The sequence below is a fragment of the Malus sylvestris genome, chromosome 8, assembly GCF_916048215.2.
Source record: "Malus sylvestris chromosome 8, drMalSylv7.2, whole genome shotgun sequence".
Lineage (NCBI taxonomy): Eukaryota > Viridiplantae > Streptophyta > Magnoliopsida > Rosales > Rosaceae > Malus > Malus sylvestris.
The window spans coordinates 14504603-14576691 of record NC_062267.1 but is presented as its reverse complement, the minus strand read 5'-3'; the positions used below and the strand labels follow the sequence as shown (position 1 = coordinate 14576691).

The 72089-nt window shown below is 39.2% G+C and overlaps 1 protein-coding gene, 1 long non-coding RNA gene and 3 pseudogenes across 2 annotated transcripts; 4 read left to right on the top strand and 1 right to left on the bottom strand.

The window, feature by feature from the left end:
* The first annotated feature begins 287 nt into the window (after window positions 1–287).
* Window positions 288–1057, top strand: LOC126631393 (uncharacterized protein At2g29880-like; annotated as a pseudogene).
* A 38591-nt stretch (window positions 1058–39648) lies between these two features.
* On the top strand, window positions 39649–41430 carry LOC126631147 (auxin-responsive protein IAA29). The gene is made up of 4 exons (XM_050301304.1): window positions 39649–40068; window positions 40391–40677; window positions 40812–40905; window positions 41090–41430. Exons 1-4 carry the CDS (start codon window positions 39770–39772, stop codon window positions 41139–41141), a joined length of 732 nt encoding a protein of 243 aa, XP_050157261.1. The 5' UTR covers window positions 39649–39769; the 3' UTR covers window positions 41142–41430.
* Window positions 41431–44319: 2889 nt separating this feature from the next.
* On the bottom strand, window positions 44320–57768 carry LOC126631063 (uncharacterized; annotated as a pseudogene).
* Window positions 49586–50619, top strand: LOC126631064 (transcription factor MYC2-like; annotated as a pseudogene).
* On the top strand, window positions 54189–71253 carry LOC126631065 (uncharacterized). Its single transcript, XR_007626226.1, has 2 exons — window positions 54189–54746; window positions 70847–71253. It is a non-coding gene; the product is annotated as an uncharacterized LOC126631065 (long non-coding RNA).
* Window positions 71254–72089: the final 836 nt, after the last annotated feature.

Here is a 72089-nt window from a genome sequence, read left to right as displayed (position 1 = left end):
GCCGGCCCTGGTGCTTACTAAGCACCCTACAGGACCTGAATGTGGACTCGTGGAGATTAGTTGTAGTTGTGGCACAAATCTATGTAAGCCAACATATTAGTCTAGTAAGTTACAGACTTGGGGGGTGTATTCAATTGGAATTTTGAGAGAGTTTCGAGAATTAATAATTTCAGGAGTATTCAATTAGGAATTTAAAAGACTTCATAAAAGTTTAGGTGTATTCAATTGAGAATTCTAAGTATTTTTTAAAAGTCACTAGGAATATAATGTATCATCTAAGATTATAAATGGGAGATTCACAACAAGAAAAGGGAAATGGAAACTATAATCAATGGTCCGTGGAAGAGAGCAACATGTTGTTGCAACTACTTGTTGAGGCCATAAAAAATGGATGACGTTATGCTAATGGTATAATAAGCAAGCAGACTATAGAAGCCACTCGTGCTGAATGAAAAACTTGGGTGTCAAAAAACTAAAGATCATGTTAAGAACCGTGTGAAAATGTGAGGGGTCGATATCAATCAATATGTTAGCTTTTTAGGCATAGTTCTGGATTTGGTTGGGACTCCGTCACAAAAAAGTTCACAACTAGTGATGAAGTATGGGTAGGCTTTCTTAGAGTGAGTTCTTTTTCTTATAGAATATATTATTTACATGATAATCTTTCACTTTTATAAATTTTATATTTGAACAATTTTAATATGTTTTTCTTTTTTGCTAGTCCCACCCAAAGAGTCAAGGTGTTCGCAAAGAGACATTTGCGGACTATGAAGATTTGATGACTGTATTTGGTGATGGAACAACTAAAGGAACTAACTCAATTGGATTAGGCAATGATACTGATGGCACAACATATAGAGTCGACGAAAGTAGGCCAATTAGAGTAAACGAATTCCCTCCACTTGATGAAAGCTTCGAGCAACTTGATCCATTATTCCAAACACCATCCTATGCATCATTGACAGATAAGGCATGGAAAGCTGGTATAGCTACAAATATGTGGACAAATGCTGTGAATGATAGGATTCAAAGATGGGAAATAGAGGGGATTATTTGATTTTACGGGGTTTTTTTTTTAAATTTCTGTTCTTGATCTCTCGGGTTTTAGGATGGTGGTAGAATAAAAGGTTTGAGGACCATTGGCATATGTTGAGTTTGAAAAATTTTCTTTTTCTTGTTCAAAAGACTATTTGGTATATTCCATTTGGCTAGTGATTTAATTGATTGAGTTGAGCAAAATTTGCAGGTTGGTCTCTATTTCTTACATGTAAGTCAATTTGTTACATTTTTGTCAAGCCCGTAAACAATGGTTGCAACAGTTAGTTTGTTTATAATGCGCTCACATTCAAGGCCAGCAGTGGCACCAACATTTTTGTGACTGGTGATAACCCCAGTTAAAATATATTTTGTAAGCAGACGTTTGATGCGTACTTATGTGTTGTGATTGGGTTGTTATTTTGCTTCTTCATTTTGCCTTCTGGGACAACCCAATTGTACCAATCAATTTGGCTTTTCTTGAAATAATAATCACTGCGATTTCATAGGAATTCAAACAAATCTCCTGAAATTCATGAACAAACTCTTTGAAATTCTCTCATAATTCATGTGAATTCTATGAAACTTAACTCAAAATTCTTGGAAATTGATTCTTTTTTTCTCTCAAATTCTCTCAAATTCCATGGAATTATATTCTCTAAAACTCTCTCAAAATGGGGGTGTATTCAATTGAGAATTTGAGAGACTTTAATGGATTTATAAATCCATGGATTTTTATGGAGTTTAATTGATTTGTAGAGATTTCATATAAAATTTTGATTCAATTCCCTCGAAATCTCATGAGAAGATGTGAGATTTGTGGATGCTTAAAATACACTACGAAATCTCTCAAATTCCCTCTAATTCCTCAACTTTCTCAAATTCTTTAAAATCAATTTCTAATTGAATACACCTGGAATGTTATAAACTTCTTTAAAATCCTAATTGAATACACCCAGATTTCTAAGGATTTTAATAAACTATCCTAAAATTCTAATTGAATACACCTTGAATTTCAGAGAATCACTTAAAATCTTGATTGAATACCCCTAAATTCATTAAAAGAATTAAAATCCCTCAAAATCTCAATTGAATACACCCCCCTTCAATTGAATACACCCCCCTTCAATTGAATACACCCCCTAGTATATGGCAAATCCTCATCCACGTGTCTATTTATATATGTATTTAATTAATATTTTTTTCTTATTCTCTAAGCGTTGTAGCAACTCGCTGAAGAAGACGAAGCCTTCATCTTCTTGATATTTTCCTTACCTAGACAGCGTCGTTTGCAAACATGTCAATTTAGTTTGCTAACTCTTTGTTTGTATACCTTGGTTTTCTAAACTGACTGTATAGAGTCCAGACCCACCATTTTACTGTTTTTTAAATCTATCTAAACCCACCTTTCTTTTGTCGTTTGATTACCCATTTTTCTTCCTTTTCAAAAATTGTTTTATTTATCCATTTATCTTGTTTTATAGATGGTTTTATTTATCCTTGTAACTTTTATTTTCTTTCTTTCTTCTTTTTCTTTCTATTTTAAGACTCCACCATATTCACTGTAAACTCTCACATTATCTATAAATATTGTGTTATTTCTTTTTAAAAAAAATATAAGTATTGTTTAATGTTTATCTATATAATATATATTAAAATTTAATTAAACCTGCCTAGCCTGCCGACTGATGATGCGAAAATTAACTTAACACACAAATTTAACCTCTTTTGACAACTGTAGTATAAGTATAAGTAGGAATCATTCTGGACCGGGGATTAGGAAGGCTTGCTAATAACCTCTAAACTGACTTAAAAACATAAAACTAAACTTAAAAATACTTAACAAGACTCACAAGACTCAAAGCAAACTTAAAATACTCAAAACAGCTTAAAACAACTAAATAAACTTAAACTAGACACTAGGAATGACTTTGGACGAAAATTGACTTTTACTTGAATCAAAACATTTAAAAACACAAATTAAAACAGATTCTAACTAATTAGACACACTAAAGTAAAAGGGGATTGAGTTTTGGACGAAGTTGAAACAAACAAACAAGTATGAAAAACTAGACAGATTGTAAAACAAATTTGAGAAATAAGACGATGGATGGGAACATGGAGTGGTGTAGCAATTGAGTGCAATGATGCAATGTAATGATGCATGAAATCTGAAATGATGGAGGGAACAAGGAATGGTGTAGTAATTGAGTGCAATGATTCAATGTAATGATGCATGAAATCTGAAATGATGGAGGGGACAAGGGTGATTATGCATGGCATGGGTGGAAAGGTGAGTAAGTGGTGAATCAATGAGTGCAAGGAGGTGAAAGGATATTGTGCACATGGTAGACAAAGGAAAGGAAGTGGAATGATGCAACAAATGAGTCAATGGAGGGAGCATGGATTATGATGCACGGCATAGGAATCCAAAGGGAGTGCAATGGTGGTGCACGGCAATGATGGAAAGGTGAATGGTGGAGTGACACCCCTTTGTGGCTGAGCTCTTTGTCCTTTTTACATTAATTCTTCTTTCTCTTTAACACATTCCAAGCCTCTTTAGTCTTTAATTTCGTCCATCCACCTTGCTCCATGCATGTGCTATTCATTCCAAGCCCAAAACTGCTCCAAAATGCACCAAAATGCATCTTATTGCTTCATAAGGCCTATGGACCTATAAAGACACGAAAATAGCTTAAAATACATAATTAACTAAGAAATAACAACATAAATGCATGAGAACAAGCTAACTCAGTCGCATAAATATGCTCCTATCAAATTCCCCCACACTTAGCTTTTGCTAGTCTTCGAGCAAAACAAAACAAACGAAACAAACAAAACACAACCTAGACCTTCCAACATTTGCCTCAGGGATTTTTAATGAAACATGACATGTTAAAAATCATCATTCCCACAGATTTTGGTCATCTTTACACTTGAGCACATACTTAATCACATTCACCACTTACTAGTTCACAATTAACCAATTAAAACGATGTTTTGAATGTAGTAACATGCCTTAGAGAATTTGCTCAATTTCTTACAAGATACTCTCTATTTTCACACACATTTTCTGACTACACACCCTACACTAGTATATGTGAGAAGATTAATGTAAACACGAAAGACTAGGACTCACATATGTTATAACAAAGAAAGCAATTTTCTGGAGTTATTAAGCATGTTTAGATATGATCTCATGAATGGAATACTACTACTTAGATGCGAGAACGAGTGACACTATATGCTCATATCAATTTCGAACTCCACAAATTGAAACAAACAACACTCAAGATTGAAGTCACGGGTTGTAACAGGGCTTGGGGGTAATGGCTAATAAAGAAAGGATAGGAATAACAAACGTTCTTAAAGCGATAGCAAGTAAAGCAATGAAATAGACACTTGGAATTCACTTTAGAATGCAGAATCAACTTTTAAATACAAAGGGAAGATTCATGCAACACTTAGGGCCGAATTCAATGTTTTGGACCCTTTTTAACAAACTTTTTTCTTTTCACTCTTTTTTTTTTCTTTTCTACCCGTGCCATATTAAGGACTTTGGCACACACACACACATAAAAATCACTTCCCCCACACTTACTTTCTACAATACATTGATAAAAAAAGAGTTCATTTTAAGTCATGCTTTACTATGCTTCAAGAACAAGGGTATGGATGGTCTTAAAACTAGGCTAGGTAAGGATAGTGTGGATTAACAAAGAACATAAGCTTAACAAGGCTCAACGGGGTTAAACTTAAACACATAATGAAATAGGGGCACGGCAATTTGGCTTTGGTGGTCACTACATAACTTCATCTTGAATATGTGTTATGCAAATCAATAGCATGCTTTGAATGAAATAGGCATGAGTTCTAGCATTTGGAACTAAATGATGAAACGCCTTCTAACTAGCAACCAAGCAAAGAATAATGAGATCATGCAACGACTTTAGAACACAATGGTGCACAAATTATTAACTCTCCAAATAAACGTTTTAGGCTCAAGTCTTATAAGGTTGTAGCATTCATTTGAGTTCCTTCCTTCAAGCATGTTACAAAAACTGAATTTTCCTTTATGATTGCATGTGAATTTATAAATTATAACCACAACCAAGCATACACCAAAGAGTAAATCAAATTTTCATCCATGTTTATAGCTCTCTTTAACAGTCATGTAATTAAAAATCAAATCCTCATGATTGTGTTGGAAGGTACCCAAGACATAAATAAACACACAAAAACAACTCTTTTTGGGTTTTTCAAAACAATTTTTCAAAATTTTATGAGATTTTTGGATTTTTATGTCAAAACACACAAAAACACTCCAAAACAGCTTAAAAACACTTAAAAACAGCAAGGAACAACACTAGAAGTAATGGGTGATAAACTCCTACGAATTTCATGCAAAACAACTTGGTTACCCCCCCACACTTAAATCAAACATTATCCTCAATGTTTTAAGCATAAACTCACACAAAACAAGCAAACAAACAAACAACGAATAAACATGACAAGTATGGCAAAGTAAAAACCAGACAGAGTAGAGTTTAAGAACGCAAATCTGGTTTTGGAGATTGATGATCTTGTTGACTTTCCACAGCTTTGATCTCGAACTGGTTTGGAATTCTGAGCGAGGAATATCAGAGTTATTTGGTTTCAAATCAGATTCATTCTGCTGGGTTGATTTAATTGTGCAGTCTGCATTCTTCTCTGCTTGTTTCTTTTGCACGGCAGGCAGGCACGAGGTAGAGGTGATGGTCTGTTTCTTTCTTCAATCTTTCCAAGTGCCCACCATTTGCTTTCTTTCTCCTTGTCCCTAGCTGAGGATGAATTAGCACATTGTCTCCACATGCTTCGAGGTATCATTTTCACTTCCTTTATCTGTTCCCCAGGCAGATGTGGTAGACGAAGAGGAAGCATAAGATGTTAAAGATGAGTACTCGAGAGCAAGGCTAGGTAAGCAATCAGGAAGGGGTTCCAGGCAGTCGGTTCCAGATCGGAAGATTGATACCAAGTGCTGGCTGATTGTTCTCTTTCTCCTTGTCCTGCAGATGAAAACAACGACAAGGAGAAGGACATGGAGAAAGCATGATATGAGATACTCTTGCTTTCAACCTTCATGATATGAAATACTTTTGCTTTGGATGAGTTGTTTGCAGAGGTACTCCAAGGAATAAGGAACACTGAGTGACTCGAGAGGCTTCGTTGGGAATGCATTCTCGAAGATGAAGAAAGGTTATGTATATCTGCCTTGCAATGGAGGGTGAAAGTTGACATTTATAGGAATTAATAACCGGTACTATTCTTTCACTCTTGTCGGCAACCGTTGGATAATTTAACAGTAAACTTCACGTGCCTTCTACTTCATAAGAAATCTTCGATAGATTGCCCGTAATTTTCGCAAGGCTGAGTATGCATGTGACAGGCGCTGACACGTTTGGAAAAGGAAATGCCTCTTCGATATCTGGAATCGATGCTTCGAAAAATTGCCCGTGATTTCTGCAAAGCTAAGTGTGCATGTGATAGATGCTGACACGTCTGGAAAAGTAGATGCCTCTCTGATTTCTGAGCTCGCCTCTTCGAGTTCTGAGCTCCATCGAGTGCAGAGGTTGCATGTGACAAGTGCGGACAAATCTGGGAAAGAAGATTGGCCCATGGTTTCTGAGTAAGCCCAGCTTTTGAGGAAGCTAGCGCCTCTTCGATTTTTGAATTGGCCTCTTCGATTTCTGAGCTCGCCTCTTCGATTTTTGAATTGGCCTCTTTGATTTCTGAGCTCGCCTATTCGATCTCTAAAATCCTGTCGAGTGCTGATTTTTATAGAGGCGCGCAGTTCGTTTTAAAGCACACTTGAATTTTCGCCTGTAGAAACTCCCTTCATTGCACTTCTAAGATCTCGATTTGTCCGACCACTTTTTTCTTCAACACATTTGAAAATATCTGGCCCTTCCGACCGTCTTTTTTACTTGAACCTTGGTGAAGAGGCATCCATGCCTTCTCCAGACAACATATGGCGCCCATCCTTCATATTCCCTACTGGTCCTCTTACCGTTGGGGATTCGGTGATAAAAATGATATGATCGCTGCGATGGTGGCCTGGAACCTTGTCACTCCCAAAGATAACAGACTACTTTCCAAACGATCTGATGAGTTGGCTGTTAAGGATTCTTTGGCTCTCAGTATGCAGTGTGCAGGTTCTGTGTCCAATATGGCCCAACGTCTATTTGCTCGAACCCGTCAAGTTGAATCATTGGTGGCTGAAGTGATGAGTCTCAAACAGGAGATTAGAGGGCTCAAGCATGAGAAAAAACAGTTGCACAGGCTTGCACACAACTATGCTACAAACATGAAGAAGAAGATTGACCAGATGCAGGAATCTGATGGTCAGATTTTACTTGATCATCAGAGGTTTGTGGGTTTGTTCCAACAGCATTTGCCTTCGTCTTCTGGGGCTGTACCGCGTAGTGAAGCTCCAAATGATCAACCTCCGATACCTCCTCCTTCTGTGGCTCTGCCGACTGCTGAGGCTCCACCGACTACTGAGACTTCTCCTAAGCAGCCTTTGTGAAGGCTCTCTCTTGTATTTTTCTTCCTCCTGTTCATTTTCCACGAATTTTAATGTAAAAGTACCTTGCATATCTGTCAATGTTTCAAAAATAAACCCACACCAAAAACAATTAAACAAGCAACAAATAAAAAAGACAATCATGGCAAAATAAAAATGCAGAAAATGGAAGGTTTTTAGGAACGCAAAACTAATCGTGGAGCAATTCAAAGATCTTCCTTATTTGAATACATGGGTTGCCTCCCAAGAAGCGCTTGCTTTAACTTCTTACAGCCGGACGAAACTTCCTTCTAAGCTTGGATAAGGCCCATAACATGGAATTGATCTTTGAATGGAAAGTGATACTTGACGTGATCCGGCAATGGTTTAAATTCTAGTGTAGGTGTCTGAATCATCAAAATCAACAAGTTAGTATAAAATAAAATTGAAGTTGGAAAAGATGGCTTACTTGCTTGCTCCGACACAAACTCAATTACGAACACCACATCTTTGAAGGTTGTAGGGATATGGGACTTGGCTAGATTTGGTGTTTTGAGAGTTATGACTTGTCCCGTGTCATAAAATCCAACTTCTTTGGGAATTTTCGTCTCAAGTGTATCATCTTTGATGAATTCTAGACATTCCCCATCCACTTCTTGCTCTTGATTTTTGGGAAAGGTTTCAAAGATGCCTTTCTCACCCTCTTTTTCCTTGGATTGCATGATTCTGCAAGGAATAAGGACATTTGGTGAAACTGGGTCAGGACGAATTGAATTTAGGCTTACCTTGGTTGTAGTGGACGACATAGAGGGCATATGGGGCTGCAGCAAGGGTGGTTCTTCCCTTGTTGTGGCCTTGTTATTCTCATTTTCTTCGAGCAGCAGCTGTTCCTCCATGTTTTGGCTTGGTTTGGACATCTTGCGTTCACCTCCAACCTCCATAGCACTTCCCAAAGTGATAGCATCATGGATTTCAAAATCTTCCTTCAAATTTTCAATAGTTGAGTTGGAGAGTTCACTTTGCTCTTGAATTTGTGCCGTGAACTCCATAATCTCTCCAAGTTGATTTTTCTCGCTTATCTCCTTAGCTTGATTGAGCATTGTTTCATTTTGATTTTAATGCCCCTGCACCAAAGAGGTTAGTAATTGAAAAATTTGATCACTATCCGTGGGCATACTTGATTTGATTGGAATTGGATTAGAGGAAGCTGTGGTGGCTGCATAGGTGTTAAATAAAACTCAGATTGCTGCCAATATCCATCTTGTTGAGCCTCCTTGGCTTGATTTTATGAGCCCTGCACCAAAGAATTTATTTCATCCAAAATTCGATTATAATGTATTGACGAACTTGAGTTTGATTGAGCATATTGTATATGAGGTTGTGATGGCTGCATAGGTCTTGAATAGAACTCCTCTTCTTGCTGCCAATATCCATCTTGTTGGAGTTGTTAAGGTTCTATGTAATTTGAATAATCTTTCCAATCCGAATTGTAAGCGTTGGAAAACATGTTGTCCCATGATTGGCCATGGCCTTGATAACCCCAAGCATCTTCATTCGTAGCAAATTGAGAATATTGCTGAGTTGGATATCCTTGCCTATAAGACACATCACATGTAGGGACACATTGCATTGTGGTCCTTTCGGCATATTGTGACAATTGAGAAGTAAGTTCTGCCAATTGAGCATGAATGGTAGCAAAATCCATGTCTTGCTTCTCTAGTACTTGAAATCAACAAAACTAAATCAACTATCAAAAGTAAAAATAAAAGACACAAACAGAAACAAAGTCAGTAACTAAAAACAAAAGACACGAAAATAAACAAAAAGAAATAACAAGGGATTAGCAAAGTTGCTAATCCCCGGCAACGGCGCCAAAAACTTGATGCGAAAATTAACTTAACATACAAATTTAACCCTCTTTTGACAACTGTAGTATAAGTATAAGTAGGGATCGTTCTGGACCGGGGATTAGGAAGGCTTGCTAATAACCTCTAAACTGACTCAAAAACATAAAACTAAACTTAAAAATACTTAACAAGACTCACAAGACTCAAAGCAAACTTAAAATACTCAAAACAGCTTAAAACAACTAAATAAACTTAAACTAGACACTAAGAATGACTTTGGACGAAAATTGACTTTTACTTGAATCAAAACATTTAAAAACACAAATTAAAACAGATTCTAACTAATTAGACACACTAAAGTAAAGGGGGATTGAGTTTTGGACGAAGTTGAAACAAACAAACAAGTATGAAAAACTAGACAGATTGTAAAACAAATTTGAGAAATAAGACGATGGATGGGATAGCTAGAGGCTTTTTCTCCACATATGACATGTATGCAAATAACTCGATTTCCAGTTACTACTTCATTGAATTATGAACGACAATTCTCTAAATTAATCGTGACATCACTAGTTAACTCTCATATTTTCCTTGTTTTATTGGATTGGATGACATCATTCGACAACCCAAAACATTCTTCAAAAGTTCCCTACATGACATCATAATAGAGATACAATCAAAGATCATTACGTTTAATGAAAATCATAAGCATTGACAAAACACTTACAGCTATGACATCATGTCACTCATGCTAGGAATTGAACTTAATGCGATCGTTTATAAGCGACCTTCACTACATGTGAATATAAGTTTGTAACGATTATGTGAAACTTCCTTATATTCTAGCAATGGATTTATGCATGCCAATTAAGTGTCGACCATTAATTAACAAATACAAATAAGTTATCAATGAAATAGTTAAGCCAATTGCATTCACGATTCAAGAGTTCATAAATGGATTTTATCAAATTATATTGCACACATAATCATGGCTTTGAAATCACCCTTAGCCAAGAGGGGTTTAGCCACTCATATTTACAACAAAACGAAAGGAAATGAATTTAAACATTAGAAACAAAAGAAAGAAAACACCTAAACGCTCCAACGATCCAAGTTGGACAGCAAGCACGTCCAAACACTTTCCTTCGCTTCCTTTGCTACGGCACAAGGTGTTGGTGAGTGTTTGAAGGTTTGTTTGTATGGAGGAATGGATGTGAAGATGAATGGATGTGTTTGGATGAAGGTTGTGTTGAAATGGGAGTGAATGATCTAACCAAGTATGAACTAAATTTTTCTTACACACACTTCCTTTTATAGAGGAAGTGCATGGCAATGGAGGGGAACATGGAGTGGTGTAGCAATTGAGTGCAATGATGCAATGTAATGATGCATGAAATCTAAAATGATGGAGGGAACAAGGAATGGTGTAGCAATTGAGTGCAATGATTCAATGTAATGATGCATGAAATCTGAAATGATGGAGGGGACAAGGGTGATTATGCATGGCATGGGTGGAAAGGTGAGTAAGTGGTGAATCAATGAGTGCAAGGAGGTGAAAGGATATTGTGCACATGGTAGACAAAGGAAAGGAAGTGGAATGATGCAACAAATGAGTCAATGGAGGGAGCATGGATTATGATGCACGGCATAGGAATCCAAAGGGAGTGCAATGGTGGTGCACGTCAATGATGGAAAGGTGAATGGTGGAGTGACACCCCTTTGTGGCTAAGCTCTTTGTCATTTTTACATTAATTCTTCTTTCTCTTTAACACATTCCTAGCCTCTTTAGTCTTCAATTTCGTCCATCCACCTTGCTCCATGCATGTGCTATTCATTCCAAGCCCAAAACGGCTCCAAAATGCACCAAAATGCATCTTATTGCTTCATAAGGCCTATGGACCTACAAACACACGAAAATAGCTTAAAATACATAATTAACTAAGAAATAACAACATAAATGCATGAGAACAAGCTAACTCAGTCGCATAAATATGCTCCTATCACCTGACTAGCATTTAGTGTCTTTTAGAACCTTGCCTATAAATAGGGAGCTCTAGTTCACTTCTCCAAACATGAACGTGGAAGAAATGAATGGAAGTGTTATTACGTAGAGGTTGGTGTGTATATATACTTATGTATGTGTGTGTGTGTATATATATATATTTGGAGAGTGATTAGAAAATAAGAGAGAGTGGACAAGGGCGGAGTTAGAGTTTTTTTTATGGGTGGGCTAGCTAAAATAATACCCTAAAATCAAAAGTTTTTTTTTTTTTTTTTTTTTTTTTGCTACAAAAGTATTGTACGCAAAAATTGAAGTTTAACTTTTGTATTTGTATGCAAACTGGAAAAATTACAACAAATCATCAATTTTCACATATATTTGGATGGAAACACCAGAAGAAGATACAAACTTAGTACATGGATTATCTCAGTTACAACCACACAACTAGCACAAAACAGAACAATGAAAGTAGAAGTAAGGGCAATCTTAAAAAAAAATTTGATTGAAAATAATATAGAGCCACTGAACCAAAGTAGGATAATCTTGTACAAATTGACATCACAAGTTCCTTGGTAACGTTTTAATTTTTAGTTGTGCTAAATACTCACTGGGCTAGTTTCATTGAAAAATAATTCATTTTACACTTTTATATCTATTATATTAGGTTATACAGTAAAATACATACATATAGCCACAAATCCTCCCTGGGCTACAACCCATCATTGCCTTTGGTGGGGCTCCGCCAGTGAGAGTGGAAGAAATACATGGTGTTAGGAGTGATTAAGGAGTTTGCTCAAGTACATGGAGCCTAACTATTGCCGTAGTGATATGGATCTTCGTTTTAGCTTTGGGGTTTCTTGGGGAACTTATCACCATTGGGGTATTTGTCTTGTTTAAGCTTTGTGAAATATGTGTTATAGTTAGTATGTTTATAACTAATATAATTGTTTTGTATTGGAATTCTGATATATTATCGTTATTTTCAATAATGTGGATATTGTGATAATGTTGATTAAATGCATATGTCATTGCATATTAGAGTGGGGGTATTTTATTGGAATATTTGAGATTGGGATATGAAAATGGAAACATTTTTTGTGTGGTTGAGTTCGACTCTCGTAGGGACCAGCAAGGATGACAAATGTGAAAATATAGGAATAGTATGAAGTAGTGGGGACTCTGGTGACTGATAGGAGAACAAGATGACCAACATAATAGGAAATTTGGGATGATTGAGTTACGGGGGTTAGTTTGTATAATAGAGCATTCAAACCACTAATGCAGTGGTAAAATGCATGGTATGAGATGTGCAGGTCCGCTTGTTTTATTATATAGATTAACAAGTTAGGTAATTGAAGTTAAACTGCATTCAAGGAATATAATTTCTATTGGATAATATGATTTAATTGATTACGTGTTCCATGACACTCGATTTAGTCTTGACAATTATTCTTGATAAGACTTATGTCCCTACTGAGCTGTGGTTTTGCTCACCCTATACATTTTAGACCTTGCAGGTTTGGTACGAGATTAACGAAGGGTAGACAAGTTGAGGTTATGTTAGACAGGGGATTTAAGGGTTTTAATTTTATTTATGTACACCATGTAAAGCTTTTGGGATTATTTGAATAAGAGAAGTTTGTCACGCAAACCAAGCGTGGGGTCTGATTTTTGCCATTCACCCCGAGTTCCAGGCGTGACAGATTTTTGCTGCCCTGCATTGACTGCTTTGTGGATACCACGACAGGGCATGAACTCTTGAGCTTCCTTGACGCGTACTCTAGCTATAACCAAAGTCCCATGCACTGAGATCAAGACGACATGGCCTTCATAACCGACCATAGGTCATATTGTTGGAAAGTAATGTCGTTTAGGCTAAAAAATGTTGGGGTTACTTACTAACGGTTGGTTAATCCGATGTTCGTTGATCATATAGGGAAAAAAAATAAAAGTTTATGTGGAAAACATGCTCGTAAAGAGCAAGAAGGAAAATCAGTATGTCACTGAGGTCACCAAAGTATTCAAAATCCTCGACGTGTATAAGACGAAGCTGAACCTTGCAAAATGTGCCTTCGATGTTGGCTCGGGAAAGACTGTAGGTTTCATGGTAAGCCATTAAGGAATAGAGGTGAACCCGTGAAGATTCAAGTACTGATCGATATTGCGTCGCATACACAAGGAAGGAAATTCAAAACGTTTCTTCAAACCCCTCCGAGGTTCATCCCCTGATCAATAAATCCCTGTTTACCTTTCTTCAAAGCCCTCTGAGGGGAGCCTTAGACCATAGAATGGACAGCGAAATACCAGCAAGTGTTTGACAGTCTAAAAGCCCACATCGCTCGAGCACCAATTCTCTCCAAACTCAAGCAAGATGAACCATTTTACGTTTATTTATCAGTCTCACCATATGCAGTTAGCTCTATGCTTATCAAGAAGGAAGAACGAGTGCAATGACTAGTGTACTAGGGAGTCGAATGACGATACTTGGAGGTCGAGGAGTTCGTGCTCGCCCTCATTATGTTGTCATGAAGGTTCCCATCATATTTTCAGGCACATTCAATAATTGTACTCACCGATGATCCACTCAGGCACATGTTATACAAGCCCGAAGTTTCAGGGTGGCTGATCAAATGGGTCGTAAAGTTGTTTGAGTTCGATATCAATTTCCAAACCAGACATACTCATAAAGGCCAGGCTTTAGTAGACTTCATCATAAAGTTCACATCGCCGAGCGATAACAAGGGCATGGCTGGTAGCCTGACAAATACTACTAGAGGGGCGGTCATCCCAGATGCTTTCTAAACAGTGAAGCCAATTTGTTGATAAATCGTTAAATAGAAACAATAGCAGAGTGGGCCTTTTGCTTATCACCTTAACTGCACAGAGTTCGAGTAAGCTTTGAGATTTAAGTTCCCAGCATCCAATAATGAAGCAGAGTACGAGGCATTACTAGCCGGATTACGTATCATTATAGAATTGGGGCTAAACATATAGGCCCATAATGACTCACAATTAGTGGTTAACTAGAAAAATGATGAGTGACAAAAACATAGCGGCATATGTACGGGCCACAGAGAAATTAGTAAGCAATTCATGAAATGCACTGTTACCCAAATCCTGAGGGCAGAAAATGACTAAGTAGACAACCTGACAAGGTTGGCATCAGTGTCTGAAAGAGAGATCAAGCTCGTGATACCAATTGAATACCTAGAAGAGCCTAATATCTTACACCCCTAAGACTTCGTAACAAAGATTATTGAAGAAGATACTTGGATGACCTCGATACTAGACTACTTACGCCATGGATCACTCTATAAGTATCTGAAGACAAGCATGAATCCTAGAGTTTTCATTTTCGAGCGGCTAGATACACGATCATCAACCATAAACTCTACAAAAGTGGTTTCTCTTTATCCTATTTATGGTGCATAACAACCTATAAAGAGTAGCAAGTCCTTAAAGAAATCCATGAAGAAGTTTGCGATGACCACTCAACATATCACATGCTGGGTGCCAAAGCCATAAGACTAGGCTACTTATGGCTGACTATGCAAGCTAATGCCTTCAGGATAATGCAGAGTTGCTAACCCTGCTAGTACTATGTAGAGTTGTTTGGGTCCAAAACAATGTTTTGGGCCGAAGGTAACAAATGGGCCGAGACTCTTGATCCAGTGGTAGTAAAGGGATCATGGGCCGGCTGGGTACTGGGGTTGTCTAGTTGTTTGTCAATCGAGTCCCTTTGTGAGAATGATTGATTTAGATAAAGATAAAGGATGAATCCTTAAACCCCCATAAGTGTTAAAGCTAAAGGCACTAAGGAGGACGAAAAGAACCTGGTTCGTTGTGAAGATGTGTTCAAAGTCCTAATTAAAGTAGGATTGGCCGAGTCTTAGTTAGATCAGGATGAGGAGTTTTAATCTGGGTGAGGTTCTAACTCGGCCAGAAGTAGGTTCGCTCTTGTAAATACAAAGGATGAACACACATTCAGAACCTCCAATTCAACACACAAACTGCCCTGCGTAAATTCTTGCTTTACGAGAAACCTTTCAACAACCTTGAGATTTTTCATTTTCTTTTCCGCCAACACATCTTCAGTTTGGATAAATAACACTATGAAGGCAACAGGCGAACATCTTCAGTTTGGATAAACAGCATTGCCGCCATAGAATCAGCCGACCGTGAAACACCTTCAGTTTGGATAAACAACATTGCGTCGAGGCCGACTAGTTATCTATCTAAGTCTCGGCCGAGAAGGATTTTTGAATGCTTGTTGGTAGAGGTCATGTCATTAGCCTTTTCGACGAAGTGAGGTGTTACAAATTACCAGGCTCGGCACATTAAACATCAAGTTGTTATGGTTGGTTATTAACAAGTAGGGTTTAGAGTTCAGCATTCTGACGGCCGAACCACGTTTACCATCAAGACATATATTTCGTTTGAGTACTTGTGTCCGTATAGTATGGAGCCAATTCGGCGTGCTTATACTTTCACGAATATAATCACTGTGACCGAACCTGGTGCTAACTATCCGTGAACTTCACAGAACTAGTAGCCTTGTCTTCAGGCTTTAGAACCTGAAGGCCAAAAAGTGTTCCTTCCTCGGTCGCAGTCTAAGATTAAGAAGTCAGCAGAGTGCTCAACGCAACATCAACATATTTTACTCCTCAGTTGGCACTTCTGCATACAACCGAAGGACGTAGTTAGCTTATTAGTTATTCAACCTACGCGCCACGTAAGCTTGGTAGTTTTTAGGGTTAATATTTTGGTACGCTCGATGGGACACAGTGCTAAAACTTTGGAGTTCATGACCCTTGAGACACGATTAGTAAAGACGAAAATAGTCATGGGAAAGTCAATGACCGACTAGCCAGTTCATAGCCCCGGACAAGATTTGTCATAGGTACAAAATCCTCTTGTCACTACGACACCTGAGGCTACAAATGTAACGCACCGAGAGAGGGAAGTCTACCTCGATGGTCAACCTCGCAACATAGAAATTCTTGACAAAACTACAGGCATTTTAATTGAAGAGATAGTGGAAGACTGCGATGAAGATGGTGGTCTAGGCTCTAATCCCTCGATTAGGTCGTTTTTTCGGATACAACTTGATGAGCAATCTCGGCAGGTTGAACAGTCAATCAACAAAAAAATGAACAATTTGCTCGATGTGATACAAAGTAATGGTGACACACATACCAGATTGCTTGAGCTATTGGTTAGTAAAGCTTTCGAAGATGGACCCGCTGGTCAGCTCCGACAACCTCCATTTAGGAGTAATCCGTTACAAGCCGAAACGGGATTTGCTCAGCTCAAAACAATTGAATTGGAAAAAAAAGGAGGATTAGGCAGTAGATTAGATGGATTCGACCCGAGAAAGAAAACAGCATTCATCGATATGATCGAGGTCCAAAGGATGATCGACTCAGCCTTGAAAAAAGGGCTGAAGTTCCTGAAATTCATCTATCCATATCCGGCTTATGTGGAAAATTTTGAATATCCTAAAGGCTTTAAGATCCTCGACTTCAACCTTTTTGCTGGTGAGTCATCCCTGTCTTCGTCAGAACATGTGGCTTGATTCACTGCGCAATGTGGAGATGTTAATAGTGACTTCCATAGACTGCGACTATTTAACTTCTTGCTTACAAGTTCAACATTTGCTTGGTTCATCAACCTCCCATCTAACTCCATCCAAAGTTGGGATGAATTGGTTGAAAAGTTCCATGAACAATTTTATCGGCCAGGGATGGAAATGTCAGTTTTATCATTGGCCAAGATGGCTCAAGCATCTGATGAGTCGCCAATGGAATACTTAATGAGATTCAAGTCGGCCAGAAATTGGTGTCGAGTACCTCTCCTCGAAGTTGAATTCGTTAGAATCATTCTAAACGACCTAGATATGAAATATAAAAAGAAATTCTTGGGGGCAAACTTCCGAGATATGTACGAGTTGACCTAGCACGTCGAGCAATATGATTATTTACTCCGAGAAGAAAATCTCGAAGTCCCCATCCCGGGGAACGATTTACAAGAATCCCACGGTTAGCTACGTATCGACCGAGAACGAGGATTCCCAATATGCCAGTATGGACGCTGCCGAGATAATAAAAGATAAGCCGTATGTATGCAAGGCATTGGCTCAAATTCATTCTAAGGATACCAAAACTCGCTCGGTCCCTGAAGAGATAAATCAAGCATAAAAAGTTTACACTTTCGACATCACTAAGGTGATGCAATTTTTGACCAGTTGTTGCTGGCAAAGATCATCAAACTTCGGCCATGACATAACATTCTTAAGGCTGAAGAGCTGAAAGACAAAACGTATTGTAAGTACCATAACTCGAATAAGCATACCACAAACAACTGCATCGTGTTCCGGGATGATATTCAAAGTTGGATTGATAAAGGCAAGCTAAAATTTCCTAAGAAAAAGATGACTGTCGACATTGATCTTTTCCCTTCAGCGACAGTCGGCATGGTAGATGCTCATTTGCCTAAAAACAAAGGGAAAGGGAAGGCCGAGTTTGTTCCACTACAACACGTCCCAAAGTAGAACTCTCGGTCGCGACTCAAGATTGATTTATTTTCAAACGAGCCACCTACAGAATTTTTGGGACCGGCCATAGTCGAATCCATGTCAAACACCAGTGTAGAGGAAGTTGAGGGACCGATGGTTTTGTGTAACCGTTGTAAAGCATGCGTCGTCTTAACCAAGCCAAAGGAAAAACAACCTCAGGCTCCGACACCACGACAACCATCTAAGGCTGCGGCAACACCTCTAAAGGAACTCAGCGGAGGCCAGCGCCAGAAGCTGTTTGATAGGCTTGACCTTCAAACACGAATGGATGGCCCTCTTCAGCCAGACGACGTCTTAACTTCGACGCGCCATTTTATGGTAAGGATTATTACTCACGTAACTCCAGCAGCTTAAGTTCATTGGTGAATCAGAAAACCTTCAAGCCACCTGAGCCACACGACTAACGTTGGTATAGTTACAATTTTTCTACTGGCGTGTTTACTGCATTATCTAAATCTCAGAAATGTAGACGCCAGTGTATAAACTGCATGGCTCGATGGCAGGCAGCACAAGCTACTTTGGTTACTAAGTAGTAGTCGAAAAAAGCAGCAAGCAGCGGAAATGATCAACAAACCCTATCAATCATGGCCGAATTACTTTAAGAAGGTAATTGATCGCGACTTTGAAACCACCATTAAAGAATATGAGAAGCACATCAAACTCTTTATTCGGCCTGGGGAGATGAAAGCTCGTTTTGAGCATTTCAGACAAGAAGCCGAGAGCAAACTTCCCCCACTATCCCAGCGAGAGTCGTTAATAAGAGTCTGATGGAATTTACATCCTCTATTCCTCGGAGAATCCTTGCAGTGTATGCGAGAGTTTCACAAGACACATTCCGCCAATGACTTGTACAGCCTACCTAAGGCGGCGCAAGAAGCCCTTGACCTGGCACTCACTTCCCCTTATGTTGAACAGATTATTCAAAAGACTACCGACCCAGCAATGAAGGCCAGGTTCTAGCACATACGTGAAGCTCGAATCCTCGGCTTCCAGGTTGACCCATACACGGACATAGACCTTGCCGAGCTCCCTTTCTCTTTTGAAGACCTTTAGTACTTACCACATCATTTTTAAGTTTTCTCAACTGTATCTATTTTCGACCTTATGGTCGGCGAGAAGGATCGTGTGGCACGATTGGATGCCTACCTAGACACAAGGGACGCCCGAATCGCTTATGAAGAATGAGCCCGTAAAGCACTGCAAGGATAAAACTAAGCCCCGTAATGATCGAGCTCAAAGATGACAGCCAGAATGAAACATGTCCAGTTGACACACCACAATAGCGGGTACCTGATGAGGTGAGAGATGATCAGGTCAAGGAAGCTTCAAAGCATGATACCGTACTCGATAACCCAGCGGACGATGACCAAGACCTGATGGGCCTTTCAGTCCTCGACAATATGGAAATCAGCATGGTCCATGTCCTACCTGCTGAATTTCAACTAATTACACCCTAACCAAATTCCTTGGATAGGGATGTAGTTGCCGATGAAGCAACACAAGTTGATTTCATTGCTACCAAAAAAGATGAGCAAACGAGTAAAGCCGACAAACTTAAAGCAACTCTGGCCATACTATTTCCCCATTCTTCTTCGGTTAATCTTTAACATTTGAAGCCGTTGTATGTCATGGCTCACATCGAAGGTTATCCAATCTCTAAAATCTTCGTCAATTGTGGGGCTACGGTTAATATCATGCCAATATCCGTCACGAAGGCACTACGATGGTTTAACGACGAACTCATCCCATCAGGAATAACCATGAGCAGCTTTGTCAGCAACAAGTATCAGACCAAGGGAGTGCTACCTTGGGAGGTAAGCGTTGCAGGTCGCAATCACATGACCACATTCCTTATCGTCAACTTCAAGACTGAGTACAATGCATTGCTCGGTTGGGATTGGATCCATTAAACAAACTGCATTCCCTCTTCACTATATCAGGTTCTCATTTTTTGAGACGGCAAATCCGTTGTGGTGCATCTGGTTGACAATCAACCTTTTGAAGCCAATATGATTTAAGCAAGGTACTACAATGATCACGTCGGCTATATTACCTTACAGGGTTTAAACAAGGAAAGACGACCGACTTGAATTTCGATATAGAAAGCAATCGAGGTAGGCACCAAGACTGTCCATCAGGATTCTATGAAGCTTGGATTGGCTGATCTGATCACATATACTGATGTCTGAAGATCGCCAAGACAGACAACGGGCCGTGATTTCATTTACCATGGAACGACTACTGGCCCATTGGTATGTTATCTCCAACCAACCAAATTTGGGCGTCAACTTAGTCGAATTTTTGGCTGAATGAGACACTGGCCTAGTGCCAAAGATCCACGACCCTTGTTCATTAGTACTTCATTACCCCAACATGTAAAAACTAAGCTTTGTAAGTTGCTTAAAGAGTTAAGGATTGTTTTGCTTGGAGTTACCATGACATGCCTGGATTGGATCAAATGCTGGTTGAACATGAATTACACATCAAACTTGGGTGCAAACCATTCTGCCAACCACTTCGACTATTCTCCACCGAAGTGCAACTTGGCATAAAGGATGAACTTGTTTGACTTTTAAAAGCTGGGTTTATTTGGACAGCTCGATACGTTGAATGGTTGGTGAACATCGTCCCAGTATTAAAGAAAAGTGGTGCCCTACGTATTTGTATTGATTTTCGCAATTTGAATCTGGCAACTCCCAAAGATGAATATCCAATGCTGATTTCAGATTTGTTAATCGATGCAACAGCAAACCATGAGATTTTATCCTTTATGGATGGACATGCTGGTTATAACCAGATTTTCATTACCGAGGCCAATGTCTATAAGACCACTTTTCGTTGTTCGGGGGCACTGGACACATACTAATAGGTCGTCATGCCATTCGACCTCAAGAATGTTGGTGCCATATACCAACGAGCCATGAATACTATATTTCATGATTTGATTGGTACCACCGTTGAAGTCTACATTGACGATGTTGTAATTAAATTAGGGCATCGGCAGACACATCTAGACGATCTCCACTAGGCTTTCCTGCGTATGCGCTAACACAACCTTAAAATGAATCATGCCAAATGTACTTTCAGTGTATCAGCCGATAAATTTTTAGGATTCTTCATCGTGGTATTAAGGTGGACGAGAATAAGGCACGAGCAATCATCAACGCTCCACCCCCGGCTGCCAAGAAACAACTACAGTAATTGCTCAGCAAGATTAACTTTCTCCGCCGATTCATTGCCAATTCGCGTGAGAAAAATGAAAGCCTTCTCCACACTCTTGAAACTTAAGGATACTGACACCTTCGAATGATGTGCCGAACATCAAGAGGCATTCACACAAATTAAGGTCTCCCTTACAACTCCACCCATCCTGGTCCTACCATGACATGGCAGACCTCTCAAGCTTTACATTTCTACGGCTGAAAATTCCATTGTATGCCTTCTTGCACAAGACAATGATGCTAGACGGGAACATGCCATTTTTTATCTTAACCGAAATCTCAACCTACCAAAGATTAATTATTCCGCCGTCGAGAAGCTTTGCCTCACCTTATTTTTTACCACATCCAAACTCAGGCATTACATACTCCCGTCGGTCACTCTGGTCATCGCCCAAACCGATGTCATTCGTTACATGCTCACTTAGCCGATAGTAAAAGGCCGAATTGGGAAATGGACAATGGCGCTGTCCGAATTCAATTTGCAGTATGTGCCCCAGAAAGCTATCAAAGGCCAAACGTTGACCGATTTCTTGGCCCAACATCCCTCACCATATGATTTTGGGGGCAATGACATGGACATCGGCATGGTGCAAACACGTGACAATTACTGGACAATATACTTTGATGGCTCTCATACTTCCGTCTCGGTTGGCGTTGGGATTTTGTTATTCAATCCCTCAATCACAGTCACTGGTATTTTTCTCTCAAGCTCGAGTTCGAGTGCACGAATAATCAGGCCAAATACGAAGCCCTCATCATCGACCTTGGTGTCCTGCGTGATTTACGGGCAACTCGAGTCTTTATTCTTGGTGATTTCGAACATGTGATTAACCAACTTAATGGGATTGTGCATTGCATGAGTTATACTCTGGCACCATATCACATGGTTGCTAGCTATTTGGCCGAGTCTTTCGACGACGTTACCTTTAAACACATTTCACAGGTTTGAAACACTGATGGTGACGAATTAGGTCAAATAGCCTCCGTAGCACAACTCCTAGGAGCAAACTAGGCCAATAAATACTTGTGACCCAACGAGTATACCCGGCCTTGGTTAATCAGTAAGTTCTCCAACGTGATTACGTGATCCATACATGAGTCATGTCATTACCATCGTTGTTAGAGTGGAAGGACCCTATAAAGGTTTATGCAGTCGAGGCAATGCCAGATGACTGAAGAAAGTCAATTATACGGTATCTTGACAATCCCAATGGCAAACACGACCGTAAGACAAGGGTTTACACCACGAATTATGTAATGTACCAAAATGAATTGTATCGAAGGGGTGAGGACGATCTATTATTATTATGCCTTGGCCCTCAGGAGGCTGCTTAAGCAATCACAGAGGTCCATGAAGGTATTTGTAGGGCTCATTAATCTGGACGAAAGATGCGTTGGCTACTTCAGCGACACGGTTATTTTTGGCTGAGAATTCTGAAGGATTGTATTGAGTATGCAAAGGGATGTGTACACTGTCAAATTCATGGGCCTATACAAAGAGTTCTGGCCAAATCACTCCATTCGGTCACCAAACCATGGCCATTCAGGGGATGGGACATGGATGTAAACAGTAATATCGCACCATCATTCGAGTTAGCAAAGTATGCGTGGATACTTTTCGTAATGGATTACTTCACCAAATGGGTCGAAGCTAAGTCATATGTCGAGTTAACGTCTAAAAAAGTCTGTAATTTCGTAGAAGAAAACATCGTGACTAGATTCGGTGTACCAGAAATAATCATAACAGATAATGGTACGATCTTTACATCAGGTAGGTTTTAGGAGTATACGAAAAATCTAAAAATTCAGCTCGAGCAGTCTGCACCGTATTACCCACAGGTGAACGGACAGGCCAAAACAAGTAATAAGGTTTTAATCGGTATTCTCGAGAAAATGGTAAAAGAAAGGCCTGGTATGTGGCATTTAAAGTTAAACGAAGCATTGTGGGCTTATCGAACTTCACCCCAATTAGCCACTGAAACGACTCCATATGCGTTAACCTACGGCAACGATGCTATGTTATCAGTCGAGTTAAGTATAAACTCGTTGCGAGTGATTGAACAAAGTAGCTTGTTCAGTGCCAAGTACAGTTAAGCCATACGACAAGAGTTAGAAGATTTGGAAGAAAATCGACTTGACGCTTATAATTTATTGGTGGCACAGAAAAAGATCACCTAGCAAGCTTATAATCAGCGAGTCAGACAAAAAACATTCGGAGAAGGCGAGTTAGTTTGGCAAACTGTGCTACCCGTAGGAATTAAAGACCCTAGGTTCAGCAAATGGTCTCCAAATTGGGAAGGACTATACATTGTTCACAAAGTTCTCGGCAATGGGGCATACCACCTCAAGGATCGAATTGGTTTAATTGACAAGTTACCAATTAACGGGAAAATTTTAAAGAAATACTTTCCAGTCATTTGGGAAATGCTAGAATAAAAGATCATTTCATTGATTTTGCAAAGAAACGTACAATCAAAGTTACAAAAGATTCCTATAGACCACAATTTTAAGAGGTCGAAAGAAGGAAGACTTCAAGAGCGGCCTTCAGTTCCAACCACCTTACTTCACCCATGGTGACTTCGGCTTGCCTCGTTCTTCTATTAAGCTGAAGTTGCTAGATCTGCCTTGTGCCAGCCGTGAAGTCCATTAACCGAGCCTTATTTGCTTCAAAATTCTTTTCGAGGTCTAAAGCAATGGCCAACCTTTGCTGTTGAAGTTCAACAATTTGACGTTGCAGCTCGGCGATTTAATGATCAAAGTCGACCAACTGCGTTTTCTTTGCTTTAATGGCCTCAACCTCTAGTCAATTGGCTTCGTGAGCGGTCTTGGCAGCCTTTAGGTCTTCTTCAGCTTGGAGAGCCCGTTTAAAAGTAGTAAAGAACTGCCGAGTCCACTTCAGGATATCGAATAGGTAGACGAAAAAATTGGTACTCAACAGACCACCAGCTGCAAGAGTATTCAGGCACTCTCCTACAGAGTCGAGGCCTTTACATTGAAGGATTTATGAAGCAGAAAGGGATAAGAGTTCTTACAACTTGGTGATGGCATTGGATTCGACCTCGGTTGTCGAAGGCTCGTCTGACGTAGTAGATGATTTGGCTACTGTATTCGAAAGGAGAACGTCGAGCTCGGCTTCCCATGAAAGTTGCACATGAAAAGGTTTTAGGCGAAAAGAAAACCGTAAAGAATATAACAGAGAGAATTTGCTTTAAACTTACCGGGATGAGACTTTGGCCATGTCCTCTGGTTCATTGCTCGAAACTAGAAAGCTTAATGGCTGAGCCCAGTATTTAAGACTGCTTCTCAATTCACGCGGCCGATGAAGGTTATCTACATTTGACGGCCACTGAGGTGGCCAAGAAATATAGATAACACCCTTCAAAACATAGAATTGTCGGTGAAATGAATAATCGGGCACCTAACATTTAATATTATTCTTGGTTTAGACTTCTTAATTCACTCGACAATGGGCCTTGTTCCATGGTCAGCTGCAAGAGGATCAACCTGGTCAATTGCCTCAACCACAAGTGAAAGATTGTTGGTAGGAAATCTAGTTTGTCGAGGGCGACTAGTCAGCGGGGTTTCTTTGCTGCCGTCATCTTGAAATAAGAGTTGTTAGTATTCGAAATCTAATCGAAAAGAAAAATACATCAGTAATGTAATCATACCTTATCCAGAACGACCACTGGTTTGGGTTTTGGATCAGGAGGGAGATTTTTCTCGGCCAAGGTGGCCACTTTCTCCAAGACAAGAGTAACGATAGGCTTTGTTGCTGCATGCTCTTTAACCACTGGGTTATTGGTTGGTTCAACCATGACTTGTCGAATGGGTTGAACCTTAGGTGCTTGATAGGTGTGAGGTTTTGGTTGCGTGTCCGTTGAGGATCGAGCAACAGGAGCACGAGGAAACTTAGCAGTTGCTCTTGTGGTTTGGCTGGAGATGACATGAATTTCCCACTCCCCTTTTTACGCCAATTTCTTGACACGTTTTTTGGGACGAGGAGTATCGCCAGCCGTTATGGCCTATGGGCGAGACCCTTTGCCCGGTATGGTCTGTGAGGCGGTCGCAGTTTTCTTTAGCAAAGAAGCAGGTTTTTTTCTTAGCCACAGCCGCGGCTGCCACGTTCGTATGAATGCCTGGAAAAGCTAAAGTCAAATATGAAGGAAGTTTGAACAAACGACCAAAGGAGAATGATAGACGAAGACAAATACCTTGAGTTGACTATTTGGACTTTGGGGTTAGGGCTTTCTTTGGGCGGTCGCTGAAAGTTTTTTTGATGGCGTTCTTAATCGATGTGTGAAAGAAGTCCTGAATGTATATTTCCCACCAATCGACCAAGATGGGGGTGCTAAAGGTTTCAGGCACGTTAGGCCGGAGACGGAATTGCACCTTTCTTGGAATTCATGAATTGTCTCCCTATATTTTTTCTCCGAAGAACCAGAGAAGCGTTATCTTCTTAAGAGGGGGTGAGAAGTGAGTAAAGGCACCGGGCAACTTTGGAGGTACCCGAGTTGCTAAGCAATGAAATAAGGATGGTATGCTTCTCAGCTCACTCGATGAGCATTGCAGCCGAAGGGAAGGTCGCATGTTAACATGAACGATCCCCAGTTTTGACAAAGATTAGCATCTTTAGCTTCACTCCATGCTGATGATGGAAGCTTGATGGAAGGGGGATACTCTTGACGACAACATATCAGAAACTCATCGTCAAAGAGGTCTTCTAGGCCGAAGAAGTATTTGAAGACTTTTTCGGCCCGGTGTAGAGGCTAACTGAGGGCTGAACACCTCGGTAGGTTGGAAGCTGGGGATCTCTAGTCGAAGAGTTGCAAAATAGACCTGGAAAACCCAAAGCAGACCATTCTAGTGCAAATCAATTTTGTTGATAGTCGTCTCGGCTAAACAGTGCAGGAGGTTGGCAAGAATGGCCGAACTGAGGGCGAATGTATGACCACTTGCCAGGGCTTCGACAACCGGTATATTCTCTACCAAGAACTTATTTGATTTGGTATAACAAATAAATTTGTTGTACTAGTAGAATAGGAAGGCTTCATGCTCCCCCTTCCGAATGTTTTCTTCTCATCGGCCAGCGAAATGAAGGATGAGAGTGCTGTAGTTGAAGAAATTCTTGTGTAGTTTTTTAATCTCTTCTCTTGAGGGTTCTTGGCCCTTTTTACTCAGCACTTCGACAACCTGCTGGTCGAATAGAGCTTTGAGGTTGAGGATAGATGGATGCCCAAGGAGGGCGGCATCAACAGAAAGGCCAGAAGGAAAGGTCCTAAGGATAGCTGAGACGTCGAGGATGGTAAGCCCGATAGCGCCGAGGGGAATGACCATGGTGTTGGTGGTCGAACACCAAAAGCACAAAGTTGCCATAAGAAGTTCTCTGTCCATGATAATTTCCATGGTTGAGAGTTTAATGACATCATAGATGCTAAGAGTCTTCCATTCTTGGCCGTAGATTTTTTCCATTCGTTCGAACCAAGCTACCCAAGTTGTAGTGGTTGAGAGCCAGGCTTCTTGGGGCCTGGTCAGGTCCCATTTTGACCAATTGAACCCTTGCAACAAGGGTGTCAGTAATGATCCTTGAAGATAGTAGTGATGGACGATGGTACGACATCCTTGAAGAGTGGCCCCAAGATTTGGTGAGAGGCGGTCAAATCATCTTCGAAACACAGAGTTTTGATGGTGCTTCGATCGATGAAGCCTTGGCATTTGTTGCATTCGTCGGAATGTTTGGAAATGAAGGAAGCCATTGATGAGAAATCTTGAGAGTTTTCTGGGAACTCAAGAGCCAGGAGCAAAAGGGGTTCGGGAGTTACTGAAGTGTAGAGTTTGAATGAAGAAGAGATGGGTATTTATATGGGTTTTGGGCTGAAACCCCAACTGTTTAAAGTTTCGAATAAAGGATAAGCCTAGTCAGATAATTTAACAATCATTATGGAGATTCGGGAAACCCATATGAAGAGGCCAAGAAATTCGCAGATCGAGGCTACACGATGACATGTGACGGCATATTCAATGTTGAGGAGATGTTTGATTATGTGCACAACTCAAACAGACCGAGAAATTCACTGATCGAGGTTGCATGATAGCGTGTTGCGGTGAGTTTAATGATGAAGAGACATTCGGGTATCTGCACGTGTTAAAAAGACTACAATTTCACAAATTAAGGTTATAGTGATGGTGTGTGGAAGGCTAGGTGTTTTAGTGTCAAGTAAGGACAAGCATGCTAGGAAGTTGCCACGTGGCAGAGTGTCTAACAAAATTAAGATTGTGCAATCGTGCTTCATAAATGCGCCTAATAGATGGAATATTCGAATTGTTTTAGAAAAAAATACCCTGGTTTGCTTTGACTTCTTCAAGGTCGAAGTTCGGCTAAAGGAATTCTGAGCCGAAGACCTTAGAAGCGAGTGGGCAGTATTTGGGTCCAAAATGATGTTTTGGGCCGAAGGTAACAAATAGGTTGAGACTCTTAATCCAATGGTAGTAGGGGATCATGGGCCGACTGGGTACTGAGGTTGTCTAGTTGTTTGTCGATCGAGTCCCTTTGTGAGAAGGATTGATTTAGATAAAGATGAAGGATGAATCTTTAAACCCCCATGAGTGTTAAAGCTAAAGGCACTAAGGAGAATAGAAAGAAACTGGTTCGTGAAGATGTGTTCAAAGTCATAATTAAAGTAGGATTGGCCGAGTCTTAGTTAGATCAGGATGAGGAGTCCTAGTCCGGGTGAGGTTCTAACTCAGCCAGAAGTAGGTTCGCTCCTATAAATACAGAGGATGAACACACATTCAGAACCTCCAATTCAACACACAAATTGCCCTGCTCAAATACTTGCTCTACGCGAAACCTCTCAACAACCTTGAGATTTTTCATTTTCTTTTCCGCCAACACATCTTCAGTTTGGATAAACAGCACTGTGAAAGCAACTGGTGAACATCTTCAGTTTAGATCAACAACACTGCCGCCGTAGAATCAGCCGACCGCGAAACACCTTCAGTTTGGATAAACAGAACTACGTCGAGGCCGGCTGGTCATCTATCCAAGTCTCGACCGAGAAGGATTTTAAAATCCTTGTTGGTAGAGGTCATCTTATTAGCCTTCTCAGCGAAGTGAGGTGTTACAAATTACCAGGCTCGGCACATTGAACGCCGAGTTATTTATGATTGGTTATTCACAAGTAGGGTTTAGAGTTCGGCATTCTGATGGCCGAACCACGTTTACTATCAAGACATATATTTCCCTTAAGTACTTGTGTCCGTATAGTTTAGAGCCACTTCGGCGTGCTTATACTCTCACGAATATAATCACTGTGATCAAACCCGGTGCCAATGATCTGTGAACTTCGCAAAACTAGTAGCCTTGTCTTCAGGCTCTAGAACCCCGAAGACTGAGACATGTTCTTTCCTAGGCCACAGTCGTAAGATTAAGAAGTCCATAGCGTGCTCAACGCAACATTAACATATTTTACTCCTCGGCTGAGCTCGGTTGATGAGTTGGCACGCCCGCATACAATCGAAGAACGTAGTTAGCTCATTAGTTACTCGGCCTGCGTGCCACGTAGGCTTGGTAGTTTTTAGGGTCAACAAGAGTCCAAGAATCGATTGCTCGAACGCCTCATCTCTATGATGAGCCCATGACCATTCGCACAGTAGAGGCTTGACATCATTGGGCCCCTGCCTAAAGCTGTAGGAAAGGTTAAGTTTGTGATAATGGCCGTCGAATACTTCACCATGTGGGCCTAGCCACTAGTAATAATTTTTAAGAGAAAGATCTAAACGTTCGTTTGGAATAATATCATACGTTAATTTGGATCACCCAATTTAGTCGAAATCGATAACAGTCGACAGTTTGATAAAATCATTAAGAATATATTCCATCGGCAAGTGGCCTTTACACTGACAAAAGAAGATTGACCCGTGTTGATGCTAGAGGTCTTATGGGCATATAGCGCCACCCATAAGGTAGCCATTATCGAGACTTCTATGCTTTGGCATTTGGGTTAGAGGGGGTCATGTTGGTGGATGTGAATGAGTTGAGCCACCAAGTAGAGTTTTTCATTACCGAGGAGAATCATGAGCTGCAAGCGCTCAACCTGGATTTCCACGAAGAAAAACACTTACAGGCAGAGCTTAACCATACGGCATATCAGCAAATAATTGCTTGCCACTATGGTTGATGAGTATATTAGAGGACTTTTTGGCTGGGGGACTTGGTCTTACAAGCAGTCAGGTTTTCTACTAAAGAAAAGGCAGTTGGAATATGCGCCCCACGGTGGGAAGAACCTTACAAGGTAATAGGGATAATATGGCCAAGAATATATAAGTTGGCCAACCAAGAAAGCTGACCGCTAGCCTATTCCTAAAATGTCGAGCACCTCAAGTGGTACTTCCCATGAAAATGGAATAAGGACAAGGTAGGGGAGACCAAAGACAGATGCTTTGGGTTTGCGATTGGAATGGCGTCACGAGGAAGTGGTAGGAACACTAGACCACACCTCGGAAGAGTGCTACGATCATCAGACCACTAGTTAAATAAAGACTTGTCCGACCTCTTTGTGTGGAGGTGCAAGTGGTACTCCCTCGAGGAACATCCTTCACATATAAACTTTCCTAACGTAAAAACATAAAGGCTGACATGTATGACTCTTGAGTACGGACTCCCACTAACAACTAGGCCAAGCAAGGTGCTCAGCTAAAATGTGACGTGAGTAGATTTGTACAAAAGCCACTTCGTTGCCACGTATCGGCCAAAGAAGAATAGGACATCTCGTAGGTCAAATCAGTATATTCCGCGTATTAAATGCAAGGAAAGTGACATGTTTATAGGGAAAAAGGGACTCAGGAGATGAACTATATACAGAGGCCAAAAACCTCTTAGAAAGGGTCAGACGAATTGAGAGAGAAAATACTATTCTAGCTGAGCGCTACTTCTAATACAGTTCATCATAAATCAAAAGAAACTCAGTGGATGTTGCCCATTTTGATGGGTGAACCACTTAAACTTTGTGTCCATTTTTCTTAATTGTTAAACCCAAGTCCATTAAAGGATCAAAACTTGATCTATTCAATATTTGTTAACCTCACCAGTTTTGAGTGTTAACATTTGTCAATGGAACACATGTATTAAAAAATTAAATTAAAGGCATTTGACTACTGACAAAAAAGACAACTAGAAAGTAAGAAGTCAAATGACTCAACTGTCACGTTATTTATGGCATCTCCCATGGAGAACATATTATTGTCGTTTAGTCTTAGGTAGTTTATTTGACATCTCCTTTATATATGATCTTATGTTACTGCTGATTATGACCTTCAATTTTCTTGTGAGGAATAATTTAGCTTAACCCAATCACATTAATTAGAGCACTTCCTGGCCAACCTCATTTTCCATTTGCCAAATCAAATTGGCGTAAACTCACTGAATCTCACTACTTAATTTGTCTTACAATCAGTTGTGTTTATCTTTCACGTTGTGCGATACAACCGAATATGCATCTGATTATAAGATAAATTCTCTCTTAGAACACTTTCACCCATTGCTTTTAGGCATGGCTAGATGTCAAAACCATTCCAAAACACATTTCACCCGTTATTGTAAATCTTGGTAATGGGCAACCATAGTTGATGCCGTGACAATTCTAGCCCCAAGCCAGCTATTGCAAGATAATGTCGACTATGTGAACATGTCGCGTGGGGCCTGGTTAAAAGTTAGAATGCAATGAACTTTGTCATGTGACACTTTTTTAGTCTTTCAATTCAAACAGTAACTTCAATAAAACGATCTCTATTTTTTTTTGTAAATAAAACAAATTGTTAAGGAATAAGGAAATAAAAATCTATTAAATTTAAAAAAAAAAAAGTTTCTTATTTTTTCACCAAAAATAAAATATGAACATGTGGTGCAATTGTAACAACTTGTTCTAAATTAATCTCATCTATTGATTAATTATTAAATAATTGAATCATATATGAACGAAATAATCATTATTACTATTGATAATGGGTGAAGAATGGATCAATTTTTGTTGAGGCAGTTCACTATCCATAAGAATAGTAACTCCCTAACCCCTTCAGGAGCCAAATCCACCGAGAGGGTGGAAATGCTCTTACGTATCTCCAGTTGCAATATAAATAGTGATGAAGATTAAGCATCTTCAGGGGTAACTTCAAACCTCTAATCATGATCGTTGAACACAAAACTTTGAAGAAAGATAATATTTAAATCCTTTTCACATGTCTTGAAGAGTTAAAGTGTAAACATAACTTAAATTATGCGTAAGTTACTTATCCCAAATGATGTATAAAAACAAAACAAGATGGTAAAAGGTTTATTCTTGGTGCCCCAGCTCCCCCTCATTGAAGTGACCTTTTTTTTACTGTTTGCAAGATCCAATTAAACGTGCTCATTAGCAAACGAATCTAATTATAAAGTACAAGTTCACACGCCAGAACTAATTATTAATCTAGGGACTTTAACTTAAAGTTAAAGAGAAAAGCAAAACAAAATTCACATCAATTATTTCCGATAATCTTATTTTCATGTTTATGATAAAAGAGAAATGATTATTTATTTGATTGTGAACATGAATTATTGACTATATTAATTATGTGTATGAATATCTATTCGAATTCATAGTCTGACAGTATAATCCGACGCATCTTATCCGACGCATCTTTTTTTTGTTGAAGCACAGGAGAAGGAACATTGGATTCCTTACATTTTGATCGAAATGGACAAACTTGGTTGGGTTGTTCGCTATTACACGAATCTTCGAGGAAACCAAGTGAGGTGGTGGTGATCCTAATGTCCTCATCGTACATGGATCTTTGATTAGTTAGATTAAACGTCATGAAAAAGGACATGATCAAAATTTAAGTACTTTGAATAGAGAGTTATGGGTCTCTATCCATTGAGAAGAGTGGCAGATTTAGAGATATGGTGGTTCCATTGTTCTTCCCAAGTGCTAAGGTGGGGGAAAAGTGTTTGTTTCAATTTTTCAAAAAGGCTGGACAAAACAAGAAGTTGTTGGTTGAGTAATGTATGTCTGCTTCTTTTGCAAAAATACATGAAAGCTTTTTCATCTTGTCTTAGCAAGAAAAAAAATATTCATTGAACAGATTTAGGATATCAAAATGCGTTAGACTAGATTCTTTTTACATACAAACCTATCAGAAAACACACGGGTAATGCTAGGAAGACCAAATTTTTAAACTAAAATTTTAAACCAAATGATGTAGTGGTTGATGATTGGATTATTACTGAATGTTGATTAACATGCTTAGTTCATATTGGTGACACATTATTTGTTTACAAATTTGATTTAAAATTTAGTCTCCCTAACATTATTCTTTCACACATTAACTTTATTACTTCATTATTGAGTTTTGGCTCCTATAGCCTATATAACCCTGTGAACGAGTTTGTCTTTGATATTTTTGAATCCGCCACTACTTCAAGGATATTCTTATCCTAAGAACCAACGATAGAAGGACCTTGGATGTCCCTTAATTAGGTGATATTGTCGTTTGAGATAGTTTTTGGTCCATATGAGGGGACCTCTCAAAGAGATAAGAACATGAATAATTTGAGCAATAACCTAAAATGTTTCCCACTTCTACTTGCCTTCAAAGTTCAAACTTGAACGGCATATATGAATGTGATGTGCATGTGGGTCCTTAAACATTATTTTTGTAAGGGTTGACATGAAAATGGACCAGACAGACTTTGCACAAAACATCCGATCGAGGTTATTAGTGATGCCTTTTTTTTTCTGGTTGTTTGATTAAGTAACCCTAAACTCACTTTTAGCTTACTAAAGCACGTTTGGCTTGTTCAGGTAAGCGAAGGATCGTGAAGACTTGGATATCTAAACCTTCAAATCCATAATTTCTGGTCCCCTATTTTGGGTGGAGTACGTATACATTGGCCCCGTCTAGGTCAAGGAAAACTAGCTAGGTCAAATTAATTAAACTTTGGCCTAATAATGACAAATCAATGTGATGTCATACATATGAATATTATTTGTTATTTGTACTACGATCTAATAGTATTGCTCTTATTTATAGATTTATCAGTTGTAACTATGTTTGGGCTTGAAATAAAGGTTTGGGCCGAGAAGGATGACGTGAATTGAAAAGCCATGATTCTCGACCCAGTAATGATTCCTCGAGCCAGTTGGTTCTCAATCCAAAAGAGCACTGATTCAACTGTGTCCCTATAGGAGTAAGACTATTAAAGGATCAAGCTCAGATGTGGTTCGGCACAGTCCTAAGTGAATTAAATTTGTTAAGGATCATGAAAGGCTCTGATAATATTCGAATTATTCTAAGGATCAAAACAATGTTTGATCAATTGGGAATGAATCAAGTGTATAAAGGGACTATGTTTAGAATCTTGGTCCAAGTCGAAGAGGCTGAGACTGGATAGAAATTGAGTTTCAACAAAACAAGGGATTAAGAGGATAAAGAGAGAATATCCAGATAAATGTCGAGTAGGCATAATCCTACCATGACTCTACCTCGACATACTTGTTTATCACGAAGCCCATCCTTATAAATAGAATACGTTTTGCAACAGGAAAAGCCCCTTCAACTCAACAAGCAACTCAAAATACTCTATGCGAAACCCTTCTCACAGCCCTGATAAAAATACTAACGATCATAACCATCATGTCGACACATCTTCAGTTTGGATAAGGACACAACACTATGTTGACACCAATGACATCTTCAGTTTGGGTAAGTAAACAGCACGAGAGCCGTAGAAGCAGACGATTTAGGAGCACCTTTAGTTCAGAAAAGTAAACAACAGTACTTCTGGTCGATTGGTTATCTATCCAAGTCTTGGCGGGCTGAGAATTTCCAATTATTTCACCTAAACTTCATTAGCTTCACAACAAAGTGGAGTTTCTATGATCAATTATTCCCAAGTGCACTTCCTAGTTTAGCCTTCAGACGGCCAAACCACATTCACCATAAATACATAATTTATTTTTAGTATCTTTGCCCATACAACTTGATACCAATTTGGCACACTGATACTCTCATGAATATAATTGAAATAGTCGAACTCAGTACAGAAGATCCTGAACCAAGTAGCGAATTAAGCAACCTTATGTTACCCTAATATACTTCCCACTATGAATGAGGTCATTACATAATAATAAATGACTCATTATCTGATTTATATTTTGTGTATATATATGCCTAAGGCTTCTATAATTACCACCTAGACTGCATATATATAGAAGTTTCTTTTATATGATATTTTTGACACACCCCGACCTAGATCGAGGCATGTTGGCCGTCACGTGAGGGTGACGTAGCCATGTGCACCATGCGGAAGCAATAGAGATATAAGGAAATACGAATAACTAAAAACCTAACCAACTAGAGCACTAGATAAGATAAGGTGCAAGTGTGATATTAAGTGTGAGTTCACAATCAGAGCATAAGTAGCCTAAGTGCAGTCCACTAGGATGAATACTAATTATACAACCATAAAGATAATCCTACATTGGTGATAATCTGTCAAAGTTGCCGTGAATTCCTAGTAAACCACTGACAAGCACTCCTAACTAGAACCTGGAGGGGCGAAAAACAAAAAGTGTGAGTGGGCAAAAACAAAGCTTTTCAAAACCATTTCATTTAACAAAAGTTCTAACCCCTCGCCGTAAAACCTGTATAATTTCCCAGAAAATAAAATGTATAAATATAGATACATATCTCAAAACCATGCTAAAAAAACGATATTCCTAAGCATGCCATGCCAAATAACTCAAAATAACAGAATAAATAACTCAGGTGAAATAATATATCAGCCGGATCCACCTAAAATGGCCTGTACGGCTGAATCTATAGCTCAACAAGTATGCCTGCACACGAGTCGGAACCACCTAAAGTGGTCTGTACGACAGGACTTGGTGTAAATAAATAAATACGCTCTAGTGCTACGATCACATGAAGACTGTGCGAATTATCATGGGTCACCTATGAGTCAAAACAACCTATAGTGGTTTGTACGACAGGACTGTACACCTAACTTGGATCCAAGGTGAGCGTATGGTGAAGGAGGTGAACATCACATGAAAGTCTGTGCCCTAGCCATGAGCGGGAGCACTAACACTGGGGTTCAGGTTTATAAATTCTCAACACATCTCACATAATCATCAATTCACATATAAACAATCTACAACTTACTTGGTACTTACCTGAGCGTCCACAGCGTCAAATCACATTATGTATACTATAGTAATTCATACTCTAAATATAACTCAATATGCATGGCATTTCAAAACATAATTTCATTTAAACGCATTTTCTGGGAAAAATACCAAGTATATAAGTATATACTGAAAACCAAAAGCCCACTCACGGATATGTAGAAGGGTCGTAACCCCCGAGCCTTGGTTGACTGCGCTCGTCCTCCGGATAGGTCTCACCTATATGCGAAACAGCTATATAAACATTATTTAAAGCACACAACCAAAACTAGCTAATAACTTCTCATATAATGCTCAAATGGGGTGTTTGAATATACAAATGTGATCTACTCAACCTCATGAACATCCCCTTATTTTTAAAATAATTTTTGGACATCCCATGCGCCCCCACGCGCGGCTAAACACTAACTAAGCCTAACGGCTGTTAGGAATATTCCGTTAAAACCTTAATAAAAAGTTAACGGCGTTACTTGACACCGTTAGAATATTTCGTTAGACTTGACGGAATATTCTCCTTTGTCTTCCTTGGTTCGCCGGAGACCGTCGCCGGCATCACTGTGATCGTCGGTTTCTGGAAAATATTCAAACCTTCATTTCTCACTCATTTTTGCACCAAAATCCATGAAATTTGTCTTAACATGAAGCTTAGAGTGAGTAGAACACATTCTTACCACTTTCAAGCCTTGAAATCCATGGGATCTTGCCAGAGAAACCTCGATAATCCGGCCAAAATTTGAAACTCGTCAAACCAAGCTTCCCGACGTCCAAAACACTCCAACTTTCTTCCCTGAGCTTTGTGAAGATGTTCTAAAGCTTCTTAGGACCTCAAAACTCCTTGAAAAGTCCACAATTACGATCACATGAACAGTGCTCAAAATCGGGGTTCTTGGTTTCTCGGGAAAATGAAGGCTTCACGTCCAATGAAAGGTATGGATGGGTTACTAAGCTCACAAGGAACACGAAAGTAGGCTCCTCGACGTCGATCCATGAAGAAATGGTCTGGTTTGAGGTTTGTCCGTACAGTTGTACAGACTTTCAGAAAAATCCGAGAAAATGAGAGAACGAAAGGTCAACGGTGTTGTTTGGGTGTGTGTGTGGTCCTAGTTTAGGCTACCAACCAAAAAAAAAGCAAAAGCTTAAGTCCTAAATGGGTCCAAACACTTAGGAAAGATTTTAATTGGTCCAAATCCTTAGCCCAATAACACAGACCACCACCAAAATGCTCAAGGGCAATTTAGTCATTTCACGCCATCGATAAAAAAATAATTCGGGACGGGCTGTGACATTTTGGTTCAGTTACTAATTAAGTAGAATAAGGAGAAAATAAGATAGAGGTTATGCCACTTAGAATTACGGTCTAGTGGTATTTCTCTTCACTTGTAAGTGAGTGGTCTTAGGTTCGATTCTCGCCAAAGACGAACTTGAACCACATAATTGCTTGCTCATTATGAGGCTAAGTCCACCCCCTCCCTTTAGTGTAGTTAATATCATTTGTTAAAAAAAAAATACAAGTTATAGGCTGTACTTAAAATGATCCAACGCCTTATTTTACATGGAAAAAAATTAACCTAATTAATAAGCTGGGAGCGTCTTGTTAAGAAGTGTTCTTGACACTTTTGTACATCAAATGTCGTTCTTCTTTAGAATAGAAATTACAATTTACTTTTCTAATTCACACACTTTTTAAATACTTAAGTGAAACGCCACTTTAGAAATATAATTGACTATTTGGGGACATATTGTTTATAAGTGATTTTAAAATGGCTGAAAGGTTTTTAGTGAAAATATTTTTAGAACCAATCCTTAGTAAAAAGGTAAGTACATATTAAAAAGTACTTAAGTGCTTCTTGCAAGGAGAGCACTAGAAGTGCTACTTGCAAGAAGCACCAATGTGATTATTGCAGAAAGTACTTCAAGTGATTCTGGAGCCCAAAAACATTTTCTTCAAAAATGTTTTCAATCAAATTAAAAGCATTATCAAACGAGCTCTAAACAAGACCATGCATAGAGGTTTAATGGAGCATTATTAAGTTAAATTCGTCTCCAGTCCTCCATCATCAAATTCATAATAAACTTAAACGAGTTGAATCTACTTAGTGAACCCTCTTTTAATCACCTTCATCATGCAGTAATATATCTTCATTTACCGATCAAACTAATTGAGTCGGTCGAATTTGATTGATCCATTTGCCAGCTGCTAAAGAAACATGAACTAAACAGCACAGTACATATTTGGGTTCCACCAAGAATACACGAGCGCAATCCAGACAGGACTGACACGACTCATCATTAAGGTTGGCTTAAAAGTGTGTAGGTCGAACCGACGAACCACACGAGCCATGCCGGCCTGCACTGCCTCATGCTTCCTCTCACGTGAACTTCACAAGCGTAATGTACCTTTAATTCTAAGCAAACAAACCACTACCACGTACGTACTTCAATGCCTCCTGCAATGCAAAACCCTACATTTCACTTGTGTTATTGGATTTTGGATCCAACATATACCAAACGTATCACAACTTGTTGGTTGTTTTGTCCAATTATTAGCAACTGCTGATCCTCTGTTGATCTCGATTAATAGTCTTTCAGTTCCCATGATTATATTATATTATATCATAACTATCTGTGTTTATATGTAAACTCCGACAAAGAGAATACTTAGTATTTTAATGTGGAGATGAACAAGGTCAAGGGGAATGTTTCAAACTTTGAGTATCAATTATTATGGGAATTGTTTGAATCGTTCATGCATGCATCATCGTGTGTTTGACGGCTTTCTCCCGACATGCATATTTAGAGTATTAGTATTGAACATGTATAATTAGTATAAGTTATTTTAAAATCTTAATTAAGTAAACTCATGTGGATGAACTATTTAAAAATAAATTATTTTCGATGCACAAGACCCCTCGTTATTTGTTAGATTCTTGTCTAAAATGAAATTTCAAAACAAACAAATTGAAAATAACACACACTATTAGCGACGCTATAAAATTGGTCGTTAATAGTATTGGCGCCAACTATTCCCGCAAAATATATGTTTCCAACGCCAGTGAAGTCCTTTTTCAAGGGCAATTTGTGCATCGAAAATAATATGGATTTTAATGACTTATTTCTAACAGATGGTATTTTGCTCCAAAAAAATGCTTTTTGAGGATATTTAGGGCCTTAAAAATAAGAGTAATGCTTGGGAGATCAAATTTTTTAAACCAAATAATGTGTCACCAATAAGAAACAAGCACGTCAATTGCCATAACTCAATATGTTTTACAGTCATATTTTATAATATGATGTTATGAGTCACATTTGTTAGTTACTTGGTGACCAAAGATTTATAGTCATCTTTAGATTTGGCCAATAAATAGCACACCTATTGATTATTCACCCTTGTATTTCTTTGATCTTCTTTAACAAAAGTTACTTTTCATCCTTGATATCAAACAAAGGGCAACTGATTATGCATTTCTTGATCGCTTAGTGATCAAGAGAACATTTTTGTTGACCTTAAAAGTTTTACATATTATGCTAAAGAAAGTATAAAATAAATACAAGTTAGTTAAACAAAACAATATACTCCCATCTCATAAATAAAAATAAAGAGATTTTTTTTTTAAAAAAAAAAGGGGACAACTGCCGGCAAACTATGGTTATCCACCCCTTTCGGAGGCTAGGAAGACTCACAAAAGACAGTCAAGCGAACTCATCAGCTTGGAGCCTCAAACCCAGGACTTCTATTTATTTATTTTCTTTTAGGAGCTGGAATCTGCGCCCTTACCACTGGACCACTTGCTGTAGTTAAAAATAAAGGGATTGATTGCATTGGTTTTTCACTTGGCCATCATAAGGTTTGACATTCACATAAAAAATTCTCTCCCTTTAATTTATTTTCTTTCCCCTCTTAATTAAGTTCTCACTTTCTTAATATGGAGACAAATTGAAAGAAAGGAAAGGAAGAAAGAAAGACATAGAGGGATGACTAGTAGTAGAAGCAACTGTGATGAAGGTTGAAATAGTGGGAGTGGTGGGTACATTTGAGGACTCTAGAGGCTTAGCGGTCGTGGCACGTTGGTGCACTTCTTTGCTCACATGTCTGCATCGCTGCCCAGCTTTTAGCCGACATAACTTCCCATGCTGTCCTTAACTTCTTCTCCATCTCCTTCACCTCAAATTGCACACACACGGACTACTATAAATAACCACTCATACTCCTCTTCTCTTCTCATCAGCCCCCCACATCTCTCTTTGCTTTCCTTTTGATTTTCTAGCTGTCTTCGTATTATTTTTAATTAATTGTGTGTTTAAATCTTAATTAATTGTATTGAATATTATGGAGCTTCAGTTGGGTCTGGCTCTAGCTCTTCCTGACCATCACAGTCCTGTCAAAGGTTTTGACATGAATGGCGTTAATCGCAGCGTCGAGAAAAAAGAGATGGTGGGTTTGGAGAGCAAAACCCAAGTTGGGAATTACAAGCGTAGTTTTGATGTGGCTTTTGAGAAGAGTAGTAGTACTGGTGCTGGAAATGAATCGAAGATGTTGGCTTTGTTGTTGTGGAATGATCAGCCAAATGAGGAAGATGATGATGATAAGGGGCGAAAGAGAAGAAATTCTTGCAGGTCCATAATCAAGTGAGTACACATAACTAATTAACTTAAACTTCTTCAAGTACGTCTTGTATGCACTATATGATACGTTATATTGTTAGACAGTTATAAGAACACTTCAAGTACGTCTTGTTTGGCAAGAGCACATTACCAAGTTATATATGTGTCTGAGTAAGCTCAATTAGTTCAATTAATATCAACGAACTTAATTCCCGACATATCATTGATTTTCTTGATTCATTGAGTAATCTCTCCTTAGTAGTTAATTTTATAATTTGTTCGATGTACTAATTAATTAAGATATATCAATTTGACTAATGTGTATCAAATTAATGTACTTAATTAGGAATGATGATGGAGGAAATCATGTAGTTGGTTGGCCACCAATTAAATCTTGGAGGAAAAAGATGCATCATGATCATGATCAACACCATCAGTATTACCCTCTTCAGAATAATCAGATGGCTAATAATTATAAGGAAAACGAAAACGATGGCTCAGCAGCAGCAGCGAATAATTCCATGTACGTGAAGGTGAAGATGGAAGGAGAGGGAATTGTGAGGAAGATCGACATAAATCTGCATCATTCTTTTCAGTCGCTCAGAGACACCTTGATTACCATGTTTTCCAAATGTAAGTGTTCTTCCTATATATGATGAATAATTAGTTTATTAAGATATTACCATTTTTAATTAAGTATACATCCAATAATATTGGAACTCCAATTAAGTATGCATCAATTAATTAATTATTTAATTAAAATACAGGCAAAAGCAAAGAGGGTGGTGCTGCAGCTGATTATATACTCATTTATCAGGACAAACAAGGAGATTGGCTGCTCGCTGCAGATGTTCCCTGGCAGTATGTAACCATAAATTATTCTTTTACGCTATTTGTATCCCCATAATATTCCATTTGTTGGGAAAAATACAAGAGAAATTAAAATGCTCTTTTTGGTTTATTTAAATGCCAACATTCTATGTTAATTAATTAAAAAAATACATTAATTAATTATTAATTAACATAATTAATATTAATGTTGCAGAACCTTCATCGAGTCCGTGCAGCGCCTGCAGATAGTTAGGAATGGTGGCTGATCCAGCATTTGAGCAAGATAGCAAAGCTAGGGTTGCTACTTTACTACTTCTTGTTCATATTTGCCTAGTAGAAAAGGAAAGCAGATATAATATATTGAGATCCAAAGAAAGCATTTGGATAATCGCTTGAATAAGTAGTATTTGTGACAAAATGATTCAAGTTTGTGAGAGTGGGGAGAAATAGTGAAGTGGAACACATGTTAGTTTGTTATCCCCCAATTTTATTTTGAATGTACCTTGTAAACATTTATATTGTTTAAATGGAAATGGGATACTCTTTAACTGAAAAGTTGAAAATAGATCAACGCAAAATTTGAAACGCATTACTCATCATCCATATGAGCCGAACATGATACCTCTCACTTATATGTGAAAATGAATACGACGTACTAAACCATAATTTATAAACTTGTTACTAAAGTTGGTTAGATGAAGTAGGGATATAGTTCACAAGCAGTGTTATCTTGTATATAAAACTTTAAATATTGCACTTATTACTAAAGTTGGTTAGATGAATAAGGATATAGTTCACAAGCAGTGTTCTCTTGTATATAAAGCTTTAATTATTGCAGGCCTTCACATTTTCACACTTCATAATTTGAGTATATATCGCATATATGTACAGAATTATGATTCGAACAAAATTATAATTTCATCAAAATTACAAAGGATGATAATTCAATCTTCGGTGCATAGAAAACACACGTTACTTTAACCAACATAATTATGTCCAAGAAAAGAATTTACAAGTTTCATGATATGGTCCTGAGACAACATAGAAGAGGGGATGAATTGGTTGCAATGAATTGGTTGCAACAAATTGGAAAAAGAGCCTAATACTGCTCTGGGCATTGATCGCCAGAGTCATCAGCGTCTGACCAGACATGCTGACAGACTGAAAGACCACTCAGAGCGTGATAGAAATCCCTCGATGTCTCAGGTTTGTCTCTCACTCCAACCTTCTCTTCCTGTAAGCATACAAGTATGTATAGCTGCAATGCATGCCCCTCAAAAAGTTGTTCGTTAGTAACCGAACATGATTTTTTGTAGTAATGCAACAATCAACCAGTTTATTAGTCCTCCCGCTAAATCCATATTCCTTCCCTTGTTGAAACACCAACCAATCAATTAATCTCGGCAAATCCAAACGGTTGACCTCATCGATCAGAACCATCGTTGCCACGCCACAAAATGTGTGCCATCCGTGAGCTTTGGAACCAGGTTCCGAGCAATGCCACCTTGACAAGTCTGACAACTCAAATGAAATCTCCAACATCCCAAACCAGTTCATCGTCTAAAATGTTAAAAATACTTGCGACAGAAATTGCAGTGTAGCAAGCTCGGGCGTCAATTTCTCCAAAATAAAAGAGTTAGCAGGAAGTTACTTGGAATAGTGTATGAAGGAAGAAGTTGGCTGAATATTTCTTGTATATTGATAAACGGTAGTTGTGCAGAACATACGTACAAATACAATAGAAAAGTCAAAACCTAATTCTAATGCAAGAACGCCGTGATCCACAATTCATGGATTGGCCTTTAATGCAATATTTTACACTAATTACAATATATTCACTATACATGGTGTATTTTCTTCTTTGGAATATTTGTGAGCTAATAGGCATTTATATAGGACAGCATATAATTCCCTGCTAAGATCAAAAAATGTGAAAGTAGGCAGCATATCTTTAACATTTATTGGCTAACAAGAAGTGGTGGGACAGTACCTAGTTCTTCATGTGAGTCATCCACCTTTATAACATGAGAGTTTAAATAAGCAACACAAATAAACAATTCCTTGACGAGAAAAAGCGAATGACATCCCTAAACATGCAAAGGAAAAGCAAACACAATATCCATGAATGGAGATGGAAAAAGCAAATTCCAAAATTGGCATAGTTTTGAAAATTTCCTTTGTTGGCTAACTTGCTCGAGGTCTTCGTTCATGGCTAACAATCTCTTACATGATTGAATTTTTGTATGATGATCTTTAATAAAATTTAAGAAAATAAACAGTTCAATCATGACATTTTTACATTGAAATTACGTTAATCAAATCTTGGTGTAAAATGAGGTGTATGGTGGTGTACCTATGGGATAGAGACAAATATTGTTGTTTTTGAAAATGATAATGCGTGTGAGACCAAAATTTTAAACCTAATGATGTCTGATGTAATAACAGTAATAACAAAAATGCCATGTGGCAATTATTAGTTGAGTGAGTTAGTTACATTGGATGAAATTAGTCAGTGGTGGAGCCATGATTTCGGGTTAGGAGGGGCCTCTCACAAATATTAAAAAAAATTAAATCGATAGTAGTTACAAAACTGTTAACCAAAACATCATAGTATATATATGAAAAGTAACCAAAATTCAAAATAACATAGCATTGATAATATTCCATATTCCCAATAATTAAAATAATTGTCCTCGACAAGTTTTCATATTTTGAAACCGTTGCATAGTATATATATGCTAATTTTACAAACTAAAACAAATTAGGCAATAGTTAAGAGAAATTGCAAGACATCAATTTAATCATAATTTATAAACAAAAAATTGTAAGAGGAATTGAGAGTAAAATACATACTTTGGGTTGTTGACCAATTAACTAACACTACTAAATTAAACAATTTGTGGGACGAGGGAGATTTTGTCGCGCAAATCATTATTAGGTTGCACGAAAACTATGGCCACCAGAAAATCGTCGCGCGTATTTTGTCGCGCAAAGGTCGTAAAAAAAGACATTGCGCAATGAAACTTTTCAAACTCGTTGCGCAAAAAAAAAAATTGCACAACAAAAAAAATTGCACAACGCTTTACTACTGGTTTCACTAAAGTTATACAAACAAAGGTTTTCATCGTACAATATAAAAGGGTACAAGTACACTTTGTGACTAGTTCGTCTCGAAAAGTTTGCGTGGCAAAAAATGTAAGAGGCGCGTGGTAATGCTCAACGAAGTTATAAGACGCTCTTAATTTTGCGCGACAACTGTTCGCCGTCGCGCAAATGTAATTTTTATTAAAAAAATAAATAGAATAAAAGGAAAATTAAAAAAAAAAGATTTCATACTAATGACAAAAAAAAGCAAATTAATGAATAAAAATGTACGTACAAATATAAAGTTTTAAAAGAAAGTAGGAACAAAACTATATAAAAAAAAAAAGCGGAAAAATCTATAGGAATGTCATTCGAATGATTTTGGTGCTGGTTAGGGACGGGGTCGGAGGTCGACAGGACTGTTTGATGTGCTTGCTTGGTATGGAAGGGCTGTGAAGGCGATAGTGCAGAAAAATCGGGGAGATGTATTACGAAGGAACTGAGGGCTTGTGCAAGCATCGACATTTGAGACTTGTACGATGCCAGCTCACTCCTTAGGCCAACAACTTCTTGCGTCAAAGCCGTAACCTAGCCTTTTGACTGCGATGATGACGAGGCTCTACTCTCCCATCGCTTGACATTTCCCATCCCCCGACAATAGGTCCCTGGCCTCTGACCGAAAGTCAGGTCTAACGTCTCTGTGACGATGTGAAACCATGCATCCTCAGGAGGATCCACAGACTCAATCGGTGTGTCTGAAGAAAGCTGGGAGGCGGACTCTTGAAGCACCAACTGACTCTTATCCACCATAGTCGCCTGTTAAAAAAAAACATGGATTATTAATAGAAAACAATTTGAAATAATTAGTATAAATGTTGAATGCATAAGAAATTACATGAAGGGACTCGGTCAACTCATTCCCAGGCCGAACATAAACGTCAGCAAAGACGTCGATCTTCGGAAATTTTGAACCCTCCTAAAATCGAAAAAGATAAGGAAATGTTAGTAAGAAAAAAAAAATTATTAGCGACATTTTAAAATTGGAAATGAAAGATATAATATATACCTTCCGTCGCGCCTCCATCCTATAGGAGAAAGGCCTCGAACCTGAATGGTGGAGAAGAGTTTTCTTCTCCCGATTGATCTTGTTCGCCTTCGCCTTCTTCTGTTATACAAAAAATAAACGTATTAGTTGTAATACTGAAAGAAAAATAAAAATAATAATAATAAACATTAGTATAAATTAAAAACAGTAAAATGAAAAAAAGTCGTAATTAAAAACGAACCACATATCCCGGCTCCTGAAAATGACTGCAAAGCCAAACCCAACTATCTTGTCAGTCTTGCACCTCCTTTGAACAACCCTCCTCGAGAGCGACCTACAGATCATCAAATTGCTGGAAACATTGGTGCAGGTCACTCTTCCATTGCTTGTAGCGTTCGGAGAAAAGCCGATTGAGGTATGCGAACATGTCCTCGTCTATATCTTCCAAATTGTAGTTTGTTTGCAATGTAACAAATATTTTGAAAGTATTAGTAATAAAAGATAGTAATAAATATAAATATATAAATTTTACATGAAAATCATTAAAAAGCGACCCTATTTACGGATAATTGGTTGCGCACTGTGTTCTTCTTCTCCTCTGACATCATCTTCCAAGACTTTGACCGCATAGGGCAAAAGGTCTGCACGACATGCCCAATGTCGTGGGCCAATGCACTATGCTGCTCTGCCGTTGGTGCTGCCTGATGTCGCTCATTGTATCTGATTGGGATACAACCATTGGTCACTTGGGTGACCTTTGCAATCTTCAATTGCTGACGAGGTCCCCAGGTGTTTTTTCTTTGCTGCAAAGAGATGAAAAAAAAATCATTAACCCAAAACTAATAACGAATCCTACTAAAATTTCGGCATAACTGTAGACATCGAAATTTCGGTAAATAAATGTTGACCGATAAATCAAAGTGTCAACGCTCATGTATTACATAAATTTTACACGTAGCGTGTGACTCAACGAAAATTGAAATGAGTTGGAAAAGTCATCAAATAGGACACGTGTCAACACCTGGCAGAAACGACTTATTTCATCTGGAATATTATATTCAAAATTAGGCATTGGAAAATTCTATAAATACAAGCCTATTTCATTCATTTAAGGGGAACCAAAAAATGATTAGGCAAAACTCTTGAAGCTCTGAAGCTCTGAAACTCCGAAGCTCTCAAGCATCTAGGTTCCCGAAGAATCAAGAAAGCGTTTTCCGTTCATCGTTCATCCTAAGATCAAGCCCCAACGGCCCTTTGGATCAACAATCATCCACCAATTCAAGATCAAGCCCCGACGGCCCTTGAAGAAAGTGTTTCTCGTTCTTCGTTCATCGTTCTTCCAAGATCAAGCCCCAACGGCCCCTTGGATCAACCATCCACCAATTCAAGATCAAACCCCGACGGCCCTTGAAGAAAGCACCATCGTTCATCATCCGTTCATCCAAGATCAAGCCCCAACGGCCCTTTGGATCAACAACGTCGACAAATCCACACATCCAACCGTTCTTCAAGATCAAGCCCAAAAGCCCTTGAAGATCCGTTCATCACTGTTCTTCAAGATCAAGCCCAAAAGCCCTTGGAGATCCGTTCATCACTGTTCTTCAAAGATCAAGCCCAAAAGCCCCTTTGAAGATCCGCTCAAATCCACCTTCAAGATCAAGTCCACGGCCTTTGAAGAACGTTCATCCTTAGATCAAGCCCAACGGCCCTTTGGATCAATCACACATCCACAAATACACACTTTACGGAGATCGAATCAGAGGATCAAAATAGAGAGAGATTGTAACCCAAAATATTCAAATACAAATATTTGTTTGTGCACGTTGTTCTTGTCCCCTTCGTTTCAGGAATTTTCCGTGTTCACAAATTGGCACGCCCGGTGGGATATCTCTACCTCTCATCTCTTTCTCCGTTCAAGGAATCCAAACACACCTCAAAGTCAATGGCATCAAGCAAGGGACAAGCCGTTCTCGCAACCACTGAGGGAAGGATCCTAAGCACTTCTGCCGCAAACGGACAATCTATTGGCGCCACAACCGCTCCTCAACATGCCACTTCAAAGTTGGTGCCGCTAAAAGAGCATGGGGAGCATCAAAGGTGTGAGTCTGTCATAAACCTGACCTCGCTGGAGGCACCGAAGCATGCTGCTGAGGCACACAAGATGACATCCCAAAGCAGCCAACGACGTTCTTCATCAGCATCCTGGATGTCTAAAGGAAAGTCACGTCTATTGGTCGCACAAGTCATGACTATCGGTGTTACCTCTGTTGAAGAACAACTGGCTCAAATGAATGAAGCGATCGCAAGGCTAACACGGATTGTTGAAGAAAAAGACTTGCAAATCGCTGCACTCGTCAGCCGACTGGAGCCACAGGACGACGAGAACCCCGACCCGAAGAATGATCCACTAAAGAGAAGAGATGACGAAGAAGATGAGCCTCAGGTGGAGAAAAACGATGTGAAGCCGAAGCCAGACCAAGCAGCGGCACTCATGGGATCTCTTTCTATCCAGCAACTGCAAGAGATGATCACCAACACCATCAAGGCACAGTACGAAGGGAGCTCAAATACCTCCGGGTTGTACTCAAAGCCGTATTCAAAGAAGATCGACGCCTTAAAGATGCCGAGGGGTTATCAACCACCAAAGTTCATGCAATTTGATGGAAAGGGAAACCCAAAACAGCACGTTGCCCACTTCGTTGAAACTTGCAACAATGCAGGAACCGAAGGGGATTACCTCGCCAAGCAGTTTGTGCGCTCGCTGAAAGGAAACGCCTTTGAGTGGTACACAGACCTAGAGCCTGAGTCTATCAACAACTGGGAACAATTAGAGCTGGAATTCCTCAACCGCTTCTATAGCACCCGCCGCACTGTGAGTATGCTAGAGCTAACGAGTACAAAGCAGTGGAAGGATGAGCCAGTCATTGACTACATCAACAAATGGCGCACTCTAAGCCTCGACTGTAAAGACAGGCTCTCGGAAACCTCTTCAATCGAGATGTGCATCCAAGGCATGCAATGGGGTTTGCAATACATCCTTCAAGGCATTAAACCGCGGACCTTCGAGGAATTGGCCACTCGCGCCCATGACATGGAGTTGAGCATCGCCCATCATGGGAAGAAAGAACCGATCGCCGACTACAAGAACGACAAAGTTCTTGGGACAAATGTGGAAAAGGCTGCATGGAAACCCATCAAGGAAGCGATGACGGTCAACACATCTCCCGTCAAAATATCCACACGAGGCAAGGCGATTCAAACCGAAGCTTTTCGTGATCAAGAGATGCGTAGACGCACTTTGAAGGAGCTTGAGGAGAAGACTTATCCATTCCCTGACTCTGATGTGGTTGCCATGTTAGAAGACTTGCTGGAAAAGAAGGTGATTGGTTTGCCTGAGTGCAAACGGCCAGAAGAGATGAATCGCACCGACAGTCCAAGGTACTGTAAATTCCACCGCTTCATTAGTCATCCGACAGGAAAATGTTTCGTGCTGAAAGATCTCATCATGAAGCTGGCTCAGAAAGGAATCATCGAGCTAGATCTTGACGAAGAGATGAATCGCATCTTAACCGCTGGGGGCATCGTCCAAGACAAGCAAAATTGAAGGATGGACTCAAGTCACTCCTAAGAAATTGCACAAGAAGCATATGTCTCCTCCACAAGTCCGCCAATCGGAAAGGGGGCAAAGCAGCTCTTGTCAACCTTCAAAGCAACGTGAACGTGTTGAAAATGAGGAAATTTCGACACATAGATCGTCCATCCCCATCACGATGCGTGATTTCTTTCCTGAAGACTTCTTCAACTACTCAGTCAAGGCTCCTTGCTATGAAGATTGCGATGAACGACTCTCTCAGATCGCTTGACGAACCAAAGCTCCTTGTCCGCACGAGCCTAAACTGTAGGACACGAGGCTTCTCGCCTGCACGAGCCTAAACTGCATGGCACAAAGCTCCTTGTTCGCACGAGCCTAAACTGCACGAACCAAAGCTCCTTGTCCGCATGAGCCTAAACTGTAGGACACGAGGCTCCTCGCCTGCACGAGCCTAAACCGCATGGTACAACGCTCCTGGTCTGCACGAGCATAAAAGGCAACACCAACGCTCCTTGCCTGCACGAGCTGAAACTGCAACACGGCACCAAATGCTCCTTGCCTGCACGAGTTGAAACTGCATACGACACTAACACTCCTGGCCTGCATGAGTTAAAACTGCAAACGGCACAAAAAGAAAATACCAAAAAAAAAAAAATGTATGTATTTGAACTACGTTTCGACTTGATCTCTTTGGAAGGGTACGTAGGCAGCTTGAATATTCAATTTCAAGTTCAGTCACAACAAATAAAAAAATAATAATAATGTTTTATTAGAAAAAAATATACATATGTTTTATATATTTAAAGAAAAAAAGAGAAAAAAAAAAGAAAAAGGAATACATACGTTATTACTTGTTTACAAAAAAAAAAAAAAAAAAAAAGGAGTTCTTTTACATACATATATATATTTATGTATGTATGTATATCCATCAGCGGCCAGCCTCTTAGAAGGAGGCCATCCAGGCCCAAGTGGCAGCCTCCAAGCCCAATCCGAGGTCAAGTCCAATGCCTGTCTCAAATCTCAGCCGCACCAAACCTCTCATCCTCTCCAATGTCGAGCTCTCGAGCTCTGCTTCAATGTGGCTCTCAACCGCCTCCCAACCAATCCCATCCCCAAAACGCTGCGTATCACATGACGGACTACCGGATACCGCCGAACAAGAGTACCGCAAGAAAGTCCTCCGAGACCTCAACTCCTTGATTTTCGGCGCCGACAGGTCAGCGGACGACGACGCCGTGGATCAAGAAGTGACTGATACTGAGTGGTTCTTTCTCGTTTCAATGACTCAGTCGTTCGTCAACGGCGGCGGGCTTCCGGGTCAGGCCTTCTTTCGCTCCACCCCGGTCTAGGTTGCTGGACTGGACCGACTGGCGGCTTCTCCGTACGAGCGGGCGCGACAGGGCCAAGTGTTTGGGCTGCAGACTATGGTTTGCGTTTCGACGGCGAATGGGGTTGTGGAGTTGGGATCGACCAAGCTCATCTACCAGAGCTCCGATCTGATGAATAAGGTCAGGGTTTTGTTTGATTTCAACAATTTGGAGGTCGGTTCTTGGCCTATGAGCGGCGGCGCCACCGCCGATCAGGGCGAGAACGACCCTTCGTCGCTCTGGCTCAACGATCCGTCGACCACCACCATGGAAATGAAGGACCCGGTGAATACTTCGGCAACCACCAACACCAGCAACCAGCTAATTTCAAAGCCGGTGCAGTTCGACAACCACCCGAGCTCCAGTAGCTTATCCGAGAACCCGAGCCCGATTCAAGTACCACAATTGCAGCAGCAAGTACAACAACAACAACAGACGCAGAGCTTCTTCACCGGGGAGCTCAATTTCTCCGATTACAACGGATACGACGGAAGCAGGTGTTTGATGAAAGTCCAGAGAGAGAGTACAATGGTGATTTTGAATACAGTAAGCTTGGAGATGACGCTTCCAGGATTTGTGCAAGCAATGACGGTGAAGATCTGGACTCAGGAGAACTGATTCATTTCTGTTGTTGTAAATGATTGCATCTGTGTCACAGAGATTTTGACTTGAGGAGGTCGGATCCGATTCTGCCCAGCAAGGATGATCCGCTCTAGCTCTCTGTCCTCCACACCTACCCACATCGTGCTCCATCTTTTACCTAAGCGTAGAACGATGATACCACTGATGAAGATGACCAAATGAGCAGTGGAGGATTGTACCAAAGCTTCGAGATGGAGACGAACCCGATAAAGTCTTCGTCAAGATTTGAAGGCATCGCGGAGCTGGCGACCGAAGGGGCTCGAGCTTCATGTGCTTGCTAATCGAAGATTCGAGCAGTACAACGATGGGTTTTGCAGTGGTGGCAGCCAGTACAAGTTCTACTCCGTCAAGTCCGTTTTTGCCAAATCTTAGAGATCACCACTATGAACAAGCTCAAGAAAATGACGCTGAGAGTGATCGCGGAGCGGCTGTCGGAGGAATGGCGTGCATGATGTCGGCATGGGCTCAGTAAGAATTGACGAGGCGAAGTCTATTGGCTGTGCTCTGTACCTGTGCTCAGTGGCAGTGCAACGGGTGTGTAATGACTGTGCTCGGCAGGCAGTGCAATGGCTGTGCTCAGTGGTTGTGCTCAGTGACGGTAGTGGTGGAGCGTCTTCCTCTGCACCTCCGCCATGGCCGCCGCCTTTGAATGAGATTGACAAAACCGAAGTTTATCAATACACACCCAAAGACCTCCTCCGTCTCTTGCCTCGCAGCTGCCAACGACTTCAACGACCGCCGTCAAACGACTAGCCGGTCGTGAAGCTCGAAGCACCATCTTCTCCGTCCTCCTTGCTCCGCTCCCTGCAAGTTCCTCTACCCATCGCCCAAATTTATACAGAAAAAAAAAAAATAATATAATATAATATAATAAAAAATAAAAATAAATAAATAAAAAAAAAAGAAAAAAGAAAAAAGGAGGTGGTGGTGCATCTTTTTTCTGGAAATTTTACATAAAATTGCATTCTACATACAAAAAAAAAAAAAAAAAAATTTACAAATGTGCAAACAAACGGGAAGGAGTCTTTATTGCTCAGGTGGTGTCTCAGTACTCGGTGGAGCTCTAGGAAAAAGAGACATCGGAGGTTGACTGTTTGAAGTCACACCACTCGGTGGAACTCCAGGAAGAAGAGGAGCCGGAGGTTGATCATGAGGAGCTTCATTACGCGGTACAGCCCCAGAAGACGAAGGCAAATGCTGCTGGAACAAACCCACAAACCTCTGATGATCAAGTAAAATCTGACCATCAGATTCTTGCATCTGGTCAATCTTCCTCTTCATGTTTGTCGCATAGCTATGTGCGAGCTTATGCAACTGTTTATTCTCCTGCTTGAGCCCTTTAATCTCCTGTTTGAGACTCATCACTTCCGCCGCCAATGATTCAACTTGATGGGTTCGAGCAAATAGGCGTTGGGCCATATTAGACACAGAACCTGCACACTGCACACTGAGAGCCAGAGAATCCTTAACAGCCAACTCATCAGACCGTTTGGAAAGTAGTCTGTTATCTCTGGGAGTGACAAGGTTTTGGGCCACCACCGCAGCGGTCATATCATTCTTCACCACCGAATTCCCAACGGTAAGAGGACCAGTAGGGGATATGAAGGATGGGCGCCATATGTTGTCTGGAGAAGGCGGGACTGCCTCTTCACCAAGGTTCAAATCAAAACGACGGTCGGAGGGTCCAGACATTTTCAAAGGTGTTGAAGAAAGAAGAGGTCAGACAGATCAAGATCTTAGAAGTGCAAGAAGGGAGTTTCTACAAGCGAAAATTCAAGTGTGCTTTGAAACGAACTGCGTGCCTCTATAAAAATCAGCACTCAACGGGATTTCAGAGATCGAAGAGGCGAGCTCAGAATTCGAAGATGCCAATTCAAAAATCGAAGAGGCAAGCTCAGAAATCGGAGAGGCATCTTGCTTTTCCAGACGCGTCAGCACCCATCACACGCAAACTCAGCTTTGCGGAAATCACGGGCAATTTGTCGAAGCGCCGATCCCAGATATCGAGGAGACGCCAGTTTTTTTTTCCAGACGCGTCAGCACCCATCACACGTAAACTTAGCTTTGCGGAAATTACGGGCAATTTGTCGAAGCGCCGATCCCAGATATCGAGGAGACGCCAGTCTTTTCCAGACACGTCAGTACCCATCACACGCAAACTTAGCTTTGCGGAAATCACGGGTAATTTGTCGAAGCGCCGATCCCAGTTATCGAAAAGGCGCCAGTCTTCTTCAGCCGCGTCAACACCTGTCACATGCACACTCAGCTTGGCGGAAATTACGGACAATTTGTCGAAGATTTCTGATAAAGAAGAAAGTACGTGAAGCCATACTGATCAATCACGCATTGGTTGCTGACACGAGTGAAAGAACAGTACCTCTACAGGTATTAAGGAACTCCCTATAACTGTCCACCTTCACCCTCCATAGTAAGGCAGACATACAGAACCTTTCTTCATCTTCGAGAATGCCTTCCCAACGAAGCCTCTCGAGTCACTCAGTGTTCCTTATTCCTTGGGGTACCTCAGCAAACAAATGACACCAAAGCAAAAGTATCTCATATCACCGGGGTAGAAAGCAAAAGTATCTCATATCATGCGTTCTCCCTATCCTTTCCTTTGTCCTTGTTCTTTCCTACAAAGATAAGGATAAGGAAAACAATATGCCGGAACCTCCACTCAAACTCGGGTAAGGAACCGACTGCTTGGAACCCTTCCCTGGTTGCCTACCTAGCACTGCTCTCGAGTACTCGTCTCCCACTGCTGCTGTACTTTCAAAGAAGCTGCCACATCTGCCTGGAGAACAGATAAGGCAAGTGAAAATGATACCTTGCAGCATGTGGAGACAAGGTGCAGAAGGAACAAGCAGAGAAGAATGCGGTCTGCACAGTCAACTCAGCAGAAGGAGTCTGAACTGAGGAACTCGAGAAGCTGCCACATCTGCCTGAAGAAACAAGCAGAGAAGAATGCAGCATGCACAGTTAACTCAGCAGAAAGAGTCTGAGATGAAGAACTCGAGAAGATGCCGCATCTGCCTGAGGACGGTGAACTCGTTTTGACCCTCAAATTCTTGGGTCGACTTACTAGGCGTTATGGGCTGCACGTGCCGATTCACCACCCTTGAATCAAATCCTTAAAGATCAAGTCACCAACTGGAAGAATAGCCCATCAATCTTGAAGATCATACCGTTGACCAAACTGCTCAGGTGTGAATTAGAAAGATTGAACAAAGCAACAAGTAGTCGGGACTTCCCCTCGTGCCTGCTTGCCATGTGTTGAGTCAACCTTCAAGAATCAAGCCTCGACGGCCCTTGAAGAAATCACAAGTCCGATTCAAGATCAAGTGTCTACCACCCTTGAATCAAAACCTAGTTCAAGAATAAGCTGTGGAAAATCAACAATTGGAGGAATCCAGAAAATCCTCCAACCCAGTTCAAGATCAAAGCTGTGGAAAGCCAACAAAGCGCAAAAACAAATACGTGCCGATTCATCCACTACCAAAGCCAAGGATCATCTACCACATAAAGCTCCTTGTGGTCCAAATCCACCTTCAAGATCAAGCCTCGACGGCCCTTGAAGAAATTTCAAACAAAAGTTCAAGAACAAGCCTCAACGGCCCTTGAAGAAATTTCAAACAAAAGTTCAAGAACAAGCCTCAACGGCCCTTGAAGAAATCTCCAGCCCAATTCAAGATCAAGCCTCGACGGCCCTTGGATCGACATCTACATTAAGGGACTTCAAAACGCATCTCCTACACGTGACAAGCACATGTATACGACGCGCCTTGAAGTGGGGGCATTTGTAGACATCGAAATTTCGGTAAATAAATGTTGACCGATAAATCAAAGTGTCAACGCTCATGTATTACATAAATTTTACACGTAGCGTGTGACTCAACGAAAATTGAAATGAGTTGGAAAAGTCATCAAATAGGACACGTGTCAACACCTGGCAGAAACGACTTATTTCATCTGGAATATTATATTCAAAATTAGGCCTTGGAAAATTCTATAAATACAAGCCTATTTCATTCATTTAAGGGGAACCAAAAAATGATTAGGCAAAACTCTTGAAGCTCTGAAGCTCTGAAACTCCGAAGCTCTCAAGCATCCAGGTTCCCGAAGAATCAAGAAAGCGTTTTCCGTTCATCGTTCATCCTAAGATCAAGCCCCAACGGCCCTTTGGATCAACAATCATCCACCAATTCAAGATCAAGCCCCGACGGCCCTTGAAGAAAGTGTTCCTCGTTCTTCGTTCATCGTTCTTCCAAGATTAAGCCCCAACGGCCCCTTGGAACAACCATCCACCAATTCAAGATCAAACCCCGACGGCCCTTGAAGAAAGCACCATCGTTCATCATCCGTTCATCCAAGATCAAGCCCCAACGGCCCTTTGGATCAACAACGTCGACAAATCCACACATCCAACCGTTCTTCAAGATGAAGCCCAAAAGCCCTTGAAGATCCGTTCATCACTATTCTTCAAGATCAAGCCCAAAAGCCCTTGGAGATCCGTTCATCACTGTTCTTCAAAGATCAAGCCCAAAAGCCCCTTTGAAGATCCGCTCAAATCCACCTTCAAGATCAAGTCCACGGCCCTTGAAGAACGTTCATCCTTAGATCAAGCCCAACGGCCCTTTGGATCAATCACACATCCACAAATACACACTTACGGAGATCGAATCAAAGGATCAAAATAGAGAGAGATTGTAACCCAAAATATTCAAATACAAATATTTGTTTGTGCACGTTGTTCTTGTCCCCTTCGTTTCAGGAATTTTCCGTGTTCACAATAACCTCCCCTATAATTAAAACATTTCCCAAAACCCTGAAAATAACATAAACAATATACGTATCCAACACAATGATCACAACAGTTTAATAAAAGGTTCAGAACGATGACAACTTTTTAATCCTTACATGACATGACATAACAAATTGAACCTAAAATAAAAACTCAGTTAACATGGGAATGAGGGAGTGAATTAGGATTGTATACCTGGCCGTGTACCCAGGCCATCGGTTGTGGATCCCGATGGCGACATCTGGTTCGTAGTGCGAGGGCGCCGGTGAGTACGTCGAGCGCTAACAGGCAACGCCACCAAAGAAGTCGACGATGCCTGCGCCTGTGGGACTGGAGGACCAACTGGGTCAATCGGATTGACCGGCCTATGGTCCATCTTTGCCGGAGCAGTGGTGGCAGTAGTAGGTGTAGTCGTCGAACTAGGTGTAGCCGTCGGACTAGGTGTAGAAGTCATCGCCCTCCGGGTTCTAATGAATTGTGACATCTACAAAATTGGAAATCAATTTGTTTCGTACACAAAGATTTAACTTACCGTGCACATGCTAATAATTTGATCTTAAATTTAAAACAAAATTTAAAAACCCTAATTCTAAACCCAATTCAAGTTTGGCAAAAACAAAACTTAAAACTAATATACTATACACAAACTAATCAATTCAGATAGGATATAGACCCATCAATTATAACTTATAAGAAGAAACTAGCATAAATGAGTAGTTGGAGGCAAAATCATACCCTATAAATGTATGCGTTCGTCTGTATGTACGTGCTGTGTGTGTGTGGGTGTGTGTATGCACTGTCTGTGTGTGTGTCCATGTATATATGCTGATTTTGGGTGTGTGTGTGTTGATGTATGCTAATTTTCCATGTACTCTGTGTGTGTGTGTGTTGTGTGTGTATGTACTAAGCAACATAATTACTTAATAGTTTCATAGGTAGTAATGAGAAAATGGACCATATAAAGTGATTCTCACACTCTTTAAACATCCACATTACATATAGAAATCATATGACTATTGGATATAAATAGACATATCAGCAAATCAATGCCATGATTGTCTTCAACAGAAAAGCAAGACGGAGGAGAAATGGACAGGAAAAGAGTAAGAATAGTAAGGGAGAAAAGCAGCTTAGGAGAAGTATTCGCTTAATTAGCACGTAAGGATGGTGGTCATGTATTTATATTATAAGTATGCTCCAAGTGCAATGTGAACATTTACCAAAATTGTTTAGGATACAAAATTACACGTCGAAAATTCAAGTTTACAATCATATAGACCTACGCAGAGGTTTATGTAGAGCACGTACAATGCATACATCAAAAGAGAAAAACAAGAAATGCCATCCAACTCTGTCTCCCCTTGTTTCTCAAATATATCCAAATTCAGCCAAGAAATCATACATGGGAACTGAGATTGAAGCACAACCTAAACCGGCAACCTTTTAATTACATTGAGAAAAAGAAGGGAGATGGTTGAACCTTCGAAAAAACAACTTGATGATTCAAAATATTCCACAAATCAACAAAGGTTAAGGATCCCATCTTAGACAGATCATTTTGAGTGCCACTTAATTTGTTAAACGCAGAAAATTTTGAATTCCAAATAGACTTCAACATGAAGGAAATCCAAAAAAAATGCAAAACTCCCAAATTAGCAATACTGCAAGATAGATACTTTATTGAAACTAATTGTATCTGCAGGAAAGAACATTGGCTTCTCAAACCTCATCTTGTTTACAATCATTTACAAATGTGCAACAATTTAATAAGAAAATTTCCAAAATCCAACAGCAAAGTAGTAAAAACCCCACTCGGAAAACCAAGGAACAAAGCTAAAGATAGTAGTAAGTTGATTTAGTTCCATTATTTCTCAACACACTGAATCACTTTGCATGGTAATAAGAAAAATTCCATCAAGAGCAAGACAAGGCTCTAATTCGAACCCTGTACTTGAAATTTAAAAACCCCTAATTTAAGAACCCTAATCTAACCCCCAGTGAAGCACCATAAATCTAACCCCCAATTTAAGAAAACCTAATCTAGCCTCACTGCCCAAAATCGTTCCCCTAATTTAAGACCTAAATCTAACCCCAATTAAGAACCCTAAAAACTCTAATTTAAGAACCTAAATGTAACCCGCAATTTACGAACCCTAAATCTAACCCGACTGCCCTAATTCTAACCCCCAATTTGAAAAAGAAAAAAAAACCAAAAAAACCCTAATTCTAACCCCCAATTTGTAAATAAAGAAAATTTAAAAACTGAAGAGAAAATTACCTCTTGGAGACGAAGTCACAATGGCTGGAGAGAGGGATGGAGAGATAAATGGAGATACAGAGGAAGAAGAGAGACGGTATCACGCAAGGAAAAAGGAAGAAGAGGGAAGTGAGGGGAAGAAGGACAGATAGGGTTAAAATATAGAATCTTGCACGACATAGGCTTTGTCTCGCAAGGCAAAAAATCATCGCGCAAGTTTTTTAAAATTTCCGCCAAAAAAAAACGCTTTAATTGAAATTTTAGACACTTGCGCGACGAATACAATATTTCGTCACACAAATATACTTTGTGCGACAAAATATATTTATTCGTTGCACAATATTCCTGCGTAAATTTAAAATAACCGTTAAATCGTGATTTTTCGTTTCTAACCGTCCAAAAGTTTTATTCTGTTACTTGATCTCTGAATGTTTGTTTTTTGCGATTTTTGGCATGTGCAATCTCGAACCATATACAAACAAGTTTGACGGTTGGATCGTTGAAATTAGTTTCGTAGAATGCGTATCCCATAAAAAAGATAGATTCACTAACACTTAGAGTTTATTTAAGATTTCGTGGTATCCACTAGTGTAAATATTTTAAATTGAAGATCGAATAAATTCATTCTATTCATATAGGGTCAAGGAGGGTAGCTGTAAAAAATTATCAAAGCCGGAGTTAAAATAACCGTTAAATCGTGATTTTTTGTTTTTAACCGTCCAAAACTTTTTTCCCATTACTTGATCTCTGAATGTTTGTTTTTTGCGATTTTTAGCATGTGTGATCTCGAACCATATACAAACAAATTTGACGGTTGGATCGTTGAAATTAATTTCGTAGAATGCGTATCCCATCAAGTTCAATGGTGTGTTTATATATATATTTATTAAGTAGATTTAAATTTATTTATTTTGTACCCGTATAACACTTAAGAAGTTGAGTGGTATGTATATTTAAATCGATCCAATGGTCACCAATTTTTTAAATTAAATTAAATATATATATATATAATTATTATAATTTTTAGGGGTATAAAATTGTTAAATTAATATATATAATTATTATAGTAATTTTTTTAGGGTTACAAAATTATTAAATTAATATTTTGCTTGTCGTGTCGGGTTATCGGGTCGTGTCAGGAATTGCCATGCCTAGCTTGCGCAACCAAAAATTGTTATGTGTCACACAATTATGTTTTAAAATGGTATTTAAAATCTTTTTTTTTGTGTGTTTACAATTTGTTATAAAATACAAACATACCAACTTTATTGGCCTAATCGGATACATTCCTCGTGGTGATAAGGCCCTCGTGGTAAAAAAAAAATTAGGATTTAAACCCTAGTGGTAGAGTCTGTTAGCAAATTTAGTCCAAAATTAATTTTTCCGTTACTTGTATGTTAAATACAGGGATAAAAATGTATTTTAACGTGTACACCTTCTTCTTCCTCCCTCTGCATTTCATCTGTTTATATCTTAAAACAACCCCTACCAGAAAACCACAGAAAATAAACCATGATCATTAATCTCTCAGCTTCTCCACCCTCCTCTTCTTTCTCTCTCATCAAGTTATCCAATTCCAAATCACGCATCTTTGATTTTCCATCAAAACCCAAAACCTACCACTCAAAACCTTTATCTTCTTCCATTTCCTGCTCATTTTCTTCACCAGAACTTGGTTTTCACTGCAAGGATCAATTTTTCATTGAAAATGGCAAGTGCCCACAAGGGAAAAGGTTCAAGTTTAGGACTTGTGTGATTCCTGGGTTCGACTCTGGCAACTTTGAAAGTGCTCAATTGGTTTTGGAAGCGGTTGATGTGTTAACGACCATAATTGTTGTCCATGAGAGCGGTCACTTCATTGCAGCTTATCTCCAAGGCATCCATGTAAGCAAATGGTAGAAGATGAAGGTTTTGGGTGGTGGGTTTTGGGTTTTGATGGAAAATCAGAGATGGGTGATTTGGAATTGGATAACTTGATGAGAGAGAAAGAAGAGGAGGGTGGAGAAGCTGAGAGATTAATGATCATGGTTTATTTTTTGTGGTTTTCTGGTAGGGGGTTGTTTTAAGATATAAACAGATGAAATGTAAAGGAAGGAAGAAAAAGGCGTACACGTTAAAATACATTTTATCCCTGTATTTAACATACAAGTAACGGAAAAATTAATTTTGGACGAAATTTGCTAACGGACTCTACCACAAGGGTTTAAATCCTAATTTTTTTACTACAAGGGCTATCTTCCGATTACCTTATCACCACGAGGACTATTTATCCGATTAGGCCAAATTTATTTACAAAGTAATTCACATATAAAATGGGAATTGTTCATACCATTTTTTCCATCACTCTATATAATGCATTAACCATTTCATGTGTTTTACAAAAAAAGTTACAAATAAATTGCCTTAATCTTCATCCGAACTATAATAACTTTCACTTTCGTCGCTATCATCATTTTCAGTGTCCCATTCCTTATCATCGATAGGTATGTCGCCATCGTCGTTTGTGCGCACTGGACCATCATATTGTGAAATATTACCTAGGTAAATTGTGATTGACTGAATTGGTATTTCGATTGAAGATACGCTTTCTATCTGAAATGGTTCTTGGATAAGATTAGTATCTCGGAGTGTTTCTGCACCACTTTCCATCAAAGATTGAAGACGTTGGTCTACAACATTGTTAATGTCATCTTCAGTACGGTCTTGTTCTGGTATAGCATACACGTTCCTATGATCCATCGTTTGAACAACTTTCTAACCCTTCCCGGCTTTAGGGTCATCTAGATACACAATTTGTTTTGCCATGTTGCTAAAATGTAAGGGTCGTCATCGTACCAAGTTTTGGTAGTGTTCATTGATAGTAATCCATGATCTCTTTTCACACTTCCATACCTATTTGGGTTTGTATCAAACCATTGACACTTAAATAGGATCACTTGGCACCGGTCTTTGTAAAGAAATTGCACGACACTTGTTACTTTACCATATAATTCAATGTCTGTATTTTTGCCTCCCATGGGGACATGAACACCACTGTTTTGCGTACACAACTTGTCATCTCGTGCACCCGCTAAGAGCTTGAAGCCATTGACATGGCAACCCGAGTACAATTCAACACGAATTGGTCTGAACGCCAAGTTTTATAACTCTTCATTGTACGCGGGGGAATTCGATGCTTTCAGTTGATTCACTTAATATTAGACAAACATTTAAATTTGTTAGTTCGAGCAACTTAATTGGTACAATATATATGTCCAATACAAAACACTTCAAACTTACATATTTGAGAAACCACTACGGAAACAATTCACAGTGTTTCTTGGCATACAAATGTGAAGGATGTGCCTACTTCATCATATTTTCGTGCTTGTCTAGGTATGATAGTGTCTCGTCACAATTTTTTAGTACGAACCAATGTGCCACCTCCATGTTCTTCTTGGAAAACGATTTGCCATAAATTGGATCTCCGAATGGTCGAGTGATTCGGGCAAAAACTGAAAGTTTCTCCTTTCTCACACCCCCGTCATTATTGCGAGGAGGACGATTGAAAGTTCTCTCAACATCCTTTAAATACATTCCACAAAATGTAACCGCCTCATATGCCACCCAAGCTTGTATAATGGATCATTCGGGCTTCGCTTTGTTTTGTACACTTTTCTTCAAGTATCCGAGAAGACAACCAAAAGAAACGATACGATACACATATTACTAATCGTAATATATTTAATATTGATTAATAAAAAAGGTGAGGAATATATACCTTTCTATATGATACATCCAAAGAAAGTTGACTAGTCCAACAAGCAATGCCTCATCTGGTAAGTGAACCATCATGTGTATCATACTTGTGAAGAAAGCTGGAGGAAATATCATCTCAAACTTGCATAGAACTTGCACAATGTCATGCCGTAACTGATTAACGTTTGTTTTTCGCAATGTTCTTGACGTCAATTGCAAAAAAAAAACTAGACAACAACATGATTGGTTTCACTACATGGGCTGGCAAAAGATGTCGAATACCCACAAGAAGTAGGTGTTGCAAAACCACATGGCAATCATGACTCTTTAGGCCAGCTAATTTACCCCCGTCAACGTTCACGCAACGTGCGATATTTTAAGCATACCCATCGGGAAACATTACAGATGATAAAAACTTTAAAAATTCTTTCTTGTCATTCAGTTTCATTGAAAAAAATTCAAGATACCTTCTGGCTTTATCATTGACCCTATTCATCCATAAACCCCGTCGTTTTCCCATTCGTTCCAAATCAATACAAGCTTTGATCGTGTCCTTTGTCTTGCCCTCAATATCTAGAATTGTGCCAACCAATGTGTCAAATACATTTTTCTCAACATGCATAACATTGAGGTTGTGTCTCAATTTTAGTTTGGACCAATACGAGAGCTCAAAAAATATATACTTGTGTATTTAGTTCATACGTGTAGAAGGTCTTATCCTACTGACATTGGTCCTGAAAGGAGAAAAATCCAAACGGTTAAGTTGTTCCAAAATCTGAGCACCAGACCATTCTGAGGGTCTGAGGCGATGCTCTTTCTCCCCATCAAACTCTATCCTTCTCTTGCCACTCATGGTCCCAAGGCAACCATCTTCAATGACCAAGGTAACTAACTTTTCTGGCATGCCAACTAGATGTTACGTCTTCCTTACATACAGGGCATGCCATATAAGCCCTAGTGCTCCACCCAGAAACCATTGCATATGCGGGGAAATCGTTCACAATCCACATCACTGCAGCCCGCAAAGTGAACATCATGCTAGTACATTTATTGTATGTTCGCACATCGTGTGTCCACAAATCTTTTAGCTTATCCACCAACGGCTGTAAGTATACATCGATTGACCTACTAGGATCCTCAGTTATCAATAGAGTCATCATCATGTATTCTTTTTTCATACATTTCCACGACGAAAAATTATACGGAAGTACTGTGGTGTTGGTTTAAAACCCTAAATGGATTAAATCCGTTGTGGCAAGTCCTAATCTAACATTATGAGAATCAGCAGCAAACTCAGGGAATGTTCAATCAAACTATTTCCATGCCCCCCCATCTGCAGGATGCCGCATCACATCGTCCTCTACCCGTTTTTCTTTATGCCATCTCATGTCTGTGGCAATATGCATCGACATATACAATCGCTGCAACCTAGGTTTTAGGGGCAAATAACACATGACTTCTTGTGAGATCTTAGTCGTTCTATTCTGAGATGTCATTTTGAACCTTGACTCATTGCATACAGGGCATTTATCCAATGTTTTATACTCTTTGTAGAATAAAATACAATTGTTTTTGCAAGCGTGAATTTTTTCATAACCTAATCCAAGACCATTCAACACCTTTTGGCGTGTCTATGGTCTTTCAGCAAACAATTGTCCTTCGGAAGCATTCTCTTGAAAACCCCCAAAAAGTAATCGAAACACTGGTTCGAAATTTGATACTTTATTTTTCCATGCATTAGTTCCATAATGGCCGTGAGAACAGAAAAGCTCTTGCACCCCGGGTATAACTCTTGGTTGGCATTTTTTAATAGCTTTTCATATTGTTCGAACTCTGCACTGTCCTTTGCTATAGGCACATCATTTTCCCATTCCTGATTGGTGTTTGTTGATGCAAATGGAAAAGCATCATTTATAATATCCATGACTTGTTCATTAGGATCCACAATAGGTTCAACATTATCCACTCTTGTGGCGTTTGAAGACGAAGTATTGTCTAATTGTTCCCCATGATGGTTCCAATTATTATATGTCTCAATCATTCCATTCCTTACTAAATGAAATCAAACATTTTCAATTGTCTCCCTTAACATGTTGTTACACCTCCTACAAGGACACTGGATTCTAGTTGCACCCGGGTTGTGTATACGTGCAAAGTCGATAAAATCCTTGATTTCATCCAAGTATTCATCCGCGCATTTATTCGAGTTCTATATCCACGTCCTGTCCATAATTCCTGGAACCACAATAACAATACAACAATCACAACAACTTCACACAAAATGATAATGTCACCTTATGCCTCTGGTACGGGCCCTATCCCATTCGGGAATGCATAGTCATGTCACGTAATTTGCAGCTACATTAGATTAGATTTCGATGTGGATGGATTTCGGCAGCATCTCGGTACAGTTCTTCAGGTGTACGACCCGAAGAACGTATAGAGATGACATCGAAATCTCCACAACCGAAACCTAATCCTTCAACCATAAACTACGTGTCATAACTGTGCATTCCCAAACTTTCCAAATAATGGGACAATTCAAGAATTAATTTGACCGCAGTCATGCTTTTGCATCCATGCACGAAATCCAACTAATCCTCGAATGGGAAACTAAGTTTTACTAAAAATAAAAAAACAAGTACGAAGTTAATTTCAATTAACTTTGTACATCACAATACATATTTGTACGTCACGTACAAATTTAACAACATAATATAAATATAATTTCTTAACACAAAAAAAACATAAGAAACTAAGTTCAACATAATTTAATTAATTTTATATGTTTAAAAAATAAAACGAAGAAAATGCCTTCTCAATCGTTCTCCACCAATCGCTAATCACAAACAATATCCCTATAGACAATGAAATTAATGGCGTTAGTATGAATTTACATTAATACTTTTATTGTAACGACAAGTAACGCTTACCAGACACACCGAGATAGCTCGATCAACCTAGAGAAAAAGATGGAGGGAGTATTAGATGATGAAATTGAGAGAAAATGGAAATAACGGATGCTAGATTGAGCAAAATTAAAGGGATGAGTGCAGAGGCACAATCTACAAGACATCATTATCAGATACTAGCTTGTTTGTGAAAATGGACTGTGATGATATTATTCTTTTGTTATCATATATGGATGACATAATACTTACTGGTTCAAGCCCAGAGAAGATTCAAGCTGTTATTAAAGATCTTGCAGAAGTGTTTGACCTTAAAGACATGGGCAAGCTTACATTTTTCTTGGGTTTGCATATTTAATATAGAGATGATGGTTCTCTATTTGTTACTCAGTCAAAATACACCAAAGAGCTGCTAAAAAAGGCAGGGATGAAGACTTATAAACCTACATCAACACCATTAAAATCACATACTCAGTTGCTGGAAAACGAAGGTACTAAACTAACTGACCCTAATCATTACAGAAGTCTAGTGGGTGTTCTTCAATACTTAACATTCACTAGACTCGATATAGTACATGCTGTGAATATGGTATGTCAATTTATGACCTAACCAACTGATTCACACTTTCATTTGGTTAAAAGAATCTTGAGATACTCAAAGGGTACAACTAATTGTGGATTGCATTACAAGAAAAGTCCAGAATTTTTGTTCTCACAACTTATTCAGATTCTGATTGGGCTACTGATATTAACACAAGGAGGTCCATAACTAGTTTTGTAGTATATTTGGGGTTAAATCCAATATCATGCCAATCAAAGAAACAAACCATTGTTTCAAGAAGTAGTATAGAGGCTAAATATAAAGCATTGGCACATTCTGCAGCTGATTTGTTCTCGATCAAGTCATTATTTAAAGATCTGCATCAAGTAATTACAGTACCTCCACTCCTACATTGGGACAATTTGTCTGCTCTAGCTCATAGTTCGAATCCAATGTTTCATTCCAAAATAAAGCATCTAGATATAGACAATCACTTTGTTAGGGAAAGTGTAGAAACGTGACCTTGTTATGCAGTATATTCCTACTGAGGATTAAATTACAGACGTGTTTACCAAAGGGCTGCATAGTCCTTTGTTTCTCAAACATTGCAGACACTTGGGAGTACCAGATCAATTAATGCAGTCTTTAGTTACTTGGTTACTTGATACAAACTAAGCTTTGAGAGGTCCAAGCTCAGTTTGAGAAAGGAGTAATAACAAAAATAACAAAAATGCCATGTGACAATTGTTAGTGGAGTGAGTTAGTTACATTGGATGAAATTAGTTAGAGGGATATTAGTGTAATTGAGACATGTGTATTGGAGGATATATAGTGGATGTAATTGGTGTCATAAGGGTATCATTGTGTAATAACTTCTCTCTTCAGAAATACAATTCTCTCTCTTCTTCCATTGATGTTCTTCGAGTTTTTGAAGCTGTTCTTGTTTTTCTTTTGTTAATATGATGTGTCACAAATAAGAAACAAAAACGTTAATCAACATTTAATTAATATACAATCATCTACAACCACATCATTTGATTTAAAAAATTTGATCTCTTTAACGTTACTCTTTTGAAAATATTGAAAGAGCGTATGGAGTTCGAATCAATCAATTTCATAGTTTAAAACTTAAAAAAGGGTTACATTTTGGAGATGAATGGATCAGTCCAATTCATAATGTTGTAGCCCGTTATCACATTCCTTCTCTACTATTAAGAAGCCATATCCAAGTTCCTCGAGCAATAGAAATGTCTTCACCAAGTACTAGTCAATAAAGTCATTAGCCTAATACTAATTTAACCATTCCGACATCATCAAATATATTTGTGAAGATAAAGACTAAATAGACATTGGCAGTCTGTAGTTGGATTCACACAACAGATTCGATTCTCTCATCTAACCTAGTTTTGGGTTGTGAACGCAGAAGTAGAAGTCATATTGATTTGAGCGGATAATTCTTAGGAAAACTAATGAAAATGGCTTGAAAACTTTGAGTTTTAATGATAAGGACAAAATAAAGGGTAAAGTGAATAGTACCAGGATTGACTTTTTAGTGTAAAAATGTGGTTTTTCGTTAAAGTGAACAGTACCGGGTGCTTTTCGTTAAAGTTCCCAATTCTTTTTGCACCTGAGTTTAAATTATTCTTCTGCAGTTTAGATTAATTTAAGTAAAATATCACTCGTATAAATCTTGTTAGAGAGTCCTCCAAGGCTTCAACATTCCGAAGGAAGGAGGGGAATCAAAGAGAACATTGGTAAAAGCTTTTGAGACAAACGTGTCGAACACAACCATGGACATCCATTTCTTGTGGCTGAGGAAGGCAGTTGCTGCATTCCATCTCCGGGTACATATGGACCCTTTAGTCTCAACAATCTATGCTCGTCAATGCAGGGTCGTCCTCGAGAATTTTGGGACCCTAGCCTTCAAAGTGGGGCCTTAAAATTCTTTGAATCCCGGCTCTTTGTACATTTCAATTTGGAGGCCAAGAAATGTGAAAGTAGGCGACACACCTTCAAAATTTGTTGGCTTACAAGAAGTGGTGGGATGGTGCCTATTTCTTCATGTGGTCATCCACTTTTATAACACTCCCCTTTGGATAACCACAAGTCTTTGATTGACTGACTTTAAAATTTCTTCAATAATAACTCATGAGATGAATGGTCGGTCTAAAGGAAACAAAACTACTTTGCTCCTATAGCCAATGTAGCATACTCTTAGACACTCCCCCTGATAATATCTCCCTGTGATTAGAATGAGGTTGGATTAACTAACTTGTAATCAAACCAATGTGTGTCGGTGCAATTCTTGAACTTTTTAAGCGAAAACTTTGGTAGGTAACTGCTAGGGTTGTGGACCATATTAGTATTAAACGCGTTTCTCCAGCTTCCATTACTTACTGATGACAGGAATGTCACACCTTGCAGCAGGGATGTCACAATCATCAGCATGAAAGGATCAAAGTATAACAGATTGTTTTCACTGAATCCCCATCAAGTAAAAATGTTTTACTCAGCAAAATTCTTACTAGTTTTCCTGTCCTGGTACCATCCCTTCTAAGATAATTTATCCCAACACCATCAGAAGAACAAATGCTTATGATATATGGGCATTTCACAAAATATAAATTTAACCAAAAATAGTTATAAAAAAAGAGACAAGCTAAACCCTAAGGAATTCTTCAAGATTGAAAGAGCGTTTTGGCCATGGCGAAATCTCCCACTACGACTTGTTCTCTACAAATTTCAAACACGAAACATCACGAAAACCTTCAACTTGTTTACAAAAATTAAAATATATAAAACATGGAGAAACTTTTTCTAATTGCTCAGAAGACAAGTCGGTGCACCAGATGCTGTAATATAAGTACAAGTACACTGAAAAATATATTTCTCACTCCACTCATAATATTTTATGTACTAACTCGTATTCCGAGTACACTTAAAAATCTTTCCAAAACATGAAATGGGATTGATTAGGCATTGGAGAATTAAAGAATTCGTTGATGCCCAAAAACCTAACCAAAATGAAATGGGGAAAGAACAGTGGGGAACAATTAATCAAGAGGAAAGAGATTACTGTTGGCAAAAAATTTGATATGCATACGATTTATAAGGGGTGCAGATAAACTCGCTTCACTGTCTTATTTACGCATCTACTTTTTAATAAGAAAATTTTATGCCAATTTTACCTTCTGGTAAAATAACATCTAATGAAAAATTCCAAAATTGGAATAGTTTTGAAAATTACGTTAATCAAATCTAGGTGGAAAATGAGGTCTATGGTGTACCGATAGGATAGACACTAATATTGTCATTTTTGCAAATATTGAAAAAGCGTCTTTGAATCTTTCATTTTTAATATTTAAAACTTAAAAAGGTTTACATTTGAATTTTGGAATGATGGATCAGTCCAATTCATAATGTTGTGGCCCGTTATAACATCCCTTGTCTTCTATTAAGAAGCCTATATCCAAGTCCAAAGGCACATAAAGCTTCTTCCATGGAGATTTCCTCGAGCAACAAAAACGTTTTCACCAGCTACTAGTTTAACCATTTCAACATCATCAAATATTCAAATATATTTGTGAAGGTAAAGGCCAAATAGACATTGGCGGTTTGCAGTTGGATTTTCTTTTCTAACCTATTTTTGTGTTGTGAACGCAAAAATAGTTGACACGTTGATTTGAGCGGATACTCTTTATGCACCTAAGTTTGAATTTTTTTTCTGCAATTTAGATTAGTTTAAGTAAAATATCGCTCATATAAAGCTTGTTATTATCTTTTCCTTCCCTAATAACATGTTCACATTGAATTTTTTAGCGTTAGAGAGTCCTCCAAGACTTCAATACTCAGAAGGAAGCAGGGTGATCAAAGAGAACATTGGTAAAAGCTTTCGAGACAAACGTGTCGAACACAACCATGGACATCCATTTCTTGGGGGCTGAGGAAAGCAGTTGCTGCATTCGATCTCAGGGTACATATGGACCCTTTAGTCTCAGCAATCCATGCTCATCAATGCAGGGCCACGCTGAGAATTTAGGGATCCTAGCCTTCGAAGTGGTGGGATTCTAAAATTCTTTGAACCTTGATTCTTCGTACATTTAAATTTGGAGGCCAAGAAAAGTGAAAGTAGAAAGCACACCTTCAACGTTTGTTGGTTGACAAGAAGTGGTGGAACGGTGCGTATTTCCTTATGTGGGTCATCCACTTTTATAACACTCTCCCTTAGATAATCACAAATCTTTGATTGACTGTCTTTAAAATTTATTCAATAATAACTCATGATATGAATAGATGGTCTAAAAAAACAAAAATACGTTGCTCCTGTGACCAACGTAGCATACTCTTAGACGCTCTCCTGTTGATATCTTTCCCTGATTAGAATGGGCTTGTATTAACTAACTTGTCATCAAGCCAATACGTGTCGGTGCAATTATGATCGTTTCTCCAACTTCCATTACTTGTTCTTGCAGCAGGAATGTCACAATCATCTGCATGAAAGGTTCAAATTATAACAGATTGTTTTCACTGAATCCCCATCGAGTGAAAATATCTGACTCGGCAAAATTCTTACTAGTTTTCCATCTGCTGGTACCGTCCCTTCTAAGATAATTTTTCCTAACACCATCAGAAGAACAAACGCTTATGACATATAGGTATTTTACAAAATATAAATTTAACCAAAAGTGTTATAAAAAAGAGAGAAAAGCTAAACCATAAGGAATTCTTCAAGATGAGCGTTTGGCCATGGCTAAATCTCCCTCTACAACTTGTTCTCTGCAAATTTCAAACACGAAACATCACGAAAACCTTCAACTTTTTTACAAAAAATAAATTATATAAAACATGGAGAAATTTTTCTAATTATACGGAACACAAGTTAGTGCACCACATGTCATAATACAAGTATAGATACCCTGAAAAATATTATATTCCCTCCATTCATGACATTTGGTGTACCAACTCGTGTTCTAAGTAGGCTGAAAAATCTCTTCAAAACACAAAATGGGATCGATTAGGCTGTAGACATCGAAATTGCGGTGAAATAAATGTTCACCAACGCATTAAAATTTTGACGTGTCAAGGCATACATGGCATATGCCACGTGTCATACAAATTGTACACATGGTGTGTGACTCAACAAAATAAAAAGAAATACCCTTGGAGGATTACACAAGTTTTTTCTTCTCATTTTGGGCAATGACAAGGCAAGCACATTTCAATCCATTGAAGATCAAAACAAGGTTTTCTTCTCATTTTGGGCAATGACAAAGCATGCACATATCAAGTTTAAAATGATATTAAGTGGAAAATTAGGCCATAAAATTACCACTTCAAGTTTAAAATTGTATTAAGTGGGAAATTAGGCAATGGTGCTTGGAAAAGAAAAAAATATTTTGTGGTGGTGATTCATTCTCAAAGCCTATAAATAGGCTTCTACATCAAGGTATCATGAACCAATTTACAAATACATTTCTCTACTCCCAAAATGGAAGAGAATACTCCCCACACATCCAAAATCCTTGAAGCTTTGAAACTCTAAAGCTTTCAAGCATCCAACCTCCCAAATTCAAGTAAATCCCGAAGGATCAAGAAAGCCCTCTTCGTTCTTCGTCAAATCCTCCTTCAAGATCAAGCCCTAACGGCCCTTGAAGAAATTTCTCCTTCAAGATCAAGCCCCAACGGCCCTTGAAGAACTTCCACCAATTCAAGATCAAGCTTCGACGGCCCTTGAAGAAAGTGTTCAACAAATCCACACAACTGTTCATCCTAAAATCAAGCCCCGACGGCCCTTTTGGATCAACAACATCAACAAATCCAACCGTTCTTCAAGATCAAGCCCAAAAGCCCTTGAAGATCCGTTCATCACCGTTATTCCAAGATCAAGCCCCGACGGCCCTTGGATCAACCATCCACCAATTCAAAATCAAGCCCCAAAGGCCCTTGAAGAACTTCCACCAATTCAAGATCAAGCCCCGACGGCCCTTGAAGAAAGCACCATCGTTCATCATCCGTTCATCCAAGATCAAGCCCCGACGGCCCTTGGATCAACAACATCAACAAATCCACACATCCAATCGTTCTTCAAGATCAAGCCCAAAAGCCCTTGAAGATCCGTTCATCACCGTTATTCAAGATCAAACCTTAACGGCCCTTGAAGAAACACTCATCCTCAAGATCAAGCCCCAACGGCTCCTTGAAGATCCGCTCAAATCCACCTTCAAAGATCAAGCCCACGGCCCCTTGAAGAAACTTCCAACAGTTCATCCAAGATCAAGCCTCGACAGCCCTTGGATCAACGAAACATCCACAAATCAACACCTTACGGAGATCGAATCAGAGGATCAAATTTGAGAGAGATTGTAACCCAAAATCATCAAACACCAAATATTATTTTGTGCATGTTTGTTCTTGTCTCTTTCGTTTCAGGAATTTTCCGTGTTCACATAGGCTTTGGAGAAATAAAGAATTCATTGATGCCCAAAAACCTAACCAAAAGGAAATGGGGAAAGAGCATTGGGAAACAATTAGTCAAGAGGAAAGAGATTACTGTTGGCAAAAAAGTTGATATGCACACGATTTATAAGGAGTGTAGATAAACTCACTTGTCTTATTTACGCATCCACTTTTTAGTAAGAAAATTTTATGCCAATTTACCTTCTGGTAAAATCATCTAATGACCAAAAAAAAAAAAAGTACTTGCAGATTGCCCATTTCCTTGTGTCTGATGAAGATTTTGCATCATCATATTCATATCTCTGCAGCTGCCGCGTTTCCTTATTTCTGATGAAGGTTTGGATCGACATACGTGTTTTTCATGACCTACAAGTACTTTATGAATAATTTTACCCTTTATGTCACCATTCATACCTCTGCAACTATCTCAATTCCTTTAAATAAAATTTTCTTCATTTTTAGTTCTCTCTAGTTTAATCATAAATAATAGTTGTTCATGTTGTGGCTTATTTTAATTGACAGGGAGAGAGGGGGCCTGGGCATAGAGAGAAAATAGAGAGAGATGTGCTTGTAGGGTTGTGTAGAGGATATGTTATTCCCCCTACGTAGTGTCTTTATTTATAGTAATAAGGGAGGGAAGAATTTTCCGCCTCAAAGGAATACAAGTAATAATAGGGTATAATAACTTGAATCAAATCAAATCTAATCTTGGATTTACAAAATCACACTTAAATACAAAGTTTATAACACTCCCCCTTAAGTGTGTAAATACTCAAGTAAAT

Excerpts from the sequence above, each read along its gene's own strand:
- LOC126631147 (XM_050301304.1), top strand. The coding sequence starts at position 39,770 with ATGGAGCTTCAGTTGGGTCTGGCTCTAGCTCTTCCTGACCATCACAGT. Across the intron at positions 40,069-40,390 it reads TCTTGCAGGTCCATAATCAA|GAATGATGATGGAGGAAATC; the intron begins GTGAGTACACAT and ends GTACTTAATTAG. Across the intron at positions 40,678-40,811 it reads GATTACCATGTTTTCCAAAT|GCAAAAGCAAAGAGGGTGGT; the intron begins GTAAGTGTTCTT and ends ATTAAAATACAG.